Raw genomic sequence first — 72,089 nt, forward strand, 5'->3', positions numbered from 1 at the left:
ATTACCTCATTTAAAAAAAACACACACAAAAAAACTTCGTATGGTCAAGCCTTGATGCAAGCTTTATGCCCAATCACGCCTTCTCAAAACTCCCCTGCGTGCTCATGTGTTTTCTGCCGTGCAAAGCTGCGCAGAGTCTCTCCTTGCATTGTGTGGAAACACTGATAGGCAAATCATTCATCAATCATATAACATTGGAATGTTTGTTTTATGCAAAATAATGATTCTTGGGTTAAGCTGTTTTTATTGCAACTGACTCACAAATTGCCCGACATAAACATTAAAACAGATTATTCAGTATTTCAATTTAGAAGCCATTACATTTTGTACTTTGCCATTTGCCTGGCTATTGCTAAAAACTATGAATACTCAGTGTTTATTTACACTGATGTAGGGCAATATATCAATCAGTTGCAATAAAAACATTGACACAAGAATTATCATAAATCTAAATAAATAACGCAGTATCCGCTGCTTTAAAGGATCAGAATTAACACTTAGCTGTTGGCAATCTTGTGGATATGAAGTCTGTCCAGCAATCGGGAGGTAGTTGGTTGAACCAACCTGAGCATGTATGCCTATGATTTTTTTTTTTAAAATCATGGCTACTTCTATAACACTGAATAATGAGTGTTAACAGCAATCATTTATTCATGTTTCTCTTGGGCAATTCATCAATCACTTGCAATGCTAGTTTTGTTAGGTACTATATTACTTTTAAAACATACAAAAGTAATAAATCTAACTTAGATGTGAACATAGCAACTGTGATACAACCACTGACCCACTCAGCCATTCTGGAATATCTAGCCGACAAAAAGATTGACTATGAAGAGGAGGACCTTACACTCTTTAGTAAACAAATCTTCAACTAGAGAAGCACTCTGAGAGCGCAGACCTCCACGAAGCAGCTCAATTACACCACTGATCTTGTTCTTCCGTAGAGATCAATGATTTCCACCCATACGTATGCATGCTGAAGGTCGCCCGATTTCCCAATATAGAAGCCTTTAGTTACGTCATCAACTTCCAGCTGTGCGGCGCACCTCGCCTTAGCAGAAACCAGAGCACGTCAAGCACTTTAGCGCATGTATGAAAACCTCCAAAATGCGCAGCTTGAACTCCCAAGTACAAATGTACTTTGACTCTATCTGCCGAAATATTGAAAATTCTTTATAAAATCCACAAAAATAGACAGATCACTATCAAAACTTAATCAACTATTACTTGTGTCATTCTCAACCTTTCCTATCAGTTTCATCCAAATCCGCTTGCAACTTTTCCGGGTTATTTTGCACACAGACAAACAAACCAACAAACGCCAAAGAAAACATAACCTCCTCCCTTGGGGGAGGTAATAAATGTCACATCACTCTTACACAGGTTGTCATGTAGCTCTCATTAATGGTTCTTAATGCCAATGGCAGAAGGCAATGTCATTGCTGTTAATGGGTTGAAGACTGATAGCTCAGCAATGGTGTGATCTGGAGAATAATAATCAATAAATACATCTAGGAAAACCTGCAATTCGACCTCATACTCATGAACATGATAACACATTTCAAACTGTGGGATCTGGTAACTTCCCAAGCAAATGCTGTGGGCATGTTATGCCAGTCAGAATATTGAAATACGAAAAGAAATGAAAAAAAAAAATGTCCTGCGCAAGGTAACAACACACATCCTTGAGGCAGTCGGGGGAAAAGGGGAGATCAGTTCAGCCTGGAAATTTAGAAATGCTTCACAACACTATCGCTCTATTCTACAACCACACACACACAACCTTCACAAACAGACATTATGAAATGTGAATATTATCTATAGATGTTTTTTTTTTTTATGTGTGCAGGGCATGAAGACACGATCATGGGACAGCCTGTATCTTGTTGCTTTGGGGCAAGCTGGCTTCCGCTTTCGCATCTCTCATAATTAAGCTGTCATATCAAAGTCTGTTTGGTTGGAAAGCACCTGGTGTAGCGGAGCCACTGCTTAAACTGTCTACTTCTAGCAAAAAAAAGAAAAAGAAAAAGAAAAATCCCCGAAAGCTATGGCTTCATTACCCGTCATTAAAGTCTTCATTTTCTTCACGATTAGCCTCTCACGATGAAAGCGCCACCGCCTGTCGGTGTCTCCTTGATAGCGTAACTTACAATTTGGCTCAACAGATACACTGCTGGAGGGTCTCCTTTCTGTAAATCCTGTTTGGGGAATGTGTTCGAGTCTCACCTAGATATGTCACTGCCTTTGGTAGGTTTGTTTTTTGTCATTTGTTCTGCACCTCACAATTGGGAGATTTTCTCTCGATGGTGTGTCCAAACGTGGGTTTTAATTCTTGCTCACTGCAAAACAAGAGCTCACTGCAAAACAAGAGCGCGATCAGTAGAGAAATCCCTGTTTCTTGTCAACAGCACCACAGGGTATTGCATACTTAAATGTATGCCATATGGTACGCTGATGACCAGTGAATGTGAGTTTTCAGTAAGTTTGCCTTAAAGGACAAGTTCACCTTCATATACATTAGGATTGAGAGAATGCAGCAATATTAGTAGAACACATCAGTGAAAGTTTGAGGAAAATCGGACAATCCGTTCAAAAGTAATGAATATTCTAAGTATCTGCGCAGTCACTGCTGGATGAGAGGACTACTACAGTGTATGATGTCACATGCGTACATCTATATAAGGAAAATAAAAAGAGAATTTCAAAAAACTTTACTTTTTGAATAAAGTGCACATTTCTTCCACTTGCTACTGACGTATGTTAAGGGTAATATTATTCCCCCTACCTTCTGGAAGAGAGAAGTCGAGTGTTCTTTTGTTATGCGAGAAAAATGGAAATAATGTTGAATTTTCTTTATTCTTTCTTTGTATCGTTGTACTCATGTGACATCACAAGCTTACTTAGTCTTTTCATCCAGCCGTGACTGAGCAGAAACTTCAAAAATTCATAACTTTTGAACAGATTGCCAGATTTTCCTCAAACTCTCACTGATGTGTTCTACTAATATTGCTGCATTCACTCAACCCACATGTCTATGAAGGTGAACTTGTCCTTTAAATTTCTACATCATGAAGAAACATAGAACAATTTGTGAATCACATCTCACAGAGAAATGCTGAAACACAGAATGGTCAAGCTTAAGGCACTGAGAAATACAGCCGTGGTAACTGTACAAATGTAACAACCATATATTTCTACTGACCATTCAGAGATTTTTTTTCTTTCCTCTTATATTGGGGGTGGGGGTGGGGGCGCTAGATGAGGGAGGTAGGGGACCAGTAGTACTTTTGCAACAAATGCTGATAACCCAGATGATTTATTTTCTTGTTTTGCAAACTCTGCCTTTGCTGACGACAGGAAATTATGAAACACAAACCTCATGAGTAATATGGGTCTATCTAAAGTATCCTATAATGCCACACTCTCATCAGCCTCTGTGACACAGAAATTTATGGCAGCAGCAAGTAACTTGCCTCATCAACGTTTAACAACAATTACTCTCTGCTGACTCACTTTTTTTCCTGTTCTGCAATTTGCAAGTGTTAAAACAGACACGAGGAGGGTGAGGAAACCAGGTTAGAGAATACCACATTTCCATTTTGTCCAACACTGGAAGTGTCACTGTTGTTAAAAAAAGAATTTTTAAGTTTTATTTCAAATTGATCTCTGCTCATTTGTTTGTTACTTCATACTTCACATGGAATTTTTAAGATGGCTTTTGTATTTGATTTCAAGGCAAAATAAAAAAAAATGCATTTTCGGAACTTCAAAAACAAAGACAATACTACACACGCAAACACACACAAACATGAAATGTACATGTATAGGTAGGCTTAATAAGGTTATGATGTAAATACTGCAGTTGTTGTCCCATTAATCAACCCATCAGTCCCAGAAACTATTCAATGTCTGTGGTTTGGGGCTGTATCTATAATTTGCACAATTCAATTTTAGTGTTCCATATGGTTAAGGAGATATTGTCTTTTATAATAGCTCTCTGTTGTATAAGACATTTTGATTTGTTTGGTTGCAGAATTTTCAATATCCTCCTACAATTCACTATTAAACGTTATCACTGATTCTTTACCCTGGAAATATAGATTAGAAGATCTATGTAAATTTGCGTTTCTCTCTCACATTGACATTTTTTTCCATTCTATTCTAATTTACCTGGTACTTAAAAGGATGGTATATTTTGGTTCAAATGGGGATTCAGGTTTTGACTTTTTTGCAAGATATATTTTTTGCTGAATATCTCAGCCATTTCAAAACTGATTTTCATCCTATGAACTTTTAATTCCGCTTTAGAATAGTATGCTCTTTCATATTACATGTAAGTGGCTCCTAGTTATCCTGCAAAAAATTTAAAAACCTGAATCCCCATCTCAACCAAAACTATACCATCCCTTTAATGTGGTACTGTAGTCAGTTCCATATCATCCTTCTCCAATATAGGATACCCAATAGAATTCAGAGTTGCCAATTTGATGACGACAAAGTGCCAATAAGCGATTTCAAGTTTGGTGCTAGTACTAGTGCTAGTGCTATCTCCCATCTTACTGCCTTAATTCGAGCTCCAACACTGGCGGTCAGATTAATGCAACGATACCGATAAAAATTATCGATCCCAACATTAGCACTGGCACTGATCTTGAAATCAAGCAATATCTGCACCAAATATAACTTACCCCAGGACTTTAAAGATGATACACCAAAATGGATGACCTCTTCATTTTTTTTTTCTTTCTAAAGTACACCTTGTTGTGTGTGGGTGTTCTTTTAAATTCCCTAAATCTGTGCCATGGTCTTTTGAGTGCATGTGAAGGCGGATTACAAATTACCCTCTATGATGTGTTTTCATAAGAAATTATCCTACAGATTTGCTGAGAGAGATACCAAGAATCTTAGCTTTGGGGAAAAAGATACAGGTTTAATAGAGAAAGCATTTTCATAACACACTGAATAATTCGTAAGAATATCCATCTATCCCATCTCTACTTTTCAAAGACGTAAATGAAAATGACTACCAAATACCCCAGAAATGAACAGCCTACAATGTACCTATGACTACTTGATGAGAAGGGAAATTGCTATGAATCCTCCAGAAACTTCTTTTTTTCCAAAATAAATGAAATTTATCAAGTTGAAAATTAAGCCCTGACAGAAACAAAATTTACAAAAATATACACATGAATTTCCCATTCATTTGGACAGCTGAAAATGACTAGTTGACAATGACCAGATTGATCATCATATGATGAAAATTGCCAAAAGCATAACGTCTCAAAAGTTTGTTCAAAGGTTGAAGCTACAGCATTTTCTGTGACAAAGTTCATGAGTGAACTTTACATTCAACAATATGCAAATCTTAAAGTTCTACAGGGTTATCACCATAGTAAATATTCTGGCCCACACTGTGCACTACCTATTAAAACAAGCAAACAAACAAATACAAAACTTCTCATTAGCACTCTGCCTGAATAATCCTAGCTTGAATTACTTGGCAAATCCTTCCTTAAGGTGTGGGATTATGGTGTCTGTGAACATGCTCTATATTAAAGAAAGAACAGTCATCTTAAATTACTTGTGATTCTTCGAAGGTGCGTCCCAACGTCATGAATCGGGTTGACGTTTACACATCCAGAAATAGAATATCATTTATTTCTTTGTGGTCCCTCCAATGCATTGTGGCATTCAATCAAACAAAAAAAAAAAAAAAAAAAAAAAACTTGATCGAAACTAAACAAGATCCTTCAGTAGTCAGGGAGCCTTCTCACAGATGTAATCTTCCCTCTAATCCTACATCATGCACACAGTGCAGCTACATTTTATATGACACAAGGTGTCAATACCACCAGTGCAATCCTCACTCTTAGCCCCCCTCCTCACAATCTGTGGCATCAACACTGACCGTTGGACTTCCAGAGAGGGGAACGGTCATTGAAGTGCAAAACATTGTGCTTTCAGTTTCTTCATGGCTATGCATTTAACTGAATAGATCAATCATGATTAACATCAAAATTGGCATACATGTAGCTGTCAACTACATCATCACCATTACTATTAATCAATCAGTACTACTAGATATAGGACACGTGGAGGTATATATTGGTATTAACATGGCTCTTCAAGTACTTCTACACCTTGACAGGTGATAAAATAGAGCACATTAACCACCATCACCCTTATCAAAACTCATCATCATCAATGCCATCACTCTCATCATCATCATAGTGACACTAACTGCTAACATCATCACAAATATAATCACTCTCACCGTAATAAACATAATCTCTCTCACCGATGCTCATTATCATCATCTAATTATCAGGGTACCACCACTCACATTATCAAGATCATCAACACTATCACTCTCACTAAACCTCATCATCATCATCATCATTGTCATCATCATAATGACACCATCACTATCATCATCACAAATACAATCACTCTAATATTCATCATCATCATCATCATCATCAATAACAACATCACTATCATTGTCTCTAACACCACTGCTCTCACCAAATCTCATCCTTATTGACATCACTCTCACCAAATCTAATCATATTGATACTATCTAACACCATCACTCTCACCAAATCTCATTCCATTGAGACCATCACTACCACTGTCTCTAACACCATCACTCTCATCAAATCTCAGCCTATTGAAGCCATCACTACCATTGTCTTTAACACCATCACTTTCACCAAATCTCACCATATTGATACCATCTAACACCATCACTCTCACCAAATCTCATCATATTGACACCACTACTACCATTGTCTCTAACACCATCACTTTCACCAAATCTCATCATATTGACACCACTACTACCATTGTCTCTATTGTAAACACCATCACTCTCATCAAATCTCAGCCTATTGAAACCATCACTACCATTGTCTTTAACACCATCACTTTCACCAAATCTCACCATATTGACACCACTACTACCATTGTCTCTAACACCATCACTCTCACCAAATCTCAGCCTATTGAGACCATCACTACCATTGTCTTTAACACCATCACTCTCACAAAATCTCATCCTATTGCCACCATCACCACCACTGTCTCTAACACCATTATTCTCATCATATCTCATCCTGTTGACACCATCACTAACACTGTCTCTAACACCATCATTCTCATCAAATGTCATCCTGTTGACACCATCACTACCATTGTCTCGAACACCATCACTACCATTGTCTCTAATACCATCATTCTCACCAAAAATCCTTATTGCCATTATCATCATCATCATTATTATCATCCCCATTAATATGGTCATACACCCCAAGGAGAATGACGCATTCCACTCACCAGTTGGCATTTCCTGCCGAGGCATCCTTCGACATCGCGTACAGTTCCTCAGCATGGTTGATCATGCCCAGGATGATGGAAACTCCGAGCTGCATCAATACCAAAAGTGACAGCTATCAATCAACATTCTCTTCCCTCATGGACATACATCAGATAAATAAAGACTATTTTCTGTCCATCACAACAATCACCCATCTGTCAAGTTTCACAAGTTGCTTGTGGCATAGACTTCAGTATCAAGGGCTGGCCCTGTGAAAACCCGACTCTTTCATATTTTCTTATTTTTGTTTTTTATTATTATTATCATCATCTTCATTATCGTATATACACTTTGATGCGTTGGGTATAAAACGTGCATTTGTTGGTTGACTCTCAATTTCATTTCGTGGCCTCTTCTGGTACACCAGGTTAGGGCTCGCTGCTTGTTCAGCCTCCCCCGTCCGTCCCCCCCCCCCCCATGCTATTGCTATTTCACTCTTTTCCTATTCTTTATCCCTCTGTTGTTCCTTTATATCATGTTTGCTGCTGCCTCTCTGTTGATCCTTATCCTTCACAGGTTGCCCCTAAGATCCTTGGGATCATTACTGACCCTCCTCTGCCTTTTGTCTGTCCACCCTCCTTTAATCCCCCTCCCTTTGTTGGGCTCCTTACCCATGACACCAATCCCTTTTGTTTACTTTGTTCTGTGTCCCTAGCCCTCCCCTCCCCCTCCCCAACTGTTCTAGTTGTGTTTAGTCCTTACATGTGACTGTTTTCCCCGCCTGTTGGTCATTTTGCCTCTCACGAAGATTCTGCTACGATCGAAAGCTCAGGCCCCTTTTGACTCCATCTAAAACATTTTCCATAACTTTAAGACAAGATAGGCCTCTCCATTGAAGCATGTAACCCTGACTTCATAGCATGATAATCACTGGAATCGGACCTCCATTACTTAGTCAACAAATATTTATCTATGAATCATGCAACAGATTATTTCACTTTTGATGTGTGATTGTTTTGAGTACCTGGACTGGTTGTGAGTACAGCGCAAAAGGAGACTGTCTTTATTTTTTCCCATGTGACTAATTGAAAAGAAACTTGCCAGGACAGTGAGAGAAGATTTGTTTTTTCTTGAATGGCATGCAATGACAACCAAATGAGCCGGCTAGTTTCAGATATATTTGCACACAATAGAAGCATCATACCATGAGATAACTTGACACTATATGTCACTATTAAGAGTGGTTAATGAAAGCATAAAGATCAGAAGAATACAATAGAATATTGTTTGCAAAGGCAGTCCTCAAGTTATTGTAACTGTGAAGGTGAGACAACAAATAGAAATAAGACAAGTCTGTACCCATTTCAAAGGACCCATGCAATGCAAATATTTTTATGCATGTCGACTTGTGTTGATTTTTGATATCCCAATAATCACTTAAGTGGCAAAAAAGATTATATAAATATGTCCCATATATTTCATATTAATTTTTCTGTCATTTTTCTTCACATTACTTGGATATAACCAGAAAAAAATTTTCCAAACAGATTCTGTCAATGTCATCATCTGTTGACCATTGCTACATCACTCATTTGATTGATGAAAGATGGTGGAATGCACCATCCCTTGAACTAAGCATAACTGGCACATTTCCATAAAATGTCTTTCGCTAAGCATATTGGTAGTATGACAACACACATGTAGTTTACAGAGGAGAAAACATAACAGAAGCATGACAGTCCAACGACAAAATTTCTCTCCTACGGAAGGGCAATATTTCACCAAGCTCGAATTAACTTGAATGATGAGAATAAAATCAAAGAGAACAGTAGAAGTTTCACAAAATAATATATAATGATTACATTTCTTGTGGACAAAGAAACAAACAAAAAATTATACTAGTTGCAACACACAGGCTAATTATCTGAGGCAATAAAGTCCTTGAGTCTTGATGAAGTAATCCCTATAGCAGCTACCATTAGTTTGCACACAAAAATACGCACTAAAAATTCACACTGAAAACATATATTTCTGGTTGATAATTCAGCAACTACAACCTTTTCCCCTTCACAAGAAATGAAACCTATAAAAACATGTGGATTGAGTGAATGCAGCAAGATTAGTAGAACACATCAATGATGTGTATGAGGAAATTTGAGAGTTTGTTTGAAATTGATTAATTTTTAGTTTTGGTGCAGTCAATGCTGGATGAGAAGACTACTACAGTTTGTGATGTCACATATGGAAAACGATATAAAGAAAATATGTGACCTTGCATCACAAAAACCATCAAAAAGCTGCCAGATATGGCTTTTCAGTTAAGAGCAGATTCTTAAAGAACAGACTCTAAGCTTTAATAGGACATATTACTCAACGCAAATGGATTTTCCTAATCCATCTAAATAATAGAACGTAAGTACACCCTCTGGAAAAGCAGTTACTGAGAAAGAAGGCTTTGAACTTTAGAGTCTATTCAAATACTTAATCTCACCCAGTGGTACTCTGTGCAATGAATGGGACAAAAGAGGGGTAAGCAGCACTGTAGCAACCACAATAATGAGATTATCAGATTAAGCTGGAATTTCCTACAATCATTAAGCATTTTCTACTTCTGAATAGTACGACCTTCAAATGCAGTAGCGTCCTCCTTTCAAAAGTTGTAATAGTTGAAAGTGAAGAGTACGTACAGGGTTTTTAAGGAATGATCAAGGGAGATGCTAAGAGATGCCTAATCACATTAGTTACAGAAAAAAAAAAGTGTGCCAGAAAGACTTAAAAAAACCCACTACAATTCCATTTCTTTTTATGATCCCCAACTTACATATAATGTAGAAGAATTGCTCTTTCAGAAAATATAAAATGCTAAAAATTGTCTAGGTTGATCCATTTCATCCATTTTGAGTCCTCACATATAACTGGGTCATGCAAATTTGTGCTAGTTTTTTGATGCACGGTCACATATACAAATAATTCTGATTTTTTTTTTTCAAAATGAAAAGCATGCATTTCCTCGACTTGTTACTGACATATGTTGAGGGTAATATTATCCCCTTTGTTTATTGGAAGAGGTAAGTCAGGTGCTCTTTTATTATGCTAGAGAAATAAAAATATGCTGAATTATATCTCCTTCATGTTTTCTATACATGACATCACATAGTGATGTAGTCTTCTCATCCAGCAGTGGCAGCACCTAAACTTCATAAAAAACTAAACTATCTAAAAATTCATAAATCTTGAACAAACTGTCCGATTTTCATCAAACTTTCACTGCTGTGTGTTACTAATATTGCCGCATTCCCTCCATTCACATAACATATATTTGGGCTTCATTCTCCTTTCATAGCCACTCCAAGATAATCACAACTAAACAAAAATAAAATAGCAAGTTTTTCTTGATGATTTCATTGCAAAAAAAAAAAAAAAAAAGACAGAGAAAGTTAAAGATTAGTGTGTACATCACAAGGGAGACTTTTGTGTCCATGACTTCAATATCTCATCTAATTTGTAAAATGTTATTGTTACTAATATTGCTGTTTCACAAAAACAAGTGAAATTTTAACTTTCTCATTCTAGGTCTGATCTTATATCCTCTCCCATTTGGTGAACCTGATTTTACTCCTATGTCATCACAGCCGACTTGCACATGGTTTGAGATTCTACCTTTAACCTCACCTTGTTTTGCACAGCATTAAGAATGAATGACGAGCTCTTGTTCTGCGGCGTGGTGGGCGTGGTCGGTAGCTGTGACTCCAGATTCTCCACAAGAGAGGCCAGGTCACCTAGGTCACATGACTGGATGACCTGACTGATGGGGTCAAAGAGCTGTGGTAGTGTCTACACAGAAGAAAACAAATCAATAGCACTTTAAATGTTTCTCTGGGATATCCATTTAATCTTAGTTTAACTGCTTGCAGCTATGAAGTTGTTTCTTATTGTTGTTGTTGTTGTATTTTTAATTCACCTGGGTATGGTAGAGCGCACACAATTTATGCAGTAATACTTGCACATTTGACGTTATACTGAAGCTCCACATTGTAATGAAAGTTTCATTTTTGTCTTTGTTTTTGGCTTCTGATAACTTTTTTTTCCCCAAAAACCTTAATTTAAGATTAAACTTGATATGAACAACAAATTTATTGATGTGAATGCTGTACTCTAGATACTTAATGATTTTGCATGTACAACCCTAAATATTCCTGCCCTTCTTTTAAGTGCAGGAAAATGTCTTACATACATAATTTTATTTATCATGTTCAATGTAAAATGAAGTTCATTGATTGAACAAATCGCAAGACAAAATGTCACATCACAATAGGGTCTAAAGCGGGAGTGGCAGACATTCTCTGCCTTCATCCCCTCCTGTTACCTAGCAACCCACCTCCTCCACCCGTCCCTTCTGATTCTCCTGGGCATCCTTCTTGAGGTCCTTGGCCTCCTGCTTGAAGACGTAGGAGAGGCTGCCCAGGAAGGATTGCAGCAGGGGCAGCGCCTCCTCCTTGCCCAAGAGGGGCAGGACGCGCCCCACTAGCTTGCGCCCCTTCCGGATCCCCAACATCTGGTGGAAGTGCGAGTTAACCGTCCTGTGGGCGGGGACGGGGTTGGAAGAGACGCATCGCAAATAGACACAATTATGATGCAGCATTGTAGAAAATGCAAAGGAGAAATGGTAACAGGGGACGACAGAGAAAAGAAGTGTGTGAGATTGAGAAGGAGTGGTGGTAGAGAGGAGAAGAGAGGGAGAAAAATAAAAGAATCAAAACAAAACAAACTGAACAACTTACAAGACTTAAAACTTTGTCTGTCATACAAAAAAACCCCAAAAAAACAAAAACACAATCAAACAAACTCTGAGGGTAAAATACGAAAACCTAGAGGGTCTCTCTAAAACCTACACAATTTCAATGCTCAGTGAAGCCCTTGGTGGATGGAGACTTACAGGAAAATCAGTGTACCCTTAATCCAGAATCTATTAAGGCCACGAATGCCAATGTGCATACACATAAACTTCTCTTCGTTTGGGAGGAACCTGGTTCAGGATGAATCTTTTTCATACCTATCCTTCAGTCCTTCTCCTCTCAGCATAGCACACATCTGTGAGACGAGACCCTTCCTCTTCTCCAGGAGGGGACCAGTGTCAGACTCTGGGAGGCCTCCCACCTGCTGGTCCAGCTCCTCGATCACCAGGACGATGCCATAAAGGCGCTCGATGGCAAGAAGTGTTCGACGTCGACGACCATGGTCTTTGGCACCAGGTTTACCTCCCTGCGTGTGGCAGATTTTTGTTTGCAGAAGGGTGACATTGCAATGCATTACACTCACATGTTACAGCGCATACTTTAAGATTCTTTTCACTGTTTGCACAGTTTAACCAAGGAGGTTTTATACATGGAGTTCCAACTGGCTGTAATTTATTCAAACAGTTGTCAGATTTCTATTGATGTACAAAAGAATTCCACAGGTGCACTTGTGCCTTTGATGATCGATGTTCCAAACCGCCGTCTTGCTGAGCAATCTGAAGATTCATTTTGAACGTTATCATAATGTTGGCCATATTTTGCTTACCTATTTAATATTAAATGAAATGAAATTTCACTTAATAATAAAGCATGTAAAACAAAAGTCAATTCCGTTCAGAAATTTGCACAAAAGTGTAAACCAGAGCTGTATTATGTGAAAATGCTTAAAACTGTACCATCCTGGAAAGCTGGTTTTATCACTTTTCGACTTAATTTCCCCAAATGAAACTAACATGTAATAATCTTTAAGTATAATTCTTTATTGATAGATATATCAGATTAGTGCCCGCCAAGTCAAGTAATTTTCATTTTCATTTCAGCATTTTTCCCTCAATTTCTGTTCGCGCATCCTCGTGTCTGTACCACCTAGCTTTTATATGAAGGGATAGCGAAAAGTAATTACCATCACAAAGACATATCTTCCTTTGAAAGTGGCTGGTGATTATGCAATGAGACACGAGTCAATTGTCTTCGTATCAGCGCGGCAGATCCTGTTTGGCACATGCTTCAAATATTTTTGAGCGGCGGCTTCGAACATAGATCAAAGGGAATATATTTTCAATTGTTAGCTGAGCTAACCTATAAGCATAAGAATGTTGACAGGTGCCGGGTTCGAAGCTTTCGCAGGCGGAGAGAGCTGTGGAGCTCACTGACCTAGTTCGACACGCAGCAGAACGGACGTCTTATTCCTTCTCGCTTCTATTATTATCGTGCACTAGCGGCAATGTGACCCTGCTCTCCGAAATCAAAATGTCGGATCAGGAATTCAGCAGAGAGCAAGACCACACCCTGGGTTCTGAAGTCCCCACAGTTTCTCAACCCGCAACACTGACCCCGTCATTTGTGAGCAACGCCATCAAAGAGGCTTTCGGTTCCTTTAAGGAGTAATTTGACTCTTCTATCGCCCAAGTGAAAGAGGAAAGCGAGAAAAAGCTCTCTGCCGCTCCACGGAACTTCAACAACTAAAAAGGGCGTCGGAATTGTCATTTCGTTTCAAGGGCAACAGAGTTCAATTCGAATTCAACTCTAGTTTGCAGGAAAGCTAGAGAAGGGCGTGGCCTTACTGGAGGAAGGCAAGCACGTTGCTGCCCTTTCCAAGTTGAAAGAGGGCATACTGCCGACATCAGGAAAAGAAAGAAGTTAATCAGGCTTGCTGACAAATCCGATGCAGGTTAGTGTTTTAAAAGAATTATAAACATTCTTTGTGAGAGGTTCTAATCGTTGGTGAGATAATGAGGAAAGCGAGGGCGCGGAGCGCCTGGGCTAGAATGTATGTATTTTTAGAAGTGAAATTGAGTGATTGTTGCACACTGTGAAAAATTGAAAAATTGTATGATTATGTATGGAAATACAGAAGAAAAAAAAAATGGGGGGGGGGGGGCAAATGCCCCCCCCCCCCCTGCTGGGTACGCCGTAAGGCCATGGCGATAAGGGCTGAACACTCGTTATGGAAATTCCATGATATATTATATAGACCTATATATACAACCTGCAAATTGTATCGTGACAGAAATATACATTACATTGAGCAGGCTGCTGCTATTATGTAAATAAGTTTCAGTCTGTCAGCTTCGGTGAATTCTTGAATATGTGATTCTCTACAAATTATTTAATTGTTATGCAAGTAGCACTATCTCAATTTATAGGGTGGTCAGCAGTTGACGAATATCTGAGCGATGACCTTGCAAGCGATTCTGAGGATGAAAAACGTATCAGGCAGGCACAGACAAGGGCGGCGAGAAAACGCAAATCGTCTCGGAACATCCCAGCCGCCAAGGGCAAACCTCCGAAGAGTGATGGATATAGGACTGCAAGCCCTTCTTCTGGTCACTTTTTTCGCGGCTTTAGCGGAAAAAGTAGATACGCTTATGGGGGTACCGGAAACTCCCCCACCCTTGGTTGGCGAGGGGCCAGCAGTGGGCCAAAGTCGACAGATTTCTGCTTCGCGTGCGGAAAGCAAGGGCACTGGAGAAGGGGGTGTCCAGGGGCCGGTAACCAAGGTCCCCCGATCAGGGATAACATCGCGCAGCAACGCTAATGGTCCTGCTTCTATGGAACAAAATGAGCAAGGTAAATTAGTTTGATCGTTTAATCCGTTGACTACGATGCACGAGTTATCTCGTGATAGCCGTTCTCCACTCAGATACTAAGCATGAGTTATCTCGTGGAAAAAGGAGCCCTTGAATGCACACTTTAAAACCTAGAAATTCACATATAGTGGAATGTTAATCTGACTGAAAATAACATTCAATAATTAATGAATCAAGGGAACTGACATAGACTTCCTTGGGGTAACACCTTAGATATTAGAAGTGAAAATGGGGTGGAAAATCAAACAGCCGAGTCCGCCCTGTTAATGCGGCTGTATCGAGCGAGACTCGCGTATTCAACTAGACCGTAAGCAACGGGATAACTGTGTTCTCAACATGATTGCGATGAAGAACAATGAGATGATAGTGTATGAGAGAGGTCAAAGGAATAATTAAGAATGTTGTCATCAATGATGAATGGATAATGTAGTCTACTTCTTGTTGGAAGCGGGCATAACCAATTCGTGAGCTAGTACTTCTGATCTGAGTTCTCTTGGGATTTTACCACGTACAGGCGTTCGGTATGACACGCTGCATGGCGATGGCGCCAAGTTAATCCAGTCTTCCCTGAAAGATGAGTTGGAAACAGCTTCCGGTACCTCTCGAGATATTTCGGAGACAGACTTTAACTGCCCTAGCGGAGCTAGCAGTATCGCTTTTGCTGAAAGTGAACGGTTCGAAGAAGAATTTTACTTAAACAATTACTTTGAATATGAGCAAGGTAGCTCAGAACCGATAGTCAAAGGAAGACTAAAGGCGTCAATACAATTTGGGAAAAACATGGTGCATCTCAATTTGTGTTAGATACCATTGAACACGGTTATATGTTACCGTTATTGCAGACTCCTCCCCGACTAGAATCAAGAAACAATAAATCTGCCTTGTCTCACCCTGAATTTGTCAATGAAGCTGTTCTTGATCTATTCAAGAAAAAACTAATTGTTGAGTCTTTTGTTGCACCTCATGTTGTTAACCCCCTTTCAGTGTCAATTCAAAGCTCTGGTAAAAAGAGACTGATTTTTTATTTACGTTTAGTTAATAAATATTTGTGGAAGGACAAAGTTAAAATTGAGGATTGGAATATAGCACTTACTTACTTTAAAAAGGGAGATTTTATGCTTTCATTTGACCTTAAGTCAGGTTTTCATCATTTTGATATTTTTCAGGACCATACTCGCTTTTTAGGATTTAGTTGGGATTTTGGTAATGGTCCTAGATATTATACTTTTCGAGTATTGCCGTTTGGCTTGTCCACAGCTCCGTACGTCTTTACAAAATGCCTCAAACCGATTGTTAACCATTGGCGAAGTAAAGGGATATTCATTGTTTTGTATTTAGATGATGGTTGGGGTTGTGCTGCTTCGTTTGATACATGCGAAGCCGTGGCCAAGGCAGTGAAAGATGACATATTAAAAGCAGGTTTGGTACCTAATGTCGAGAAATCGCAGTGGATCCCAGTCCAATGTTTGGATTGGCTTGGCTTAACATGGGATAGCAGTATTGGTTGTCTAAAGATTACCAAGAGGAGGATGAAGGACCTGGAGTCATGTTTGGACACTTTTTAGACACGTTTGCCAAAAGTTTCAGCAAGAAAAATAGCGGCTATCGCTGGAAAGATCAATTCTCTTTACCCAGTAGTGGGTGCTTTAACTCAGTTAAAAACTAGATTTATGCATTATGAAATCATTCGTAGAGATCATTGGGATAAAGAGTACAATATAGACAGTGACAACAACCTGATTGCCGAGTTATTTTTCTGGAAGGAAAATCTTGTCATCCTTAATGAACGCATGTTGTTTGAGTATTCTATTCCACAGACCATTGTATACTCTGATGCCAGTAAGTCAGGCTGTGGAGCCTGGATTGGTGAGTGTGCTGGCATGAAAATGGCAAGAAACTGGACTAAAGTAGAAATGTCGAAAAGCTCCACTTGGAGAGAACTTATGGCGCTAAGTTTGGCGTTGAAATCATTTGCACCCTATAACTTGCGAAGTAAGGTTGCGAAAATAATTACAGACAATGGAGGTGTAGTCTCTATCGTGGAGAAGGGTAGCATGATTGCAGAATTGCACGAGCTTAGCTTGGACATTTTTAATTTTTGCAGAAAAAGTAGGATCACTTTACAGGTTCACTGGGTTCCCAGAGAGGAGAACCGTTGTGCAGATGCACTTAGTCGGATTATTGATTTCGATGACTGGGGAGTTTCTGTTGAATTCTTTAAAATTTTGGATGAGTTGTGGGGGCCCCATACTGTTGACAGGTTCGCAGATGATTCTAATTTCAAATTACCAACGTTTAATTCTAAATATTGGTGTCCTAATACGGATGCAGTAGACGCGTTTTCGTGCGATTGGGCGGGCGAGAATAATTGGCTGGTGCCCCCTATCGATAGTATTGGGCAAGTTTTGAATCACGTTAGAGTGTGTTCCGCTATGGGAACTCTAGTTGGGCCATATTGGCCTTCTGCCCCATTTTGGCCCCTTTTGTTTTCGGAGAATAGAGAATCTCGTTTATTAATATCGCGTGTAGTAAAGATTGATAATCCTGAAGGAGTTTTCGTTCAAGGCAGAAATAGGAATTCTATATTTGGGACAAAGAAATTCCAAAGTCCAGTGTTATGTCTACGATTGAATGGGGTGGCGAGCGGCAAATGAAAATTCTGCATAATTTCATAACGTATCAGTCGTAGGACTATATTATGGCATCAGCCGCCTGGCTATGGAATCAGCCGCATGGCTATGGAATCAGCCGCATGGCTGTGGAATCTGCCGCAGGGCTGAATGAAAGCTATGTAGCTTTCTTTCCGCGGTTTGATGAATTTTTATGCTGCGCCTGGCAGCGGCGAATGAAATTCATCTAAAATTTTAGCCTTTGGGGTCTATACACCATGTTGTTTAGGTGTCGAATGTATAGCATGTCTTGTAATGACCACACAGGATAGGTGTAAGTTGTGCTATTCCTCTTTTTATGTTCCCCCAGATTTTCGCCACAGGACGAATATGGTAAAACATTGACCAAGATTTTGGCAGCTTCAAGAGCTGATAACACGGTTTATATATACAAGAGAGCTTGGTTAGCCTGGGAAGAATGGTGTACGCAATTTGAGGTAAATTCAGCTCTGGCTGAACCAGAAGACATTAGTCGATACCTCTTTCATTTATACCAAAGTGGTGCTCCTTACTCCAGGATGGAGTCGGCCTTTTACGCTATAAAATGGCATTATGACTGTAATCCCAAGGTACACATTAACCCGTGTGATCGGAAGTTTCTACACATTGTACTTCAAGGATTGAAGAAGCTGCTGTATAAACCAATTGTAAAAAAGGAACCTACTACACCAGAAATTTTGAAGGCAGTTGTAGAGAAATATAGTTCTTCCACTAGTTTAGTGGATATTCGTTTATGTGCCATGATACTGATTGCATATGCTGGATTTCTACGATATGACGAACTGATAAATATTCGTAGGTGCGATCTTGATATGTAGGTTTCCCATGTGAACATTTTCATTATGAAAAGTAAAACTGATATTTATAGACACGGAGCATGGGTCCTCATAGGTGCTACTAATACACCAACCTGTCCGGTTTCGGCTTTGCGGAAGTATTTGTTAGCTGCGGAGTTAGATGATCCAGCTGATGAGAAATTTCTTTTCAGACCCGTCAATTATTGTAACTCCAAAGAATCCTACAAATTAAGGGATGGACAATATTGTCATACACGAGATGTTTGGATCTGTTACGGGATGCCCTGTCAGCAGTGGGTTTAGAACCGAAAAAGTTCGGCATGCACAGCCTTCGAAGCGGCGGTGCTACAGCGGCCGCAAAATTTGGAGTCCCAGATAGACTGTTTAAGAAGCATGGTAGATGGCGTTCAGAAACTGCCAAGGATGGATACATTAAGGATAGTATGAATGATCGTCTCTCGGTATCTTTGAATTTGGGCCTCTAAAACATTGGCGTATGGTTATAACGTTGATTGTATATGACAACGTTAGTAAGCAAATAAACTGCCTTGTTTATTCTGCACTATTATGAAGCGTGTGAGATATTACTGACACATTGTTTATGGAATGAAACTTGGATTAAAATCTCCTAAATGAAATTGTAGGCGTTTTGTTTCCTTGTTACCCGTTCTTTAATTGACTGAGAGGGGAGGGCATAGGAATAGCCCTGTCTTGCCGTCGAAGCTTGGTGCTCCCCTTGGATTCAGGTATTATGTATATATTATGTTCTCTTGCAGGTTATGCGTTAGGGAAGGGAGGCGGGATTGAAAATAATTTATTCACGTTTGAGTAGCGAATTAGGGAATAAATATATTTTCAATTGTTAGCTGAGCTAACCTATAAGCATAAGAATGTTGACAGGTGCCGGGTTCGAAGCTTTCGCAGGCGGAGAGAGCTGTGGAGCTCACTGACCTAGTTCGACACGCAGCAGAACGGACGTCTTATTCAGAGACGGAATTGCGACGTCCATCACTGGTATTGTCGGGACGGCCTGCAAGCTCAAGATAGAGGACCATATGACCAGGACGAAACAGCTGTCGGGATAAGAGCATCGGGAGGCGGTATTGGTTCCGGCATGTCAAGAAGCAGTTCGTGAGGGTGGTTTCCAGGCGCGTACGTAAGTCATCAGTTCTCTCCGTCCGTTCTGTCTTGCCGTCGAAGCTTGGTGCTCCCCTTGGATTCAGGTATTATGTATATATTATGTTCTCTTGCAGGTTATGCGTTAGGGAAGGGAGGCGGGATTGAAAATAATTTATTCACGTTTGAGTAGCGAATTAGGGAATAAATAACTCTGTTGTTACTCCATCTCTTCAACCTCCTTGGTTTAACCCCCTTGAGTGTGATAGATTTTTGTTTGAAGAATGATGACATTGTAATTTTTCACACTCACATGATACATATCAAGATTCTTTTCACAGTCAGCACCAGGTTTACCTCCATGAATGTGACAGATTTTTGTGTGAAGAATGACAACATTGTAATGTTTCACCTGGGATGGTGTTAAAGATGGAGTGGCAACTTCTTCATAATTCATGCAAACACATGTTCAGGTTCTCCGGCATTACAATGGGATGTCTAACATTCATCTTCACTTTGAAGTCATGCTCAGCACTGCTTTATCTCCAAGACGAAATTTGGAGACCAAAAAAAGTTTATTAGTGGAAAATTGAGCAAAGAAATGGAATCCCATTTTCTTGGCTCAATTTTCCACTAATAGATTATATTCATTTCCGGTCAGTTTCCCTTTATTTGCATTTATCACAAGAAAAATGTTGAACATTTCATCAAGTTGGACTTCAATGCAAAATATTGAATGAAATATTAAGATATGATTAGAGCAGTTTAGACAAGAATTTTGTGTTATAAACATACATTCCTGTTCTCGTAACGCACAAATCTAAATGAAAAGAAAATACAATCTTCCTAAGAACTTGCTATTTTTTTCCATGATGCAGACACCTGCGCACATTAGTTTTTGTTTCTGTTTAAAATCTGGCATATTTAATTTTTCAAATACCCCATTATAAAAGCATGTTCCAGTGTGTTTTTTTCTGCTTTTTGCTGATAAAAATGTGATTTTTACACTGCATTTTGATTCATTGCCCCAATTCAAAGCACACACATACATTGATGCCAGCACATAGAAAAAGCGAGCAACCTACAACGGGGGAGGTCTTTTCTGCTGTGAGAGTGCTAGCCCTGATTATTGATGCTCTCTGTTGTCAAAGCAAATGGGTGCCACTTGTAGTTAAGCATACAACTTCTCACCTCCATGGCTTCACACTCTAATATGAGCTACATATCAAGATTCTTTCACTGTTGCACTTTCTTGTGACTGTTTGGATATATACATGTAAATTCATAGACATTAGCGACTGAAAAGACTTTGCATTTCTCATCATAGTGGGCATAAATTCTCTGAATCCCTTAAAATCCCACAGCCCCAGGTAGAGCAGATCACTGGTAATTACTGGTGTTACATCAATACTGAAAATGCTTAGATGTGAGAGAGAGAGAAAAAGAGGTAAAATCATGAAAGATTTTGGTAGAAGAAGCATGCTTGTCCAAAACAAGCCGGTGCCACCATATATCCATTACTCATACTTTTGCTGAACAAATATGTAGAAAACTCATTTAAAATCAGACATGTTCTTTTGTTTCCCTATAAAAGTTTGTTCACCTCTTCATCTTCTGCAGCATTATCAATGTGGATGTCGATGATCTGACGAGGGTTGTTTACGCTGGACGTGGTCAGTTTGCCAAGAGCGCCCTCAAACTGAGCTGTATGGAAACAAAGACAAGACATCGCATTTCACTGATACTAATCATAATAGTCAACCAGTACGTACAACAAGCACTACGCCAGCCAGAAGTACTCCCGGATACTAGTCACTACTGCACCCAAAGGAACTCATTCTGCATCAGTATGGATAATTTCCCGGGTTCTTCACCAAAGAACAATGTCTATTATACCCTCTTTGCATGATACACACCAAAAAGTGTTCTCACAAATAAGTGAAGGATTTGTTTGTCTTCTTTTTAAGAAGAATTGAATGCTAGGTTTCTAATTTAAAAAAAAAAAAATTAAACTTAAATGGGTAATTCCATGAAGTTGGGGCAGTGTCCATGTAGCATCGTGATATTTAAAAAATACATTTCAGCATAACTCAATATTAATTATGCCATACATTTATTGTTTGTAGGTTTTACATTTGCATTGAGGCCACACATTTTTCTGGAAAGTTTGTGCCATTCAGACTCAATTTTGTGAAGTTTTTAAACAATATGTAACAGTGTCCTGTAGCATCGTGACGTGTCCATGTAGCATCGTGATATTTTAAAATTTGGTCCTAAGAGACAAATTATGGCAATTAGCTTGACCAAAATTTGATGCAATATGCATATTTACAAGATATGAATGAGATAGCTAAATATCTCAAATTTCCTGTACACAGTTTTAATTTTAAAAGAAAATTACAAAATGTATCACGATGCTATGCGGTGTCCTTTTTTGTGACATTTGGTGGGCACCGCGTAGCATAGTGACACATTGTGTAATTTTCTTGTAAAAGTAAAACTGTGGAAAGGAGAGTTAAGATATTTAGCTATCTGACTAATCTAGTAATTATGCATATTATATCAAAATTTGGTCAAGCTAATTGCAATAATTTGTCTTTTAGGACCAGATTTTAACTATCACGATGCTACATGGACACGTCACGATGCTACAGGACACCGTTACATATCATTTTGATAACTTCATCAAAATTGAGTCTGAATGGCACATAATTTCCAGGAAAATGTATGGTCTCAATACAAATGTAAAGCCTATAAACAATATATGTATAGCATAATTAGTATTGAGTTATGCTAAAATGTCACACTTTGTGCCCCAACTTCACGGAATTACCCACATGCATCTTGTCATTCTTGATATATTACGTTTCATAATTGCTTTCCTTTGGAAATATGTTATTTCCAAGTAACACTTGTTGCATGCACCTATAACAATTTGATTAAATCCTCATGCACCAGCACACTACTACATCAAAAAACAAAAGTTTGTAATCAAACATAAACAGTAAACATAGCTAGAATTTCTACCAAAACAGTCACACAACAATATACCTCAAAATTTATCTCTTGCTCTGGCATATAGGTACTTCTGATTCTTTTACCTGAACAAGCAACAAACAAAAGATCTATTTTTTAACCCTTTGCTCTTTGTTCACTGATTGACACTCACAAGAAAGTGCTTCCTTCACCAACTGGCACTAATGTCTGAAGGCTAATTGTCTCTGAATACACATTACCCAATCCCCTAATCACTATTGCCACACTATGGCCTCCCTATGGGACCGAGGCACATTGAAACACCTGAGTGGGCTTACTTATCTACAACTGGGTCAAGTTTGGACGGGCTACTGAATGTTGAAAAGAAAGGGGGAAAAAAACACCTTCACAAGCTACACTAATTTGCTTGTCTCCTAACAAAGTCCAATCATTTTGTTTTGTTGTATTTCTCATGAAGGTTGTTGTAATAATAATGCTTTTATGTAGTCTTATTGATTGTAATGCTGCATGTTTCTGTTATATGTTGATTTTTATGGAAGTGTTAAATAAACCTAAAACCTAATTTCCAGGGCACATAAAGAGTTAAATGATGGACTCAATGCTATAAGGTTGGTCAGGCCTCAGGCCTAAAAAAGGACACTTTTTAAGAGGTTCACACACACACACACACACACACACACACACACACACACACACACACACAAATGCTTGATAAAGAAGTTTTCATAAAACACTCGAGTCAGCCTACCAGGTTGATAAGCTTTGTTCTCAAGAGGCTTCAGCACCAGTTTCTTTTCCTTCTTTCCTCCTTCTTGCTGACTCTTTCCACTCTCCTCTCTATCCTTCTCCTTGGCAGCTTTCCTCTGCATGTAATTCTGATCAGGGACAGAAAAGAATATGTGATGCGCTCCGTCGGAATGAGTCAAAAGTCGCAAAAATTGAAATCGTAGTTATGCCTATATAAGAATTTACAGACTCTAAGCTTTACACTGATATGCAATAGAACTCATTTCGACATCCCTATAGATCATAAAAACGAATATTAACTACGTTTATGATGTCCGTCCATTTTCTAAATAACGGAGAAAATCGCTCTCAAAGTTCAGGCTATGTTCAAGCTCACACCCTGTTTCTTTCACGGGACGAAACAATACAACAGTCCTGCTTAGCGACGGCGTTTATGCTCCATCGCACGCACTACCGTATAAGGCGATAGCTTGGGTATGTAAGATAATTAACCAATCGCAGGACAGGTCTGTCATTAACGATTGTGACCAATACGGCAGCCCGAATGTAAACTTCGGCGCGTTTGTGTCCGCGCGTGCCGCTGCCGCCGCATGAATGAGTCGGTATGCGTTGTGTGTCGGCTGCGTTGTGGTTTGCCGCACATTTTTAACTCACAAACAATAGGAAACAGTAGAAAGAAAAAAAAAGGCACGCAATGCGTCTTACGAGAAGCGTCTTTTAGCGAGGGCGTTCATCGCTTCCATTCTCCTCCCATGTTGTCAATGGAAACTAAAGAGGATGCGTTTAGCAAGTACCAATACCTAAATAGAACCTGAGAACCTATTGTAGGCGGGCACGCAATGCGTCTTACGAGAAGCGTCTTTTAGCGAGGGCGTTCATCGCTTCCATTCTCCTCCCATGTTGTTGTCAATGGAAACTAAAGAGGATGCGTTTAGCAAGTATCAATACCTAAATAGAACCTGAGAACCTATTGTAGGCGGGGGTTCAAAAGACAGCATCAGTAGAAAAAGTCAATGAATTACAAAGTCGTCTTTTGAGATCGTGTTCTTTGCGTGTACTAAAAACCCTCAAATTACGCACATGGTCGTAATGTTGCAGAGCATCAAAGACTGCTTTCGCATCTGTTCTGCTGCATCTGTATACAGCCGTAACATTCTGAATTCCCGCCATATTAGGCACATTTCCTTTATAGGCGTTGCGTGCACAGTAATTATCGCTTATCACGCTTGCCAATGCTGCACATATTATACATATCTGAAGCAAAGGTTGATGTAGGCTTGACAGCTTCACATTGGGTTTACAGTGACTGTATCATATTATTCTCATTCACTTTTGTAATACCATAGCATATATATATATATAAAAAAACATTAACTTGTAGCTTAAGTAGATTTTTTTTTAACATCACATTTGCAGTTGCAATCTTTCTGCATTTGAGAATTGGAGTATAGATGATAATACCGACAAATATTCGGAATTAATACTTAGGCCTTCTTCACTTCGTTTTGTATTCACAAACCTTATTAGAAAAAATGATTGCTTGATTACTTTCGGGTAAAGGAACAACCGGAAAGGAACCGCACTTAATTTTCTTGTTAACGAACCTAAGCTAATAGCGAACCATATTTCATTGTATGATTAACGAACCTTCAGAATAATCAATTGTATTACCCCCCCCCCCCAGAAAAACAAAGCAATTCAATGTCATGCGTTGTCAATAGTGATAAAAGTCCCGTTTTTATTTTGTAGTGTGTCTCAGTACTCCTGTGCTTATTTTTAAGGATGTGCCTCTCTTAATAATTGCGATTGATGTTCAACTATTTCTTTCACGCAAGCTTGAACAAGAAGAAGCTAAAATTCAGGCAAGGAGACGAGTTTTCTTCCACGAGATACAATCATTAAGACATAGGCCTACACCTTGTACATCTATTCCTGAAAGTTGTGTGATTGCTTCTGTGCAAAAGAATTGTGTCCATTACATGAATCAGGCACTATACAAAACGGTTGAAATCTACTGAAAGTCGAACTTCGATTCTTTTTTATTTCATTTCCAATTCAAGCGGGGATAGACCAGAAATTAGTTTGTCATTACTGGCAGGAGACATTACATTTTTCCAGTACATGCTCCGCATTTAAACAGTCGCCACATTTTCGTGGTCAGAATCAGATAATGGACACATGATATATTATAAAAATGAAAATACAAAACAACGAATACGCCATATGTACAAAGATTATGAAATTCAATGAATTAAACTTACCTGTGATATTCTGCATAAAAAACAAGCATGCCGATCAAATAATTTAATAAAATTAATAGCACACATGACAGCGATATCATGCATGGCAGATCAAATCAAGTTCAATTGATGAGAAAGCTAAATAAAGTTAAAAAGTTGACTTCCTTTCGTTTCTCTTTCAATTCATGAAAACAAAATTACATTGTATATCTATTGAAGAGGATTGTCTCTGTTGCGAACGATCGCCATACATAGCATTGTTAGTCTTCTGGGCAAATCCGAATCCCTAAATACTTTAATTTTTTCTTGATAATGTGATAACCCTGCTTATAACTTTATAAAGGACTCGCAAATTCAAAGTTTCAAACCGTATACTAAAACATTATATTGTACACGGTGTATTTCAAAAAACATTTTGAATGCGTTGTGTGTTCATAGCATCAATCTCATTTTCCGTACGTAAAGCGCACAGAAACGTAACCAAACATTACCAAATACAGTGAAATGCATTGTACGGCGTGGTACTATCATTAGAAGTATATCCCATTCCTTTTTACTTTTATTTGCTTGAAGCAGTCGTCAAACCATGTTTCATTTTCGTAGCGACATCATTTAGGAATTAGAATGTGTGAAAATAATCGTTACTCATTTATTTTGCACTACTATTATAGCATTTACATTTTCCAACTTTTATTGACATGCATGATATGTTACTGTATGGTTACGATTACGAATGTTGGTTATGAATTCAAAAGACTGGTTTATCAATCGAACTATAAAGGTAATAGCTGTTTTGAAAGTAGTTCGATACAAGTTCAAAACGCAATCGAAGTCATCGTCATAGGGGGGACTGATTGCTCTAGAAAACTTGTTTAGGCTAGTAAAGATTGCCGTATGCAATCTTTGTAGAAAGTTTTGACTTTCATAGGCCATCTTCTGAGTATTTTGAGAAATTATGTAAAAGAATTATTTGTTTTGATTATGTCAAGAATCAGCTTGAACTATGAGAATAAAAAGGCGTGGTTACCCAAACAATGTCGTAGTTCGATTAGACATGATGGGTAAAGTGAATTCATGACTTGACTAATCCTTACTGAATTGATGATCTCTTCTGTAAACCATCAGTTATGTCTTGTAGATGATACCTCTGTAATCGTAGTGAAAATTCTTTTGAGCGATGAGACGAAAACCAACAAACAAAATGCCGTGTATCATCCCTCGAGATTCCAACATTTGGCGTCACCCGACCAACAATAAGTGACAAATCAAATGGAATATTATGTTGTGGGATAGCAGACTGTGTTACGATTTTTAAATGTTTCGAGCAATAGTTTAAAAAAAAAGAGAAAATGAGGCAAAGTTCAAGAAATTAGAAAAAAGCACGTAAATGCAGGCGATTATGTTTGATAATCAAAGTAAGAGATTACAATCGGCCGTGCGGATGTATATGATTGCCTTATTTACATGTCTGATTTCTGTAAACTATGTTATATTTAAATTTAAGTTCCCTTCCCTCCTTGATAAAAGTTGTGTTGAGTTTTCGCTATAGGCATTTATTAGGAAACGCTTGAAAAACGACAACAAATGCCTACTATACATCAAGAGATGACCTATACATACATGAAACAAAAATTCTGTACGTTCTGATATAATGTAACTGCTTGTTTGTTTGTTTCTTTGTTTGTTTTGAATTACCATGGTCTTTGTCAGGGGAAAGATGAAGAATAGTAGTAGAGTGTATCACTCTCAAATCCGGATGATTACGATAAGTGTGTATTCCCGCCCTTTCTATACAGGTAAGCTTGGTATCCTATTATAAAAGCCTGCATGTGTCACGCAGAAGAACTGATTCCGCGATCACTTTTAACCTTTCATAAAATTCACGTTTTAAGATAGTAACAATAGCTTGTAGGAGATAGAGTAAGTTAGCGTCCCTGAGTGTGGTTCTGAACACAAAAGGGGACTGAAAAATTCTTTTACAAATTAGCAGACATAATGCCGATCCTCCAACACTGTTGCTCCATTCCGTCACTGATTCTGCTATCAATGGCGAAGAAAGAATACTGGTTGCGTGATTATCCACCCCTTGATAGCAGGAAGTTTACCTTTCATTGTTTAAGGCTTCGTTGATGCGGGGTTTACTCGGATACAAAGCGTGAACTGTGTCGTCCGAGTTCTTTCATTCGTAATTCCTCAGAATACGAAATTCAATGGGCAATTAGCGCTGCTACTTCGCAAAGCTGTTAGCCAAATTCTTTGCAGACTAACTCTCACATGTCAGCTACACGCAATACACGACAAACAGCTATCATTACAAACATTCTGATAAAAGACAAAACAAAATGAAGAAGCACACTTTTTGTCCCTTTCTCAAATAGGTTCTACTTCTAAAAAATACACAGATGACAAGAGTCAGAATATCCTCCAAAGGGAATACGAGCTATTTCAGCATTAATAATGTTTGTCTTCCGATTTCTCTCCATGCCGTCACGGCCCAAACCATCATAAGAAATAGGGCAATGAGTTTTATTAACCAGGGAAATAATAGTACGCATTACATACATTTGGCGAATTATCACACGCATTGTCGACTTTATAAAAACAAGAATGATTGACAACTTAGGCCTTACTATATCTCCAGAGATGAACTTTAAACAGCAAGTCACATACCAGGGAACGAAAGTTATGATTATTTGAATGAATTCATTAATGAGGCCAATTAATAACCGTTGTAAAAGTACACACACGCATAAAGAGGTTTCAAGTTCGATATGTGATCATTGTATCAGCTCATAGATAAAGTATCATACATTTTGCGTGATCGTTCGTTGGAATTAATTTTTTTCAGCGCGATTTGTGCGTCACATCAATCACCACTTCATGAAATGGAGTGCATGTATCAAACGAAACTCGCTGGTCATGCAATCAAAAGCCTTGGTCAGCTCACTATTATTGCGTAATTCTAAAGCCCTCGCCGCTTGGCCGCCGACGCCGCCGCGCGCACCATGCTTTGTTTTGTCTTGAATGGGGTCAAGAGCAATGCCTCATTAGCATACACCCTAGCAACGAAGGCGGAGTCTCGATCGGACAAGAACAATAGGTGCGAAACGCAACGCAAAGGCGAGCGTTCGAAAAAAATGTAACCGAAAAAAATTGTCTCAGAAAAACTGTGATTTGGGACACTTTTACTCATTTTTACACGCTGAAATTTTCTGTACAAACAGATAAAACATCAAGGAATCAAAATCCGTCATAAAAAAATTTCGACCCGAGCAGTGCTTCCCCTTCATTTTCGGCTCATTACGGGAAAACTCCCCGTGCGACTTATGACTCATTTTGTCGGAGCGCCACACATATGTGATATATGTTAAACATGGCAAGCACTGAGAATCATTAAAGGCTCTGGCTTCATTATTGCCGATATCAGCGAACCAAACAAACACGAGGGGTAACAAAATGATCATAATGAGAAGTAACCTGGTAGAGTAGTAGTATTAGTGACTGTCAGATTGTTGTTACCACAATCAACGCCATCATCTTCAACAACACCAACATCATCATCACCATCTCCCAACATTACCACCAGTACCCTCATCCAAATCACCATCCAAATCACTATCATCAAAATAGTTAACACTGTATTCATCACCATTATCACCTTTACTGCTGCTATCGCCAATACTACTGTCAATGCCATAATCATCTCCCGTTAACATCACTCCCCTCATCATTGTTAACATTATTACAATTATGATAATTATTATCATCAACACCATTGAGATCATCATCTTTATCAATAACTCCATTACAATCATTATCTTCAAAACTAAACACCATTAGGATCATTACTGTCGTGATTATTAGTAACATCATTCCAATCATTATCTTTATCAGTAAAGTCTTTTCAAGCATCATCTTATCACTTAACATTACAATTCCTTTCTTTATCATGAACACCACTATAATCATTATGTTTATTATCAACACCATAATAATCATTAAATCAACAGTATCATCACAACAATCACAAACACCATCACTATCACAAATGTCATCATCATTGTAATCATCAACACCATGACATTCACCAGCAACATTGTCGTATCAAAAGCACAAATACCATCATTATCATCATCATTACCACCACCACCACCACCACCCTCCTCATCATCACCACCATCGCCTAACCTGGTAGTAGAAGTCGTCTACGGCAGGGTTGTTGGACGTCAGCTGGAGCATTTGGATCTTAATCACCCACTCCTTCTCCTTAGTCGACATCAGGCAGGAATATTCATCATAGTCGCCACGGTTACCAGCCCGGTGCTGGTTGCCACCACGCTGGAAACGGATTTGGCGTTGCGCTCGAGGCCCATCTCCCCTGTCATATTTCCTGAAAGTAAGCGCACAAGATAAAAAGTTCCAGATCTCATTTTTTTTTGTGAATATGCAGTGCATTCTCTACAAGGTATCACTGTCTTAAAGGCAATAATTTTTCAAACCTTGATACCCCTGCCTTACACTCTTTTTTTTCTTCTTAAATTCGACCACCCTTTGCAAGAATTGACAGGAAACAGAGGGCCAACATCTTTGCATCACTTGGATTCGTCTTACAACATTTTACCTCTACAGTTATAGATCTCTGCGCCAGTGCCACAGAACATACATTTTGCATTTTTTATTTTTGTCAAATGGAGGATGAATAGGCCATGACTTCACCGAAAAACCGTAGAAGCAAGTCTACCCAGATTTTGAAGATTGTAAGAACAATCATGATTTAATGATTAAATAAATAAAATTCTGATTGTTTACAACCAATATTACACACACACACACACACACACACACACACAAATTGTATGACTAACACTGTCCATCAATAGCTCGAGTACATATCATTGATCTGTCCGCATCATGAATTATCACACAAATTCCACTCCATTAATTCTTGCCAGCCATTAGACAATATTCTTATCAGTAGGTAATTAATAAGTATATAAGAAAAAAAAACCAAATAAACAAAAACTGATGCACTAGTGGTTGGGAGGTTGCTATGACTGCAATATGCAATTACAGCACACATCTTGCTGTGACTGGCAAGGAGAAAAGGTCTACTAAAACTGACTGAAAAGACAAACACAACTCGACACAAAAACTTTTATCAATTTGAAGACAAGATCTACAAACTCACTGCATGTTGGCTTGAGGCCCCCTCTGCTGGGAACCGTACGGGTAGCGTCTGTTCATGCCCATCTGATCTGGGCGAGAGTGCACTGGAGGGATTCTATTCACAGCAAAACAAACAAACACACAAATCAGATCACTGAAATTATATCAACTTGAGTTTTCCTCCGGAGAAATCACCCATGTTGGCTACACAACTGTTTGTATCACTACTTCCTAATAAATTTTACAGATATTTCAAGACATGTAATAAAGTCATAGAAGTCATAGAACTCCATATCTGAACTGATTCTCATCGGAATGTGTTTCTTGCGACATAAATCTATACATTTTCAGCCTCCTGGATGGAGAAAACACTGTCCCTTCATATTTCTCATGAAATAATTTTCTGGCCTAATGGGCTACCTTTTACCTGTGTAAATAATGCATGATTGTAATAAATACACTATTAAAGGGATGGTACAGTTTTGGTTTAGATGGTGCTGCAGGTTTCCACCTTTTTTCTGTGTAATGTGCAATCAAGGTCAACAAAGTCGCACACTCACTGAAGTAACAACAGTTTCCAAAATATTCATGAACTAAAGAGTATCCATTTTCATTTGTGAAAGCCTGTTTATTCCTCCTTATCTTTTGGTCTTTGACTTTTATACAATATACTGATGACAACTAACTCCATGTTCACCAATGATAAGATATAGAATAGTGGGAAACAAGTTTGATTTATCATAAAGTTGTTGCTATAGCTATGGTTACTAGACACAGTTCCTGACTTAGACCAGATGCAAGATACCTCAGAGCCAGAGGGTGTACAAACCTTGGATTCATTGGTGTCAAGCCATGCATTGCCCGAGGAAAGGGGCCTCGCCCTCTGCCCACAGCATGCATGGGAGGGGTATTTGAGCTAGGACTTGTCCCCGGGCCCGGTCCCATGGGCATGCCCCTTGGCGAGGACGAGTACGGCATGCGTGGCGACCCAGAGTACGGCGGTGGTCTGGGGCTCCCCCCGAAGCCCGGCGATCCCGCCATATTGCCCGGCTGGCCCGGGGGAGGGGCCCGTCGCGGGATGTCCCGGGGAGGGGGAATGGTGGTGAAGACGGCCTGCCTGATGGTATTGGGCGATATTCTGCCCCCAGAGGCATGGAGACGGATAATGAGCTGACTGATCTGAGTAGGGGATACCCTCCCTCCGATGGACTGGTGGATTTGGCGAGTAAGCTGCTGGAGGAGTTGGGGGTGGATGGGAACAATAGGCGACTGCTGCATGGAAAGGAAAAATGGAATATGAAATATCAGTTCCCTCATTTCACTGATATTTCAGTCTCACCAAAATTATATGTACTTTTATCACTCTATAACTGTATCAATCACATGCTTAAACCAACATTGAGTGATCATCAGACTAGTATACTAATCTCATTTGGATGAAAACACTGCTTTTGCTTTTTTGAATTGATTTGTTAACCTGTTAAGGATGGGCTGAATTTGCTACAACATGCATTTCCCATAGACACCTGCCCGAGTATATTCGGGACTCGTCCTAAACGGGTTAATGAATGACAACCAAAAGTGCAAATCTCCTAGATTAATTCATGATATCAAAATATTATAGGACAAGTCCACCTTCATTTACATAAGGATTGAGAGAATGCAGCAATATTAGTAGAACACATCAGTGAAAGTTTGAGGAAAATCAGACAATCCGTTCGAAAGTTATGAATTTTTAAAGTATCGCGCAGACACTGCTGGATGAGAAGACTACTACAGTGTGTGATGTCACATGCATACGATATACGGAAAATAAAAAGAAAATTTCACAAAACTATACTTTTTTAATAAAGTGCACATTTCTTCAACTTGTTACTGACGCATGTTATATTATTCCCCCTGCCGTCTGAAAGAGAGAAGTCGAGTGTTCTTTTGTTATGCGAGAAAAATGGAAATATGTTGAATTTTCCTTATTCTTTCTTTATATCGTTGTACACATGTGACATCACAAGCTATAGTAGTCTTTTCATCCAGCTGTGACTGAGCAGAAACTTCAAAAATTCTTTTGAAATAATAAAAATAACTTTTGAACGGAGTGTCCGATTTTCCTGAAACTCTCACTGATGTGTTCTACAAATATTGCTACATTCATTCAACCAACATGTCTATGAAGGTGAACTTGTCCTTTATAGCAACTAACAAATTTCCATAAATTTGCACCACAATTTTTCCCAATCAGCAACACGGACATGCCAGACACTAAATATTCTACACTTCCCATAACTTCCAAAAACAATTGTAACTCCTATTCTCTTCTCGTGATTTGAGAGCAGCACAGCACATATGAATGAGACTACACGGCGTATCGAAACAATCAGGTGGCATGACATGAATAACATAATGGCATCTCTGCCTCCTGTGGACCTAATACTGGAACTTACATTTTGCTGCTGCTGTGGTACAAGTGATGGCGGCGTGGCATGCGGTGGTGCATGGCTAAACTGGGGCAGCTGCTTGTGCTGATCCGGCGGTAGCTTTGGTGGCTGCGGGCCTGGAATTCTGGCTTGGTGCATGTGCGAGGCACCTCGGGGCGGGGTGCCGATGGGCAGGGGTATTGCAGCTGGCGGGGAGCCGATCTCCGGCGACACGGACCTGGCGGGCAAGGCCTTGCTAGATGTCCCTTTACTGCCGGTCAGCTCCTGCTCCAGTTCGGCCAGGGATATCACTTTGGGCGGGTGTGCCTCACCCACAGCACGAACTATGGCGGGGTCCTGTTGTATATAAATGGGTACCAAATAAAGATTTGAATGTTACAATCATACTCCTCAAAGAGTGGAGTGTGTCTCTTAGAGGTGCATACTGATTCCTCTGACTGGGGTAATGATGTGTTATAAAGCACCTAAAGCACCCCAAGAGGATGGAAATCTGCTATATACAAAACAAAGACCGTTATTTTCATCATCATTACAATCGTCATCCTTAGAAGCTGTCTGTGTTTTGCTGCAACAAGCCACTGACTTTCAGCTACTGAATTAAAGGGATCAGTGCATGTTTTCACTTGCACAGACCCTGTTCCTTTTATTGTACATAAGAGAGACTGCACAATCTTGCCGCTATGACACCTCCACTGGCACATGACATGATCTGCATCCCGGTATAGCTTCCAAGGAGCTGCAATTGGGTTTACTGCAACAAGTACCAAGTACTACCAAATTCTACAACTGCTTGAAAAAGACTGGACTAAACAAAATACCTGAAGCAGCACCTGTAACTACACCACATGTCTCTTACAGTCAATAATAGACCCTATATCAAAGTGGAGAACATTCAACAAAAGTGTAATCAAAATATTCATCACACACCTCCCAGGCATCACTTGGTCTGCTCTTGGCTCCCTGCCCGATGTTGAGCATGGCCTTCAGTCGATCTTCGGTGGAGGTCACCGTGAGGGGTTGCCGACTCGGTAGCTCCACCGTCTGTCCAACTTCCGGCGATCCCCAGATGTTGCGGGTCGGAGACATGAAGTTGGTGGGGTCAAAGAGAGACGGGGGAGATTTGGGCCCAAACAGCTGGCTGATGTTGGATTCTGCTGCGCCCTGCAGTGAGAACAGAAACAAAGTAGATTTCCCCACAATGAAAACAAAATACAACTTCCCAGTTTCCAAATGAAAAATCCATTTCATTGATGAGCAAGTATGCCAGAGAAACACATTCAATGGTACATGGATATTCCTAAAACCTAGCTACCATCACAAAGAGTTGGTAATGGTAGCTATGTTAATGCCACACTCACCAAGTATGATTTATGGAATGAATGAGCATAAAATACAAAGAAGAATTTTCATTTCTGAGGCACTGTACACATAAGGGTTACAACAAACACATGCACACACACGCACACACACACACCTGGCAAAGACCAGAGTTTCTGTTACTTGTTTTTTGCTTGTTTGTTTGGTTTCTTTTATGGGGGGGGGGGGGGGGGAGGGGGGAAACAATGGCAATACTCTCAGTTACAACTTGTAGGAACATCAGGACAGTTGACAAATTCTGTAAAACCATATATATTTGCAGCATGAAATTTTTGTAAACTGGAGCTGGCAGTGTTTTTTGCAGCATCCACTGGCATTCGATACAGACAAGTGCACACAAGAACTCTTGCTTGCTTTTAATTTTACGAATCTTGGCTCCTCACGAAAAGTTCATGCACGCAAAAAAAATCTGGTTTTACAGCAATCAGCCACTTACACTTGACACAAAATATAATACAATAATCAACTGTACTTACTTTAATGGAGATAGGTTTGGACTGTGATGTTTTCTTGAGTGCAGGGTCATAGTAATTATCATCGTCATCGAGTACCAGCTGGGTGATACTTTTCTCAAGATCTTCCTCCTGTAAAATGAAGCAAAAAGACAACATCAAATCTATACAAATCTACTGGTTCTTTTAATCTAAGAACAACTCAATTTAGGCACTTGCATTCATATCAATGGCTGAAAGATGACAATACAGTACTCTCCGCGTAATCGGGTATCGCTTAAACGGGTACTCCGTTTAATTGGGTAGTAATGTCAGAGTCAGTTCCAGTGCACATTAAAATTACCTGATAATCGGGTTGCCTCTCCGCATAAATGGGTAAATAATTTTCTTCTAATTTAATTTCTACCCACATTTTATCACAGATGTAACACTTTAAGAAATCATGCATGTCAAATTTTTAACTGCTAATCGCATTCCCTGCTCAATTTGCAAAGAAGGACGATCATTTGGGGAGTGATTAAACATGAAAACACATGTACACGTACCGACTTGCCACACGAAAGGGATGTATAGGCCTAATGTGCCGTGCAAATACGCGTGTTAAGCATACAGTGTACAATGCATGTAAATACACATTGTGTGTGTCAATTGTGAATGAGACATGTTCTTCTGTTAATCGAGTACTCCGCTTAATCGGGTAAGAAACGCTCTGCCCGAGCCTACCCGATTATGCGGATAGTACTGTACTATATTTTGGAGAATGTATGTTATACATTGTACACCAGTGTATGTGACAGTGCATCATGAAGCCAACAAAAAAATTGCGCTTCAAAGTCTCTTTTCTCAGTAAACACTCTTCCAGGGTGTGTACATTCTTTTTATTATCAAGACAGATTAGAAAGGTCCAGTTGTATTGAGTTATACATCATTTTAAAGCTTAGAGTCTGCTCTTTCAGAATCTGTCCTTGCCTAAATATCCTTGCCTGGCGACTTTTTGTTGGTTTTGTGATGCAGCGTCACATATTAACAACAAAAAACTAGATTTCTAAATAGACAAAACTACCTTCAATGCAAAGTTGAAGAGTACTATTAGAACAAGTGAGTGAAAGTATAACATCGCTGATGGCATGTATTCCGTATGATTTTCATGACACCTTAACAGCATAATTACTCTTGACAAAGCTTTTTCAATTTAATCCTGACCTACCTTGCAGGTTTACTAATAACATGATGATTATAATAAAAGCAGTTCTCTCATAGAGCAAACGACACTGTTGTAGCATCTCTAAGTTACAGTAGACACACATGTATGAGGAAGAAGAAATCACAAAAAATACATAAAAGCCACGCCTTTGTAAAGTCACTGTGTTTCAGCAGTCCAGAGAGAGAGCTTTCCATTAGTAACTTTGAAATGATTGATAGAATTCATGATGGGTAAGCATTCTACAATGCTCTGTCACAAAGGCATAATATTACTTTTTGCATTACATATGAAATGTCTAATTTGGTCAGATAGTGCTTGTTGGTCTGTTTTTTCCTTGTCTTTATGCACACTTACTTGGAGAAAGAAGCAGCCATATTATTCTGCATGGTTCACATAACTCCTCATAGCAATGTTTTACCTTATGGTAGTTGTGACTATCAATAACAACATTGTAAATGCAGGATCACAATTTTATTCCTCAAGTGGCGATTAGTCATACAGAAATGCTTTATGGTGAACTACAACAGTGTATGCCCCATTTGTTGTACTGCAGATAGAAAAAAAAGAAAGAAGCAGTGATGGGGGAATGAGCAGCTTGTTCCCAAGGTGATGAACAAGGACAAGACAATTCAACAGGTCTCTATCACTATTTCATACAGTATACAAAGGCTGCTAAATTGAAATGATGACCTTTACGCAAAAAACCTAACACCATATAATTGTGTATTTTTAATGTGTCATCTCATTGATTAATTGACAAAGGGGTAATTCACATCTATGGAAGAGTATGGAAAGATTCTCACAAAATATGCTTTGTGTGCTAGCAGTTCATCAACCTCTACGATAGACTGTCTCACCTCAAAGAATGGAATCAGCTCATGGACCCCGTCATGCCGTCCTCCTTTTCCAGGCATCTCGTCCTGACGGAAGTCCTCTGCCATCCTCTCATGGGCATCCTCCCAGTCTCCAGCTAAAAACAAAATGCATCATCCCACCAACAGTTTATACATTGTAGTCCATGGACATCAAGAAAGATAAAAAGTCGAAAATATAAAATATGCATTCATCAAACAATTCATGTTCATCTCCCACAGAAGAAATAGCTCATGCATTTAAAACAAGAACTCAAAAAATCGTAGTCAAGAGTCAGTAAGTGTGAACATTCTTTGAGAGAAGCTCAGGGGCCTGTTTCATAAAGAGTTTTGATTGATCTTACACTCGATTTATTGAGCGTAACTTGATGAATCGAGCATAAGTTCAATATTGAGCATAAGTCCTGTTTCATAAAGACACTCAAGCTTGATTTAAAGAAAAATCAAGCGTAACTTTCAATAGATTGAGCTTTACTTGAGATCAATCGCAGAGTTGTTTTATGAAACGCAATTTGCGATTGATTGCAACCTACGATCAATCTGTTATGAAACAGGCCCCAGGAGCGATAATGGTAAGAGAGGGAGATTCCCACATGTCCCCACTGTCTGGGAGGGCGAAGGGAAATTTAGTCCACCCTGGTCAGTTTGGGGTTTATCACCACTATGAATCAACTATTGAAATTATAAACACCGTCACAAGGTGGACTTAACTTCATATTTTGCAGTGAGCTCCCGTGAAAAAAATCCAGTGTACATTTGTATGTTTACCAGATTGAGCATATCATCTCATTTATCACACTCTCCTTCTACATATACCTGGCAGAATTAAAATCTATGAGAGAAGATTGTTGGCAACTGAGTAGCAACACAATTCATCTGAATGCTCTATTCATCAGATGTAAGTCGTCATTGTTTCTTCTTTTGCTCTAAAAGGAAAAAAAAATTATATTATTTGAAGTACTTCCATGTGACTGTCTGCTCATTTCATTAAAACTGGTTATGAAAGTGTGAATTATGTGTTTTTGTATGTGAAATGTGTTTTTGTATGTACACACAATGTAATTGTGTGTACATACAAAAACAAGACACATTTCCAATGGAATACTTTCTTTCATCTAATCTACCTGGTAATTTGAAATGAAAACAAATTTTGCTTGAACAATTGAGTCCAGAATGGACAGAACTAGCTGATATGATTCCATATATTTATATTGGTAGTAATATGCCACACTTTCTTTTTGCAAACAGTACTATATTTGTACAAGAAGCAGAAGTTAACGATCAGTACAGTATAGCAATATTGGTGGAATAGTCACGAGTCATCCAGATTCAACGGACACGGAGAGAGAGAAATTATCAGTAATGGCAAGAGCCAATCACATAAGTGAAAAAAGTGATGCTATCACAGATATGGCCTGCTTGACAGATGTTTGTAAACTGCATTCTAGGAAATTCTTTAAAAGTTTTATGTCAAATGTATGACCTTTGGTTTCAGTGAGGTACGTACACGTGTAAGTACTAGATACAATTGCCAGCATGTACAAAGATGATTATAGTACTCAGAGCATGATTTGTATGTTTGATCCCAATCATTGAATAAGAAAAAGTACAGCATGCATATGGAGCAGCGCGCTACAAAAATGTTGTCACCGTCTGTAGTCAACAAATACCCATCTGCACATATATCTGGGGATTGAGAGCACTATATGTATTCAAATGAAAATCATCATTACGCTGAGGTAGAGTCAGGAAATTTTAAATATGACAGCAACACGGTGTAGGTGTTTAGATTTAAAGGGACATTCCAGACGATTTTCATAATTTCACATCACACAGTACATAAATCGACAACTCCATGTATAGATTTGTGGAATTTATTGTGGTTCTTGAGCAGAGAAACAATACTTTGAAAAACCTTGAAACAAATTACACTGAACAAGGATGATGACATAGGAGGTTCACATATTTCAGAAATGTAGCAGTGTAATTCCATTACAATACCGCTTGCTTGCGAGTTCACCTGTGTATAATCTATGCATGCCTTCTTCTTTTGTTCTGCTTCCTTGAGCCCCAAGTCATGCATTCTTATGGTGACTCTGCCATGTCATCATCCTTGTTCATTGCAATTTGTTCTAAATTTTGAAAATATTCTTATTCTTCATCCCAATTATCACAAATTCTGAAACTTTTTCCTCGGTATAACTAATTTATAGTTGTTTAAATGTAAAAATCTGAAAATTATCCGGAGGTCTCCTTTAACCCTAAAAAAATTACAAGCTTTGTGACAAGCTCTGTCTGGGTCTGTCAGCTCACCATCTGCTCCAGCACCAAAGGTGTCATCATTGACAGTGTCATAGTAATCTCCTTCATCCTCCTCTGGGCCCTCATCCAGAGGCTGAAATATTTCAAAGGAAAGGGGTATTAAAAAACAACAACAAACACACAAAAAGAGAAAGAGATGCATACATGTACATTGTAGAATTATTCTGACCAAAAAACAAAAACAAAAACAATCACTCAAAGTATGAAAATATATACGGGTATTATATATAAATGCACAACATGAAGTTTCATATTTGATAACTGAATGACTCAATGTTATACTCATGACTGTCATACCACTTTTTACCAGGTTACTACCACATGTTCATGAACACAGTCAAAAGTGAATAACACTAGTGGAAACTCTTGAGATATAACCTTTTCTTATAATTCATTTGCAGGACCAGTGACCATCCTTGATAACAGACATCTCAGGAAAATCAACTTAGATCAAGACCTATCTACCCCGTCCCCGTGTATCTACACGTGCCACAGGCTCTGATAAGAAATACAGTCCCAACAAAATAATGCACACTGTAACAATCAAATGAACTTTCAACCTGCAGGCAAGTTTAAGTGCATTGCATCATCAATGCCTAGTGTTCAAGTAGAAATATGAAATTCTTTCATGCAAAGATAATCTGGAGATACAATTGCAATGAGTGTTGTGCAGCAATGAATCTCAACAACTCCATCAATTTTCTATAGAAATAAGATCAGCGCAGACAGCGTGCAAGCCATGCAAAATTGTGGGATTTTCAGAGTGAGCTTGCGCATGCACGTGAGGAGATTTCTGTACATGGCGCAGAGACTCCAACTCTCCCGCTTTCGACGGGACATCTCCCGCTGAAAGCCCACTTTTGCAAAATCTCCCGTTCTCCCGCTTGAGATTTAATTTCTCCCGCCCTGGCTCTGTGTCTCCGGTTTGAAATGATTTCTTACTTTTTGTCTTCGTATGTTGAAAAGTAAGCCTTAGATAGCACGAGAGAGCATCAAGAACCCTAATTATTAGAGCTTCCTGGGCCCAAGCGGGCCGACCCCGGCCGCAAGGAACTTTGCGCTCGTGATATGCGCTTCGCGCACATCAATTCGGAGTCTCCCGTTTGTTTGGGGTTTCAGGCGGGAGAATCTCCAGATCAGAAGGTGCTTATGGTTGGAGTCTCTGCATGGCATTTTATTGCATGGCTTGTGCGCTGTCTGCACTGGATGCAGTGAGACGCTTGCACGAAAAGCACCCAAAGGCTAGTGGACAGTAGAATTCATGAAGAAAGTGAACCCGTAATATCTACAAAGTGATCTATAGTTTGCTGACAAATTCAAGTACCCACCTACTCTCAGTGTGGGACAGTAATGTGGAATAGAGTCTATACGCACAAGATCAGGTTAGTTCTGGTTTATTTTTCTCTTTACGAATCTTTGTAAAATAACGTCAGACTTCAGCTTCATGGGGCTGATTCATGCGTGGGGAGGTGAGAGCTGCAGAAAAAAGCACAGAAAATTTTGAGTCGGATCAGGCTGATAGGTGCGGCAACCCTACATTGAGCGAACCAGCTGGCGCCCGTGTCTCGATGTGTCGCTGCATATTGATTTTTTTCAAAAAGCGGAGACAGAATTTTTTCTTCTTTTCATCAAGGAGAGTGGACATGTGTGTGTAACAAGAAATCACCATGCGAAGTTGTGACAATTTATGTGTCATGTGTGACCCTGCATCACCAAACCAACAAAAAGATGCCAGACATGGATTTTTAGTTACGGACAGATTCTTCTTTTTCTTCCATTAAGTGCAGCTTCACGCTTGAAGATTACGCACTGTAGTGTGTGAGAGTGTGCAGCCGTATGCATGCTCCACCAGTCAAATTCCACAAGTAGTGTATTTACAAAATATATACATGGAGTGCAAGTAAAAATCCATAATTTCATACATGAGCTGCAGTTACGTCTCCCTCAAGAAGGACTTGAATGCCTCGAGGGAGGGTGAGTCAGCTGGGTCTGCTGGTAGGTGGTTCCAGTCTCTGGCAGTTCTGGGGAAGAAGGATGAGCTATACACCAGATTGGTGCATAATGGTGTCCTGAAGCGGGAATCATGCCCTCTTGTGGAAGATCAGTTTATGTTGACTTTTGTAGGTATTGCTGCCAGTCAATGTCCACCAGATCATAACAGATGCGATACAGCATTACAACACGGCTTTGTAGACGCCTGCTAGCAAGTGATGGCCATTGTAACATGTCTAGCATGGCGGTGACACTGCTGTGACATTTGAAGTTGCCAATCACGTAACGTGCACTTCGTCGCTGAACCATCTCGATTTTGTCCACATTTTTCCTGGTGTGTGGGTCCCATGCTGTAGCAGCATACTCCACAACTGGACGAATGTAGGTGAAATAGGTGGCCTGCTTTATCTTCTGATTGCAGTGTCTGAAGTTACGACAGAAGAAGGCACAAACAGAGTTTGCCTTCTTGATGGTGGCATCAATATGCGTGTTGAAATTCAGCTTTCTGTCAAGATGGACCCCCAGATACTTTGCTGAATGAACTTCTTGAAGGTGTTGGCTGTGGATATTGTAGTGACCTATGATTGGGTTTCTTCTGTTAGTGACACCCAGCACCTGGCACTTGGAAGGATGAAATTCCATCTTCCACCTGATCTCCCACTTTTGAAGCCTGCTTAGATCTTCTTGCAGTTTGTCTGAGTCTTGTTGTGATGAGGTGCGTTTGTACAGGAGGCAGTCATCAGCATACAAACAAGGGGTTGAATGCTTAATGCTGTCTGGGAGGTCATATATGTAGATGAGGAACAAGAGAGGTCCTAAAACGCTACCCTGTGGCACGCCAGAGGTAACTCTTGCTTCATTACTGAGTTGGCCCTCTAGCATGACTTGCTGAGTGCGGTCAGTTAGGAAGTCTGCCATCCACTGGAGAGTAAGGCCACGGACACCACAGTGTTGTGCTTTGAGAAGAAGGCGCTGGTGAGATACCTTGTCAAAGGCCTTAGCAAAGTCAAGTAGTAGGACATCGATCTGTTCTTTGTCTTCTAATCCCTTAGCAAGGTCGTTGATGGTGAGTATGAGTTGTGTCTCACATGATCGCTGCTTCCTGAATCCATGCTGGCTGTCAGAGAGAATGCGATAATTGATGAGATGGTGAATAGTGGCACAATGTACAATGTGCTCACACAGCTTGCACAGGATTGCTGTCAGGGAGATTGGTCTGTAGTTTGCTGGGCATGATTTGCAACCTTTCTTGTAGATAGGAACCACAAGAGCTTTTTTCCAAGATGATGGAATGCGACCTTGATGGAGGGAGGCTTGGAAGAGCAGAGTAACTGCAGGTGAGATCTGCTCTGCAGTTTCTTTCAGCAGTTTGGCAGGAATTCCATCAGGCCCTGTTGCTTTGTGTTGTTTCAGATTTTTGAGCAGTTTTGTTACTCCAGCTGCGGTCACTTCTATGTCTGCCATGTCTGGGTATGGATTTTGTCCCAAGTCCGGAAGGGATGAATCATCATCAATTCCAAACACTGAGGAAAACTGTTTGTTAAGGTGTTTGCCTTCTGCTTTGAATCACAGTGTAAAATGTTTCCCTCCTTGAGTGGGTTACACCTGTTTGGTCACATCGAATGGTCTTGATTAAGGCACCCAGGCATTTGTTACTACTGGGATCACTGTCAATCAAGTCAGCCAAGTACTTGTTGTAAGCTTGTCGGCAGGTTTTCTGTGTATCCCTTTTAATGGCATGATAACGGCTCCAGGCCTTCATCTTTGCTTCACCAGTGCTGGTGGACTTGCTTGAGATGTGCTTTGCTTTCCTGTAGGCCCTTTGTTTCTTACGGCACATGCGTTTGGTTGTGGTGTTAAACCAACATTGATTACATCTTGATGAGGACATTTTTGACGGTACATGATCCTTGACAAGTTTGTCCAGTGAGCGCTGAGTGTCCTCAAACAAGGTTTCAATTGGAGTGGAGGTGTCATTGTCAGTGACAAACTTGTCTGCCCACTTCTTGGCACATGTACGAATGCACTCCAAGTCTGCTTTTTTCCAAAGTAAGATTTCTCTTCGGACTGGTTTTCGTTTTGTCGCCTTGATTTCCAGTTCTGTGAATATCACATCATGGTCACTTAGCCCTGGCATGGGCTGACACTGCCGAACTAACGTTGGGCGATTTGTAGAAATAGTGTCCAGAATGTTGTCTCTTCTGGTAGGGAAGTTGACGATCTGTTCAAGCCCTGTTCTAGCAAGTGTTTGAAGGTATGATTCACTGATGGAGTGTCTGTATTGGTGAGAGGTGATCTGTTCTGTTTCCCACTTTACATCTGATAGGTTCATGTCTCCGCCAATAATCCAGACTGCTGAGCTAGGATTAGCACTGCAGATATCCATGATGGCTTGGTTCAGGTTGTCTTCCTGAAAGAGCAGACTCTTAAGCTTTGAAGTGATATATAATTCAAATCAAATGGACTCTCCTAACCTATCTAATGGGAAAAAAAAACACACACTCTGGAAAGTGTGAACTGAGAAAAGAGACCCTGAAGTACACAGTCTATTCAAGCACTTAATCTTCACCAAACCACGCTAGCTGTGCAATGAATGGGACACAAAACAGGATGTAAACCACAGGAGCAATAACAATGAAGGGATTATCGGATTAAGCTTAAATTATCCATGCTCTATGTATATTGACACAACATTACTGTCCATGATTAGATCTAATGCCAATTTTCAAAGCAGTAGCTGTATCCTTTCAAAAGTTATAAGACTAGACTTGAAAGTGAAGAGTGCACAAAGGATTTTCAAGAAATGAAAAAGGGCCTGTAAAGACATACCTGATCTCACTACTCTACAAAAAAAGGGTTGTAGAAAAACTGCTCAAACACACTTTCCCATTCATTTTATGGTCCCAAACTTAAGAATGATGTAGAAGAGGAATAGAGCTCTAGACCTAGCTCTTTCAGAAAATATGACAAACCCAAGATTGACTTGGCTCTCCCATTTCATCATTTTTGAGTCCTCACATGAAATCAGTTACTGAAAAAGTGGTTTCTTTCGCGGTGGTTTTATTTTCGCGCTTTTCGCGCTCTGAGGTTGAACCGCGAATTTAACATCACGCGAAAATATTTTGAACTCGCCGCTTGTTACAATGCTATTGCGCACATGCACACACAAAGATTTCGCGCATTGAGTGTATTGATGGTCAACACACACACAGCGACACCGCGCAATGTACATAGCGTTACAACTTTACAAGCGTGTTATGAAGTACTCTCGAGACAGGATTTCAGGTAAGCCTGCATTTAATTTTAATATCTATTTAATAAATAAAAGAATAATTGGATTATACATCTAGTTTGGGTTTTCATGTGCAAAATAAAACAGTTTTTGCCGACTGTGAATTCACAGATTTTGCCAACCGCGAATTTAAACACACGCGAAAAAGTTGGCACTGAAGGAAACCAGAGACTCCAACTCTCCTGCTTTCGACGGGAGATCTCCCGCCGAAAGCCCACTTTTGCAAAATCTGCCGTTCTCCCGTTTGAGATTTAATTTCTCCCGCCCTGGCTCTGTGTCTCCCGTTTGAAATGATTTCTTACTTTTTGTCTTCGTATGTTGAAAAATAAGCCTCTAGATAGCACGAGAGAGCATCAAGAACCCTATTAGAGCTTCTAGGGCCCAAGCGGGCCCTGGACCCCGGCCGCAAGGAACTTTGCGCTCGTGATATGCGCTTCGCGCACATCAAGTTGGAGTCTCCCGTTTGCTAGGGCTAGGGGTTTCAGGCGGGAGAATCTCCAGATCAGAAGGTGCTTAGGGTTGGAGTCTCTGGGAAACCGCGAAAGTATCTGTACGCGAAAGAAACCACTTTTACACTAGAGGTGCAACTTTTTGTTGGTTTTGTGATGCACGGTCACATATAATGCAAGATGGATGAGAAGTGAGCCAAGGGCCGGCCGCGATCATGTGCAGCTTGCGCTCACCCCGGGGGCTAGACCTCATGCCACGAGCATGGCCAGGGTGCTCATGAGGCGGGGGGATCCTTATGAGCGGGTTTCCCGGACTAACAATGTAACAATAAACATGGGTGACTGTGCTCGTTCGAAATTAAACTTCTACGCTGCACTGCTGTGATGTGAGACCCCCGACTCCGAGTAAATTTTACGCTGAGTAAAGTTCTGGTTACCTTAATTTTTACAAAATGACACAATCATAAATAAATGCTTGTCATTTTATGATTTTAATGTTGTAAATGTAAATTAATAAATGCAAATGACTGATGTTTGATTTATACAATGTAGACCTCCCTATGACGATTAAGCACACTTGCAAAACACTAATATTCGAACAATTCCGCATCATCTAGACAGCAAATCGAAATCATGGGCATTGCAAATCACAGCAGGAATCAGGAATGCAGTCGGATATTTGCATCGACTTGCAAACACACCATGCCATCAACCATTGGCATATCCATGCCATGCACCTGAATCGTAACAACTTGAATTCGAATACACGGGACTGTCCATTCGTTTCACCATAACAATGCAGTGACATTTACGCAAAAAAAAAATGTGAATACGTTTCAGAGTTCGGTTCATTGACAGAATGCACATCATATGCCACGTGAAATGTCATTTTTGCCTCATATGATACTCACAGGTAAATCTGCATCGAATCCAAATAAGGTGTCTGTCATCTTGATTTCGCGGGCACGGGAATCCCTGAATTCTGGAAACCCATATCCGACTTATGAGAAAAATCATGTAAGAAATAGACTAGCACATTGTACATAAGGGGCAAACTGGAAAGATGATTAGATTTTTCTCTGCCATAAATGACTTTTAGAAGATTATTCCTATATGCTTTGTTTTCCTACATTTTTTGTTCTCTATTAAGTGATATTTCTTGATTACATTTGCCATTAAAGGTTTATTGAATTGATGATTAAAGTGGTCTTACATTTCAAATCCTCATATGTAATGGAGTCGTCCATTACTGCCTATGTTACGCATGTGCAGAGACGATGTTACTACGAATTTGGTGGCCATGTTGCGAGTGTTATACGAAATTTCCCGATGACATTGAACGACGTTTTTATTTCAAATTTTCAGTGTGTAATTGTGTGTGTTTTTGCCTCCAGTACGAGGAAATAGAAAACTTAAATAATTTCCGACAAGTCAGAAACAGCATAAATGGGAGATAGCGGAGAAGAAATGGAAAATACTGAAGTTACCGAAGTGACTGTCGGCATCACCGACATCTCCGAAGCACTACCGAGTCCTGGTGCCGATGATTCAGCCTTCACGAACGATACAGTTACTGTTTCGTCTGGTCAAATAAGCACTTCAGCGGTAACAGAACATGTTTTCACTGCTAGCGTCACACCTACGGGAATCTTCACCGCCAATGGACACCCTGTGCAGGTGCAAGATGGGGGCCAACTTAAATCACGAATTATTGCTGTTGTGCAACAGGAAGCCGCGCTTGTGGATGGTTTGAAAACACCGGCGACCCCCTGCACTCCCTCGTCCCCATCGGGCGAGAAGCGGCACTATACGTGGGATGACACGGTGCACTCGGACGTCCTTCCCGTGCGCTGCCGTAACACTTCTGCTGAATTGTTTAAATCCAAACTTGGTTCCGGTAGGTTTATGTGTGTCCATGAACCAAGAAATTAAGCATAATATTCTCAGTGGCAGATTCAGGGGCAGCCAACGGGCACGACCCCCTTTATTTTTTGTAAAAACAAAAATAAAAGGAAAACTTGGGTGTGCGCACCACCCTGGGCCCCCCATTTATTTGTAACGAATGCCAAATTAATAAAGGTGCCCCCCCCCCCCCTTACGGAATTCATGGATACGCCCTATATTAAATTCTACTTTCTCATTGAAAATCTGCCATTGACTCTTTATCAGCTAGTAAAACCTAAGTTGTTGTCTAGTAGGTCGGTCATAAATGCATTAAAAAAAAAAGCCCTGTTGTCGCTGTAACACTAACAGTAACACTAACAGTAGAACACATTGATTGTTAAATAGTAATGAATGTTAATGTTTTACACTACAGGAGTCGATGCACGTCGGCTGGTCAATGGTTGGGCAGGCTAGATAGGTCATTGCCATTGTCACAGAGATGCTGGTGGGGCAGAGTGATGAAAATAAATTTTGATTATAAAACTTCGTTCAATGCGTCTAGGAGTTTAATAATATTGCTAAGAAGAAAGAAGATGAAATAAGCTAGGACCAACAACTTTTAATTTACTTACAAGTTAATGTTATGTCAGGGTCTGCAACTTTACAAGTGTAATTTTAAAAGGGGTTGATTGGAGTAAGTGTACAGGTTAGCAGCCGCATAAGGGTTTTTCCACTGAAACACAAACTTGCAAATTGCTTTAACCCAGGTTATATCATAGAGGTTGACCACTTGCCAATTCACGTTATTGTCTCCATCGCAATACCAATGTCCATTGCGATAGTAAAAAAAGACCACAGCCGCGACCTGGTACAGCATCCGCTGGTTCACGACAGTGACAGCTCGGTTTGCGGCCTGATGTACAATTCCTAAAATCCTATGCGATACTCGCGTGCTCCGCGATCTTCTGCTGAACGCCTTCATTTGGCTCGCGAACGTTGCGTAAGCGCCAAGTCCCATTGCGAAAGCATGTGAAAAGGGCTGGCGTGCGTGCACTGACCATAAACAGGGCTTGCAGTCGTGGCGGTGTTACTGTTGTCTTTCTCATGTTTTTTTTATTTTTTCGATCGTAGCATCCACTTCTGGAAAAAAATGACAGCCCACACCGGCTTGCGAAAGTTCTATTTCCTATATGAGGACATGTATTCAAAATTCATGAACGTCGGGAAAATGACAAAAAAAATCCTGTTTCTTAGACCCCTTGTTCCTTACCTGTAATGTTAAGATGTACCGAAAATGAAATTTTGGATGCGAGATGTCGTCATTTAGGTGAGAATATTTCACTTTGGTTGGAGATTTTGCCCATGTCATCGGTTGATTTTTGTAGATTAGCAGTGTGTCAGTGAATGTGTGGTATACATGTAAAGAGTGTGTCGTTGTGTTCAGCGTTATATTACTAAATATGCTGTAATGGCCGCGAACAGGTGGCTGGCCGCGAACTGGGACATTTACTCTACAGTCCAGCAGCCAGTTATGGAGATTTATACATAATGTTAGCTCTGCTGAAAAGAGTATAAAACCTCATCCTACCTCCTACCAATGCCCCCAGACACAAATGACTCTTGTGTCTCAAAGCCCACTTTGGCCTGTCTGCATGGCACTGTACAACTGTGATGAATTCATATTCTATACCATTTGTGTTTCTTTTTGTTTTGTGCTCACTCAAACAGGAGGAAAAGGGAAATGCGTCAAGTTCGATGACCAGTGGTATACTCCGTCTGAGTTTGAGTCCCTTTGTGGAAGGGGGAACAGTAAAGACTGGAAGAGGAGCATCCGTTATGCTGGGAGGACTCTGAACTGTTTAATAGAAGAAGGCATCTTGCAACCCCACGCTGCTTCTTGCACGTGTGCCTCTTGTTGTGATGATGAAGGAGTGGTGAGTTATTCCAGGCAATGGCACTGTTGACTGAGATACTGTGGGGTTTACTTGAAATCAGAAGTAATGATGTTCTGCTTTGACAACTGGATGACTGTATTTGAGCTGCAGATCAGAGAGCACAAAATGTACATATTTGGTGCATTATTGTATGTATGTTATCTTTGTCTTGTACATTCGTATGATTGTCTCATGCTAACGTGCAATATAATGTGGATACGATAATGATATACTTTTTCCATAGAAAGTGTATTTTTTAAATCTTTTTATCTTAATGTTTCTTTCTCTCTTTCTTGCAGTCTGGTCCAGTACGGCTGTTTGTGCCGTATAAGCGGAGGAGAAGAGATGAGCGTGAAAGTCTGCCATCCACCCCTACGTTTAAGAAAACAATGCCGAAGCTGAAAGATGGTAATTATTTGGTGCTTTTAGGAATCCGGAAATTAAAGGGAAACTCTCCGAATGGATAATATGTGGTTTCAGTTAGTGTGAAATCATTAGATGAAGGCATCAGTGAAATCTGGGAAAAACTGGACAATCCGAGCAACATTGCATAAAAAACGTTAGGATAACAACTCTTGCTAGAATAGCAATTTCTTGTTGCAGCAGCCAATCAGGAATCTGGATTCTTATCGTTACCATGACACCTGTCATTCCAGCAAGAGTTGTTATCATAGCAATTTTGTATGTAATGGTGCCCTGGTATGAATGAAAGTTTTGAATCTCTTATTTTGAATTTATAAAGTTTTGATTAAATCCATGTACGTATCATCGCTGAATGAGAAGTCTTCAACAGTTTGTCATGCCACAGTAGGGAGCACTGTAAAGGAAATATACAGAAAATTCAACCTGTTTTGAACTTTTTTTTTTCCAGCATAATGGAAGAGCACTGACTTTTTACTTGTAGGAGGCAGTGGGAATGATATTACCTAGCATTTAATGTCTGCACCAAATAGGGGAAAAATTTGCTTAAGGGCAATTCCGCGGTTAGTAACGTTACATTTGAACAAATTTAGATATTTGTTATTACTACAAAATTACCATTTATTCATTTCAAGTCAAAATTATGTCAAAAACATATTCATCCTTCCCATGTTTATGATATAGAAAAGAATGAATACAATCCAAGAAATATTAGAATTGCTATGGCAACTTAAAGGGCTGGTTAGTAACGTTACGAAAAAAGGACATGACAAAAAAATCAATGTCTTGTAACAAAAAGTGTGCAAAAATTCAAGTTACTTCAAACAAAGTGTTGCATTAATTTCAATTATTGCATCATGACAAATGTTCATGCAAATTTTTTTAGCAGTTCGACCGATGATTTTTTAGCTAGACCCCCAAAAGCATGGTTAGTAACGTTACGGTTAGTAACGTTACATTTGTCCGGAGTAATTCCGCAGGTCATTTCACCCTTTTGTAATTGACAAAATGTCACATGACTTCTGGAGTATTTAAATGTATTCATCTTTTACCCTTTAGCAAAGCTTGTAGGAAAAAATTTCAAAGGAACCCACTGTAATTTGCATTTTAAGTGAATTTCAGCATCCCCAGTCCCACATGTACATTTTAGATGATGGTTTTAGATCTCGCAAAATCAATAAATACGAAAAATAAAATCTACTGATTTTGAAAGACCTTAATGATTGATGAACATCCATGGCATTAGTTGATACCTAAATCAAGGAGTAAGATAAAGAGGCACATTTCTTTTATCCATGTCATGTCCACCTAACTGCGGAATTGCCCTTAAACATGAAAATTAGAGCACTGTAGAATTCTCTTTCAATTTCCTTTTGTATCATTTTACTTCTGTGTCATCACACACTTGTAATCTTCTTATCCAGTAATGATGGTACACTGATTTCACTAGAAGACAGTTTACAAATTGATAACTTCTGAGTGGCTTTTCCCATGTTTTGTTAAACTTAGTAATGTGTAATAGCTGGTGTACTTTTCATATTTTTGTACTCACTGCATCATATATTTGGGATTATTTCTCCTTGAAGAAAAGTTTATGTCAAATATTTATTTGATATAAGAAAACAACCACATAGTATTTTCACCTATCAATGTATTTTTATTCTTTTATTCTTTTATTTTTTGGTTTTTGTTTTTATGGTGGTTTAACAAACCAGGATACCAGATATGGTGTCAGAATCTTTCTGTTTACACTGCTGTTGTACTATGTGCTGTGGAAAGCAGTATACAAAATTGTGGTGATATGCACTGTAAAAACATCTACCACAATTCTACTCCCACGTTTGTCTCTGTCGGGGTCCAGTGGCCAGCCTGGCAGAAGAAGGACGGTCCATGAGTCTAGAGAGTCAGAATGGGCTGACCATTGGTGAACAGATGGCGCTAGCACCCATACCTCAAGCCCTCACCCCGACCCTGACCCAGGCCATGCCCATAACTCCCAGCACCCCCAAGGCTGACCTTGAGCAGCAGCACTGGTGGCACTTGGAAGAGGTACGGTGACTGAAAGCACACGGCATACTCCAAACACAGAAATATTTGCAGTACATTACTGTATGCGCCATAGATATATTTTGCATAGTCTTTTTCTTCATGAATTTCAGAAGTCTGGTGCAAATCCCTTTTATTTAACATTATGCAAAGATATTAAAGGGGCTGTACAGTACTGGTTGAGGTGGGGATTCATGGTTTTTACATTCCTAAGTGAGATAATGAGAAACCTCTTATGAAATATGAAAGAGCATGTAATTTTAAGAAGGATTCAACGTTTATTTGATGAAAATTGGTTTTCAAATGACTGAGATATCCCAAAAAGTGATAATAATAAAAGACTACATGCCCCAACTTTATTAGGATCTCTTTGTTTCACCTTGTTTTTGGATATCTCGGCCACTTCAAAACCGATTTTCATCAAATAAACTTTTGATACCCGTTAGAATTGCATGCTCTTTGACACCTCATAGAGTGGTTTCTGAATAGCTCGCAAAATGTTAAAAGCTAAATCCTCACCTCGACCAGAACTGTACACACCCTTTAACTCTGATCCTGATAATATGAATGTGACGTGCATGCTTACATTACTCCATTCACTACTGTACTCCACAATCACAAATTTAACCTCTCTTGCTCTCATGAAATTGTTCAGGAAGTCTCCATTCACGAAAAATTGGACTCGCTAAATGTATGGCATACACAGTAATTTTCACAGATTTTGTTGTACTTTTAGCTAGCATGAATTCTAAAACCCGCTAAAATATTTGCAATGCAAATGCTGAATGGGTCAAATTGTGCCCATTGTCAGCTGAAATACTACTAGCTAGAAGTATGTGTGCATTTTTGTGTTGATGTCTTCGAATTCATTTGAGCATATGTGTGTGCTCGTAGCTGTCTGTACAGGCTGTACAATCTAATGGATTGTTTGTGTGTACCCAGTATGTTAATTATCATGGATGGAAATGTCAAATCAAAGTTTGTCTTGTTTATGAATCGGTTGAAAACATACAAGTAAGCAGCTGCGCAGTGCGAATTGAAGAACCTCACCCATAATAGTTTTTTTTTTTTTTTTTTTTACCTGCTCAGTGTGTAAATTTGGTATCACATATTAACAATGACATTTACAGTCAAAAGGCACTATACAGTACTGGTTGAGGTGAGGATTCAGCTTGTAACATTTTGTGAGATATTTAGAAACCACTCTGTGAAATGTTATAAAAAGCATACAATTCTATGGAGAATCAAAAGTTTATTTGATGAAGATTGATTCTGAAATGATTGAGATATGTAAAAACAAGGAAAACAAAGAGATCCTATAAGAAGTTGTGACCTGTCAATTTTATTAGCATTGCTTTTTTTGGATATCGCAGCCATTTCAAGGCCAATTTTCATCAAATGAACGTTGAATCCTTCTTGAAATTACGTGCTCTTTCATATTACATAAGAGGTCATTATCTCACCAAAATATATTATAAACCTGAATCCTCACCTCAACCAGTACTGTACAGCCCCTATAACAGATCTTGACTTTATTATTGAGAGATTGGTTATAATCAAACAGAATTACCAAAAGTAAGGTTTGTGAGGAAGTAACATATCATCTCATTTGCATAATGTGGGTAGGACTAAAACATTGTTAGTTAATGAGGTTCGTGAAACCATAAATACTCAGAATGAAGTGTGCTCATAATAGTATTTTTACAGCACAATATTGAAAGTAATCATGAGACAGTTCAGAGATGGCCATTAAATTCACTGCTACTGTTTCTCAACATGTCTTGCTTTTAATCATCATTTAGGTGCTTGTTGTCTGCAAGAATTCTTTTTTTATCACTGTATTGTAGTTGTCCCATGTTTTTGTCACACACACACACACACTGACATACACACATATATAGAGATACATATCTGTGTGTGGATAGAGGATCACTCGCCCATGTTTTGTGACTGCCACATCATCTCTTCATATTTGTATTTTTTTCTCTCTCTCCTATGATTCTGTGACACAGATGGTAAATCAGTTAATACAGCAAGCCCAGCAACTGAAGCAAATGATCGACCAGGCCAAGCGGCAGGCTCAGAACAGTAAGGACGCAGCCCTCTCGCAGGCCAAAATCCAGTTTGATTCAGAGAAAAAGCAGGTGAGTTCTCCAGTCTTGACTCTTATGTCACCGGCATTCACACTAGGTCCCACATGAGGAGAGATCTTATCTGTTTTAACCATCCACACTACTGTATGTATACGCTATATATTTCGCGGAGGTCAGGAGTCAGGAGCTATTCGCGAAATTAACAACACGCGAAAATATTACCTTCCAAAATGAATCCCTTGCCTTGATGATACGAACATTTCAGTACTAGTATACCATGTGACGGCTTACCGAACAGACCATACTGGCTAAGCTTGTTTATGCACGTCCACATCTACTTACGAATACTGTAGAGAGCCAATCCATTATCGCAAGGGGACCACTCGTCAGAAATCTAGCGTGATGGACTTAACCACTTCAAAAATGTTGAATTCTAACTTACTAGTTCGCAGAGTTTGGTAAGTTTTTTTCATGCAGTGTATAACTAGTATCATTCTTATTTTCTAGTAAGTTGAAAATTCACACTTTCTTTGCCACTTCATATTTTCTCTGGTCCCCCAATAGCGAATTTAACCACTCGCGAAAATGTGTGACAGCGGCAATTCGCGAAAATTTATGCACGCGAAAATTATAGCGTATACAGTATTACATGTATCTCAGCTGTCCCTGAGCTGCGGGGGCAATCGGCATTTGGGGTGACCTCTGCCATAAGATAGGGCTGCACACTAACCCATTTTGTCTACTGGTCAGACCTCTTTGTTGGACCAGTGGGTACCCAGTTTTTCCATTTTTACTGGTCTATTCCTGAAAAAGTTACTGGTACGACAGTGATTTTCACTGGTCCTGGATCGTTGGACCAGTACAGCCTTGCATTAGACACCAGGGTTTGCGCATGCACACATTTGATGAATACAGTTGGGCCCTATCAATGCAAGCTCAAAGTCACTCTTCCCTCCAAATTTTGTCCCCAGACCCGGCAAGTTTCGAGTGAACAATGGGAGAAGTCCAGTAGAGTACTCACAACTATGGTTTTTGAAGGACCTAGTGTAAACACAGGGTGTAGAAGCTGACCCAAAGCACATCAGAAATTGTTTGCTTGACCCTGATGAGCTAAATAATGTACAGGTCGCATTTAAGTGTCTTTTTTTGTGTGTGTGTTTCACCTTGCAATGTTAACAATGCTAACTTTGTGGTTTTAAATGTTTGTGTGCAAAATCATAGGAGAGATAGAGAGAGGGACCCAACATGCTTCATTTCATTAAGGGTAAAACATAGTTTCCGTACGCCTGCAGAAACGATTTTTTCTCTAAAGTGGACACACAGACAACATAATATTGTATGCATATAGAGAAATGTGTGAAATGATGCTGTGATTTCACAATGTTGTGTTGGTTACGACAAAAGTGCAAAATGTTACCCAAAAAGGTAGGCTGGAAGTATTGCATTCGCAGCACATACCTGATCGTGGTTTCTATGTGGTGTTTTACGATCGTTTACATAAATGACATTATATTTATCGGGCTATAGCAGTATTCATTGTGCACGTTAGATTGAACCACTGCTACTGCTATGGCACAGGTGGTTAAATAATCATAATATTCTGGTGACATTCTACCTACATACCACTGAATAGTAATTAGTGAAAGATATGTCCTGCTATCAAAACTATTTTACACTTTTGATCTCAAAATACATTATCCTAGCAAATTGTGTCAGCCAGACAAGTTTGCTGGTAAAGCCTTTTAATATATTGCAAGCAATTTCCAAATGATGGAAGACAAATTTTGAGCCAGTGTGAGAACTATGTTGTAGCTTAAAAAGCTTAGTATTGAAATGCAGTTGAACATGTCTAGTTAGGCAAACAAGATAATGCTGGATTCATAAGCAAAGGTGACAATAGCATCACACAAATACACCAAAAACTATCAAAGTATCGATAGTTACTCCAAAGCAAAGCTGAAAGGTCCTGCCGATTACAGCAAAGTACAAAGTTCTGGACAGACTGATCCCCAGTGTATCTTACCTTTTCACAAGATACTGTAATAATCAACTGAATCCACTTTTTGATGGTTCTCTCCACTTAGACTGTCACATATTTCCCGCTCCTCAGCATACACACTAGAACAGACATTTTGTGCTTTTTTGCAACCTAATCAGATTAGTCTAAGAAGAACAGCTCAAATTTATCAATGATGTATTCATTCTTTAAGATTCAAGTCATATATTATCATGCACTAAGGCATAAAAATCTTCTCAACAGTCTCCATTATGAAAATGCCTATTCAGCACATATAGCAGACACCAATGTCTAGTGTCATCCATATTTTGATAGAGTGGTGATTGAACTTGTGTACCTCCCAACAGGCCCTGGCTGACTACAAGATGGACGCCCAGATGCAACTGTCCAGAGCTCTCATGGAAGCCAAGGCAGAACGAGATAATGCGGTGGCCCAAGCGCTGGCCCAGGCTCGTGCTGAGAAGATCGACGCCGTAGCCGAGGCCAAGTCATCTCAACTGATTAAGGTAGGGTGATATTTATTTTATTGTGACACTTTCAAGTGAATTTTCTGGAACACTAGTGAAGGTAAGATGAGGATCAAGACGTGTGGTTTGCATTTCGTATCGTCATCTCTCCTACTCAGAGAAAGTGTCATTTAAGTCTCGAATATCAGAAGACACTCTATGCACATCATCTATCCTTCCATACTTGCATAATACACAGTCAAATGTGCATAAAAAAAGATTAAATCCACTCAAACCAAACATATACACACAGAACATTTGTGTAGCATGTTTAAGGGGAATGGCAGGCAAGATGACTGTGCTGTAGAAACACTTGATTAAAGTGCACAAAATATAAATCATCTCTTAAACCATGTAAAATGCTGGATAACTAGGTACTCTTAGCTCAACTTGTACATGTAGTACCTCTTGTGTAGTCTACCGTAGGGGAGAGTAAGCGGATCATTTTCTCTTTGTTTATTTTCTTGCCACCAAATTTGAACCCACTAAACAGTAGGTACTTGTACTTTGTATTGCAGTCCTGTGCAAACTGTGGGCGGGAAGCCACCAGTGAGTGCACCGGCTGTCACCGCGTCAGCTACTGCAGCGGTTTCTGCCAGCGCAAGGACTGGTCCAACCACCAGCACAGCTGTGGACATTCCCAGGCCCTACCCCAGGTCATACAGGCAGTGACAGAAGCTGAACATGACAGCTAGACCCCCTGTCTCCTTTCTTCCTCCCCCTCCCCCTCCCTTCCATGTCCCTACCCTCTCCCTTCCATGTCCCTACCCTCTCTTTGTTTCTACAGAGACACCCTTTTTTTTTCCTTTTTTTTTTTGAACAATGATTTCACGTACATGGTAAACATAGCTGAGCTTATGTGTGGCACAAATAAGGACATATTGTCATGGGTTAAAAATTGCAAAGATGCTTTTCCAATATATTTTTTAGTACCCTCATTCAAAATTTCATGACAGTTTTGGTATTAGAAATGCTTTTTTTTTTTCATAAGATTCTGTAAAAATGGGTGTTCGGTTATTGACCTGATATGTTGTGATCCTCAAATGAATACCAGCGGCAAAGAAAACATCCTTCTCAAAATCTTGTCTTTAGCTGCATGCCTGAAGAGCCTCTGACCTGATTACAGATAGGGAGGCATACTACTTCTACTGCAAGAAAGATTATTTCCAATTAAGGAACAATGGTGCATCAGTTGTTTCATTGCCAATATGTAAATCCGCTAGCAATCCTGATAACTTCTTGATAGCATTTATTTCAAGTTCTTTTATGAAGATTATCCTGCAATAAAAGTTTAATCTTTTTCTTTTCTTTCTTTAGGAGGTTCATACTCATTACTACATTTAATTGTGCACATTAATTACATTGATTTAGTTGCAGGCTTGTAGTAGTACATCCAGGTACATTGCTGGATTAGGGTAATGTCATTTTTCTGAAACTCATTAGCTAAATACAGTTTGTTTGACACAAGAATCATCTGAAATCCACAACCACGTGTGTCTAGGCCCTTCTGCATAATGTCAGAATTATTTGTGTTCTGAAATGTTTTTGTTTAATTTATTTGTCTGTCTGTTTGTTTGTTTGTGTCTATCTGTCTGTCTGTCACTGCCGTAGGAGTCAGGTCCTGCAAAATACTGCATAAGAGAACAAGATCTATTAAGTGATTTTTAATTTCAGCACCCTCATTACCCATTGCCTACCCTTCCAAAGTATAAGGATTGTGAACAAATGGAGTAAGATCAATGGACTTTCAAGAAGATGATACTTTTTATTTCTCTTGCAGCCCTAGGGCCATAAATATGTTATTTTCATTTATTTAAGCAATTTGACATACACCTTCAATTAATGGCTCACCAAATCTGTAAAGGACATGTTTGTGTGCACATATATTTTGTTGAATTTTATTTATTAGGAAATTTTGTTATTGTTTGTCTTTGCTGTTGGTCTATACAAATGTACAGGGGAAAAAAAAACTCTAATTTTCAGAATCAGTGATACATTTCCTGTGTCTATTATGAATGTGGTAAAAAAAGAAGATAATTTGAAGTTGCTTGGTGATACGAGTTGTCCACAGTGTACAAGCACTGCTTTTTAGTACCCTCAATTTTTCTTTTCTTTTCTCTCTCAGAACATGGATAATGTAACAAGTTTGGTTTAGCTACTGTGTGCATGCTTTCAATTTTCTGATTACCTCTAATTTTCATCATACAGTCTACCATTCTGTACTCGAAATGATTTGTAATTTTCTTGTCTTATGTTGTGTTCTGTTGAAAAAAAAAAAATATGGAAATGGACTGAATTGAATGGAATGGAATATGTAAATGCTTGGCACATAATTCAGAGTGTATATGCTTTGTTTGTTTGAATTAGATTTGATGCAATTGTTGAGTCATCTCTGCTTGTTGTGGCACATGACATGATCTTTAGCAGATAAAGTCATGTTCTATAAATAAGGCCAGATCTATAGCAGGTCATTTCTGCATGAGTTATCAGCCTGGTGGAGTTAGTACAATGAATCTTGGATGAAGATAGCACATATGGATGTTATTGTGTTGTTTTTGGTTTTCTTAATGTGAGGATGTGATCTGTCTATTTGTTCTACCGCGGCATGTTCTTTTTGTTGATCCAAGCTTACGGTTCAAAGATGTAATTGATTCATGATTTGGCCAGCTTTTGTATAGATGTATTGAAGAAATTCCGTTGGCCAGTGTTTGCAATCTGTTGCATTCGTACATGTACCTCATTCTTAAAAATGATACAGTCATCCTTGCTTCCAGCTTAAGTCGACCGTACATAAATTGAATAATTGCAGAGGTCAAAGGTCTTTTCAAGTCCTCTTCTTTTTATATTCTATTAATTTTAATCCCGCATAAGTTGAATTCTCTCTAAGCCAGAGCTATTTCTTCAGTCCAAATAGATTTGACTGTGGATAATAGGCAAGGTTGACTGTACTATTTTCCTCAGCAAGCGCAACGTTGTAGAAGTAGGATCATTTTCATGTCATTACTTATTGAATATTCGGTATGCCATATTATATGATGTGGGATTAATGCAATATTTTTGTTGTGTTTTTTTTTTTTTCTTGGAAATGTTGCTGCTGGTTTTCTAACATTAAACCTTTTTTTTTTTTTGATCTATGTTCATGGGTCAAACTCGATCCATCTATAAAGATAAAATGCAAAATCTTTCTGCTTCTCCGTCCTTGTATTATTTCAAGTAATACTGTAATGATCTTTCTTTATTAATGTGTATGCCTCCTCACTGAAATTGAGCTTTGCTGGTGTAGTACTTACAGTGCCAAACACCCTGGAAATATTTATAAGCTGCCCAAAAGATGACAAGTATACAATGTATAATCCACTTCTCTGCCTCATACATGTATTTCTATGCTTCGGCGTGACAAGTGTAAGAAATGATGTTCTGCTATCCAACTTGGTGCCTGTTCAAGTGCCCCCACCCCTATTCGATCACTTTGATTGGAGAAATGGATGCTTAATACAGGTTTTGACACTTTTTCACCTCTTAACTACTGTATATGTATCATAGGTACACTGTGCATGTGAGGAGTCATTTGTAATGATAATACATATCAGCAGCATAAGTGGAAACAGCTCAGAAATTGTTCAAAAAGTGCTAATGAAGAATGTAATCTTGAGTGTGTGGTTTAATAGGAAAGAAGACTGAAGCTACATTGTATGCCGGACACTGAATGGATCTTGTGTATATACATGTACATGTAAATTGAATGTGAACTGCATTGAGATTATGAGAGCTTGCTACCTTTGTGTATTTGGCTCTAGTTTTACTGGTTGTAATGCATATGTAAATACAGATGACGCCAGAAGTGTGTGATATACCCATTAAACATTTTGTGCATTTGAAAGTGAAGGAGGTGTACAAGTGTCATTCTTAAAAAGTTAATCAGTACATTTTGTTCCTAAATCATATGTATTGTAAAACAATGATGAAAACAGACAAATTTGAATAAAGACACATCTTTATTTGACTCATTTACCCTGTAACACATACCTCATCAATATACAGTTCATGCTATTGTATGGATGTATATTATAAAGAACTATTGTATTTACAGTAGCAATTGGTCATTTCCACAGATTTTTCCAGTACAATATTTCTTTCTTTATACTAATCACGCTGTCAAGCATAACCACTAATCAGTGGAATGAAAAGAAATATCAACATATTACTGTTAATTTATGCAATATATACAACTCTTTGATTTGTCACATTCATAATAACATTAATCACAGAAAATGTGAATACAGTACGTGTGTCATGAACTGTGCAGATTTGATTGAATGGGATGGTGTTTGGACTGGGGTGCATGATTACGGCCGACAGAAATGTTCTTGGTATTCTTAAAGATGGATTAAAATAGGATGTGTAATTACATCATTGTTAATAATCGACCTTCCTGCAAAAAAAACAAACAAACAACAAGAACAACAGCAAATAGCACAGAACTAAATGTGGTCCATCTTTTCTTTTTCCTTTTTTTTTTTTGTTTTGTGTGTAATAAGTTCCATTGCCTGATCATTTAAAAGTGGAAATGCGTAATAGCGCCCTCCTTTGTTTCTTTAGCTGGAATATCACAAGGCAACAACAATGACAATGTATGCGAGTACAACGAACTTAAATCCTCATGTCTGTATTTCTCGCTGCAGCTTGTTGATAATTAGGATATTCAGGTTAATTGTCTCTTTTCTTCTTCTATATTGTACTTGTTTCTTTCTACGACTAAAAGACACATTACAAAGAAAGTTGAGCAGTTTTCGTGGTACAAGTTGTACCTAGTTTGAAGAAGTCTGGAGCGATCACAACTGTTTTCAATATTTAAAACTACGCATCTTCAGATGGATATACAATGTACCCGTGTTTGCGTGCCAGAGAGGAGGAGCACATAACACGTTGTGCATGTATCATACACATGAGGAAAAGTCTATCATTCCGTGGATAGTCGTGGGGCTACCCTGCCCACTCACAATAATAACTATGATTTAATTGATTACCTCATATTCATACAAATACCATTCGACGGCAGAAGGTGATCTGAAAATATCGATGAAATCTTGCAACGAGTGATTTTAAAGCATTACATAGGTGCAGGAAATAAAAAAAAAGGAATGTTTTCGCGAGTGTGGCGTGATATACAATGTAGTACATGTAGTAGCACTTTACATCAATTCATCCATCCAATAAGCACCCTCGTTAAAACACCCTCTTTACACGGAGCTGTATAGCTGAATGCCTTATTCCTTAAACGAAAGTCAGTAGGCCTACATCCTTTTCATCAACATAATAGATTAGAGACGAAGAATTGATTCTTAATGTGGAATTAATCAGTTCTGCATAAAAAGATGTTTTTATTTCTATTATATACCTCAAATAGGAATATTAAATAAAGTAACTGCCGCCATTTGGATCTATGAACCGAGGTAAGTTGAAGTTTTAAACCCTGTTGAGGATGGAAACAGACTTGATAGTAGGGTTGTCAATGTCTCACTCCAAATCGGGCATATCTACTTGAGCACCGCTGGTGGTGAGGCTTGGGTACAATGGGGGACCGTTGTCTTTCACGGAGTCGACCACCATGTCTAGCTTTGACGTGATGGGGCGATCGGCCGCGGAGCCGTTCGCAAATTCGATCTCCGTGTAAGGTTTTCCGTTGCTGCGGAGCTCCTTCGCGTAGTTGCGACAACCCAGCTCGTAGGTGAGAAACGCCACCCCGACGAACATGACGCAGATGGCAACGCTGCCCGCCACGCCGGCAGAGACATCAACCCAGGTGAATGATTGATCTAGGATGATAACGGGAAAAACAAAAGACATACAAGATACAATCCATACTAACTAGAGAATTTCAAAGTTTATTTGATGGAAGTCGGTTTTGAAATGGCCGAGGATATCCAAAAGCAAATTAAAGGAAAGCGAGTGACCCTGATAAAAGATGGCACCCACCTTTTATTAGGATCGCTTGCTTTCCTTTTGTTTTGTTTTGTTTTGTTTTTTACATCTCAGGCATTTCAAAACCAATTTTCATCAAATAAACTTTGAATTCTTCTTGAAGCATATGCTCTTTCATATTTCATAAGAGGTTAATCTCATTATCGCAAAAAAGTCATCATCAAAAAGTGTTGGAAACCTCAAACGCACTCTAAATCGAAACTGTACCATCCCTTAACTGCAGCTGCTTGTCTTACAAACAGGGAGAATTTCGAAGCAGCATACACATACATTGAACTTCGTAAATGATTGGTTAATAAGAGACCTGCTCACTGTGCTTCGTGACCAATGAATTATTCAATATACAGTGTAATACATAATTATGTACTTGTAATGCGCACAACTGTGTTTAAAGAGGGGAGAACTTGAGGTGGGAGATCATAATGAAAGATTAACAAATAGAACGCTGAAGATGATTATACAGAAATGATATTGGCAACCACAAATATAGAGAGTGAAGTGACACTTACAGTTGGCACTACTGTCGACCGTGTGGAGATAACAACCATGATCAATTTTAAAGATAGTTTTAGATGACCCCTACTTGGTCAAACAAGACATGCAGGAATTCTTGCTTTATCAACACTGCCGGCAGAGAAATTCCCAGCGTATCTGCACTGACATCCATCTTCAAAAAAAAAAAATGTGTCTTACTTTTTAATCATTGAGATACCCTCCATATTTCAGGACTACAAAATGCTGTCTACATTATGTGTTACATCAGAAGCTGTTATCAGGTATAGTTGCTACAATAGGGGAGTTTCATGTCATTATCAAAAGTAGATTGTAAGAAGTTGGTGAAGACAAAGGAGAGCTGCTGTCACCTAACTATAATTGTCTACCACCTGCTATTCTTGCTATATATACATTGCTTACCTTTTAGCGCGGCTTGCGCGTTGGCGACCAGTGCGACAAGCACTACGAACAAAACCTGTGACGACTTCATCTGCAATGATACATTGAGCAGGAAAATATTCAACATTAGAAATATTCTTGTATTCTACTCTTTTTTTTCAACAAGCGAGTTGGGAAATTTTGAAGAATAGAAAGAAAGGAAATATGAAGAAAGAGGGAGTTTAAAGAAAAAAAAAACTACAAAGTTTGAGCAATGTCAGATTGTTCATTATTTCATGAGTCAGACGTGTCAGACAGCAATCAGTATAGGTATAAGACATACAGATGAAAGAATTTCAAGGTGTTTTTTTTTTTACGTGGTGAGAGGAACTATTAGGAGTTACAAAATCGAATGTTTCCAATTAAATACGGCCAGTTCACACCCTTGTGATTAGCATATGATATGATGATATGTATACAATTCTGCAACTATACAAAAAAACAACAACAACAATTAAACTGATACAGTATCATTTACGCAGTCAGTTTAATTTTGTATGGGCTAATGCTAAAATACATATTAATGCATTTCTTAAATCAAACACAGCATAACGACGCAGTTACTTCAGTTCTATATCCTTAATCACTTTCGTAAATGAAATGATTTTATTACATTTTAAAACGAATGGAGTCCATTTCCTAAAGTGTTAATCAAGTCACGTTGAACATGTACCATGTCTTTCATCTTTAAGCATGTCTCCGTCATTGCAAACGCTGTTCTTGTACCAGAACATTTCGTCAGTGGTTTTATACCAATACCCTTTTCCTCGCTCGTTGCCGCGCGACTGATGGAATTTGTCAGAACTGTAAACATCTCACTATACGTAAGGAGTAATAAGCAAACGAGATCTATGTACATTGTACAACAGATCATGAAATCCATGACGCACAGTCCACTTGGGCATACAATGGACAATAACGCATTCTGTTACATCACATTCCCGAATCTTTTCATAAGATCATGCGCCCTGAACAGAGGCTGATATGTTTGCACAAAGTGAATTTAAACAGTCAAAATCTTCGCTCTCTTGTGGCTCATGCATAACGATGGTATCTGTTTGTGGAGACAGCGGCTCAAATCTAAACAACTTAAGTCATTATGTTTGATAAATGTTGCCCTCTATATTTACCACTAGCCCCTGTCCTCTTATTTCGATGGACCATTTTACGAATTATCATGAATTCGTACATGTTCAAAACTTGAAAAAGGAAACATATTCTGAATTGTTTACGAAGAATTGTGTTAGTCAACTTAAGTCATTTTGTTTGATAAGGAATACATCTTTTATATCAACACTAAATTTTGCCGTCTATATTCACCACTTGCCCCTGTCTTCTTATTTCGAGGGACCTTTTTACGAATTATCATGAATTCGTATATATTCAAAACTTGAAAAAGGAAACATAATTATTCTGAATTGTTTATGAAGAATTGTGTTAGTCTATGTTCGATCAGCACCATCTGTAATTTGGGAGAAATAAGTGTCCAATTAAATTCAGAGTTACATAATGTCACGTCGAGAAGCGTTACAACATGACATCAAGAGTGGCAAGTCAGGAGATTGATATTCAAGACCGATGTCAATAATAATCACATCTGTATAATATGTCTGACTTACCATGTTTGGTTGGTGTTAGTGGTGCGAAGTAATCCTTTTTGGTGGAACGATGATTAATAGGAGAGATGTTACAGACGTTATCCTGAGATGAAGAGCATTAAAAGACTTCCTAGAGATGGAAATACGAACCAAGACGCAAGTTCAGCTGCAAAGGACTCGAAGAATGAGCTGCACGGAACTGACGTGTATGGCGGAGGCTTGGAGCCGTGACGTTCTTCATCTACTAACACGAAGAGTGCTATTACCACTAAGGCGGTGGTCATAACTGTATACGGTGTCTAAGAAATCCGTGAGACCGGTCCGGGGGACTGCTATCGGACAGCAGACACTTTATAGAACCGTCTGTAGAAGTTCTAATGTTTTCCACACTTTACTGGCTATGCGCGCTGATGTCATTCGTGTTGTTGTTTAGTTCTATCAGCGAGATAAGAGTTGTGTTATTTATTTTGTTATGAGCAGATTTTTATTTTACTGCCCACGGCGACTAAAAGACAAGGTTCATTGTTGCGTATAATGTCTTATAAAGAATTGAAAGGTTAAATACTTTGAAGGATAACATGAACCATCAATATAGGAAAGCTTCAGAAAGATGCAGTTATGGGAGTGATTAAAACATCAAAGTGTACTAAAATGTGATGGTTCTGTCAGTGTTACTCGGGTAGTTGGGATTATTGTTGCAATTATTGTATAATGGATATTAATATGCACGTTTTCAATCATTGTTCGGGGAAGGGAGCTGACTGATTTACTCTCGAGAAATCAGAAAGAGTCCCTTTTTATGAAGCACCCTATAGGTCTCCTCTGCATCCAACCAATGAGTGCCTATAAATGCTGGGAAGGTAGTTTTACAGCATAACAAACATCTCGATTTACTTTGAGGCGAGGATATGCGATAGCGCCTTTTATTTTCTCCAAGTCCAAACAAAGGGTAGTTTGATGTCTCGCTGCATTAGCCCCCCTACTTCCACTGAATATTCCTTCTCTTGTCTTGGCTGTTTGATTGCGGGAAAGTTCACAAATATTGGGCCACCGGGTTCAAAGTCTGCAGGACTTTATAACGTAAACTGCTTGAAGTGCATGGAGTTCCTGTGTATCACACGTTGACATAGCGATAAGGAGACTTTAGTCATGATGTACTAAGAAAACATGATATTCTTGCAAGTTGTTTGGTACCCAAGAGTCATATAAGCCAGCCGCATGACCTGCCCGCCCTACCATTCTTTACGACTCTTTCAGTGTGGTTGCAAAACACCACAATATACTATAGCATTTGGTTTCTTTCTCTTTATAAAGCCAGCGATTCCAGGAACAAGTTGATATTTCAAGCAATTAACCGAGAAATTGACACGTTTCTGCCATGATTATGTATAAATCTATATATGATAATCATTCTTATTTTGAACTTAATTGCGGCTAGATAATAATTTGTGTGAGGGGTCTCCATGCAGCGCTATTGAGCTTCAGTTTCCTGCTTGCAGTAATTTTGTTACAAATATTTTGTCTTGAATGTTAACTTCTTTAATGTTTGTTTTAATGGTTTTAATGTTTCAGTTATCGTACCTTCAGTCAAAAGTGTTTGGGATTGTTCTTTTTTTTCGACAAATTTCAGTTCATTAAAAGATGCAGGGTGGGAGCATTATCTTTGTGTGCATGTTGATGAAGGCCTATTTACAGCTTAAAGGGATCGTAAAGTTTTGGTTGAGACCTAATTTGAGGTTTCTAACGTTTTTTGGTGAGATATTGATAAATCCGATATGAAATATGAAAGAGCATGTAATTCCATGAGGAATTCAACGTTAAATTTGTTGAAAATTGGTTTTGAAATGACTGAGATATCCAAAACAGAGCGATTCTAATAAAGTGTGGGACCCACACTTTTTTTAGAATCGCTTTGTTTTACTTTGTTTTTGGATGTTTCAGTCATTCCAAACCCGATTTTCATCAAATAAACTTTGAATTCCTCTTAGAATGGTATGCTCTGTACTATTTCATAAGTGTTTTCTTGGTATCTCGCAAAAAGTTAAAAGCCCAATTCTCATCTCCGCCAATATTGTACCATCCCTTTATTGAGGGAATGAAATTGACCAAAGAGTAAGCCATGCTATATAAAGAACTAACAGGCAAAAATCATCCACTCAGTAAATTTTGGTATGAAAGAAACATTATGGTCACTAAACACAACCACTTAAAGAAAACGTATTACAAGCAATCATTTCAGGCTATGAGTCTAAATTTCATCGAAATGTTGAACCTATTCAAAGTGTTTTATTCACATAGATTTAAATGATTTTCATAATGCAATGATGTGTATCATAATATACAACATATCCCGTAACAGATTCACTGTTACATTAATTTCCCTTTATGTCAAACCAATTAGAAAGACAAATGATGGCAAGATAACGATTGACCAGACAAAGATTACAATCACCAAAACTAGCGAAAACGGTGGTAGAAATTTACATAATATGGTTCGAAAAACAGCAAGAAAGATGGATTTTAAAAGAACAGTCCATCACAGCGAAAGATAGAGAGATTCTATCCCTACAATTGTCATTGTATATGGAAATATAATATTCAGACAAAGATATATGATAAGCTTATGAACGATTACAGTATCCCATACAGGGCCTGGGGTACATGTTGGACTACATGTACAGCCTGTGTTTATCTATCTGCCCGTATCACGATGATTATTATGACAGAGGTGGTCCTAGAGAGCAAGGAGCTTCAAGCTCCTTGCTATAAGAGAGTGTCATCGCGCCCATCTGTTTTATGTGTCAGGTTGTAAGCATTTTTTTTTTTTTTTATGGCGCCGTCGAGATCACCAAGAACAAAATTACAATGGTCAGCAGTTTTTGCACATTGTAACAGATCCTGCCTTAGCTATCGCGAACCATGAGCTTGATTACAGCTATAGGCTGAAATTAGCACCATGCCCTACCATTACCCAAACTATATGTCCGATTATACAAAGCGTGCTGCCAGCTCATAAAAGCATAATCTTCAGTTTGAAAATCAAAGGTTACTTAATAGACGTCCTTGTTAATTGATGCAAAGAGAAGTCAAGGAAAGGATACAATGACCCATATTGCCTGAGTAACACTTCTATAAATCTTCGTCATTATTTTTTCATTCAGGGCCTACATAACCCCCTCACGCCTAATGACTACGTCACCAGGTAGTGAATCCACTGTCCTTCAACAGACTCGTTATATCGTCCATAGACTTGTTCGACCCATCAGTTCATCTCGTCACCAAACCGGACCCTTTGAGAATTCGACCTCCGTGTATCGTGTGCCGTCGTTGCGACGTTCGCTGTCGTAGTCGCGGTAGGAGAACTCGTGGAAGAAAAACGCCATGCCGACGATCATGAAGCAGGCGGCCACGCCACCCGCAACCCCAGCAGATATATAGATCTTACGATCTGTTGTGGGCAAGCAGAGAGGGATGATGTTGTAGTCAGGCGCGCCGGAAGCAGTTTTGGATTGGGGGGGGGGGGGGGGGGGGCAAACATTGGAGGGGGCTCAAGATTAGACCATGCATATGTTACACAATATACACATACACACACACACACACACACACACACGCACACACATATCTATTATATATATATATATATATATATATATATATATATATGTAAAGTGGCGTACGGTGGGTCGAAACATGGGGGGAACCATAATAGTCCATGGGCCAAGAGCCGAAAAATGGGTTGTTGGTACCATCCGAGGTGGCAAAACCTTTTTGGTGTCATTTTGTTTGTCGGACATAGATACGCTTATCAAGCTATGATAGCATTTCCAAATGAGTAGCTTAGTCGTAATAATTGAATTTTTAACCAATTTGGTCTCGTTTTTATATCCCTATACTTCTGAATAGAAACTAACCGCTATACAAAGACGAGCACTGCCTTCTGTATGTCCATGGAGCTACTAACAGAGCTCCATGGTATGTCCACAGGTGTTCTCTTGTAAACGCGGTGCGCTTAGTCTTTATTCAAGGCAGCGAAGGGAATATCCAAAGGGTTATGATGTCCACAGCTGTCACGCGGTGCGCTTAGTCTTTATCTAGACCAATGTACCGTTATCATATCTAAAGTTCCTAATAAAAGGGATTATCTATACTGCTTTTATACCACCCTCTCAACAAATACATCAGTTTTAAACAAAAATCACTCTGTTCATTTCCAACATTATTAATAATAATGTATTGTAGTGTACCGGTACATTGTTTTTGCATAATCTTTCATTGTTGGATGGAAATAAAGCGACATTGGCGTGGTATTAGCGTTTTCACCGTAGCGTTTTCACCGGAAAATGATAAATAATTGAAAAATACGCTAAAATTCACGAGAAATTGCTTTTTTGTTGTTGTTGTTTTTAGATAAAAGGATATACACAGATAAAAGGATATACACATATACACTGTATATGAGCTTTGGATATTCCCTTCGCCATCTTGAATATTAGACTAAGCGCTGTGGACATCATACCCTTGGATATTCCCTTCGCTGCCTTGAATAAAGACTAAGCGCACCGCGTTTACAACAGAACACCTGTGAACATACAGAAGACAGTGCTCTTCTTTGTATAGCGGTTGGTCTCGATTCAGAAGTACAGGGATATAACAACGAGACCAAATTGGTTTAAAATTCATTTACTATGACTAAGCTACTCATTTGGAAATGCTATCATAGCTTGATAAGCATATCAGTACATGCCCGACAAACAAAATGACACCAAAAAGGTATTGCCACCTCAGATGGTACCAATATCTGGCCTGGCCCATGGACTATAAAGTAATTTTGACGGTCTGTATGCTTGTGCGTGTGTGCGTGAGCAATAATGGGACTACAATACATTACGGAATGTGATACATTCAACAACGCAGTCATTGAGGAACATTGTAAGTTTTCCTTACATGGATTATGGAATGACGGTGTGAAACGATCGACAAATTATATACTGTCAGCAACATAAGGTGAATGGCATAACAATAAAATGCGAGCGAGCGAAGAGAGCGAGCTTGAAAATTTTGATATTCTACAGTTCCAAAACTGGAGCTTTAATCGTAGCTACATATTTCGCTTTGAAATAAATGGGGGCGCATCGGGTGCAACTGCTGGCAATTATTGGCAGCAACATTAGGAGAATGACATAACGATTCAATGCGAGCGAGCGAAGCGAGCAAGCTTGAAAATTTTGACATTCTACAGTCCCAAAACTGGGGTTTGTAGCTTTATCTTTCACTTTGGAAATTAATGGGGCGGCGCATCGGGCGCAACTGCTGGCAATTACTGGCAGCAACATTAGGAGAATGGCATAACGATTCAATGCGAGCGAGCAAAGCGAGCGAGCTTGAGAATTTTGACATTTTACAGTCCCAAAACTCCCGTTTGTAGCTATATCTTTCGCTTTGGAAATTAAGGGGGGGGGGGCATCGGACGCAACTGCTGGCAATTACTGGCAGCAACATTAGGAGAGTGGCATAACGATTCAATGCGAGCGAGCGAAGCGAGCGAGCTTGAAAATTTTGACATTTTACAGTCCCAAAACTCCCGTTTGTAGCTATATCTATCTTTCGCTTTGGAAATTAAGGGGTGGGGGCATCGGGCGCAACTACTGGCAATTACTGTCAGCAACATTAGGATAATGGCATAACGATTCAATGCGAGCGAGCGAAGCGAGCGAGCTTTAAAATTTTGACATTCTAGAGTCCAACAACTGCCGTCGTAGCTATGTTTTTCGCTTTAGAAATTAAGGGGGAGGCGCACCGGGCTCAACTGCTGGATGCGAGCGAGCGAAGCGAGCGAGCTTGAAAATTTTGACATTTTACAATCCAAAAGCTGCCGTTTGTAGCCATATTTTTTCCCTTTTATTCATTTATATACATATTTATTTTATTTTCTTTGTTTATTCATTTATTTTTATTATCATTATCATTATTATTATTTTTATTTTATTTTATTTTTTTTTTTTGGGGGGGGGGGCAAAAATGCATTTTGCCCCCCCCACTTTTTGGATGGGGGGGGGGGGGGCGGCCGCCCCCCCTGCCCCCCCCCCCCCCCCCCCCCCACTTCCGGCGCCTATGGTTGTAGTTGATATAAAGCAAACAATGGGTTATTTACCAAATAAAGGTGCGTGTATGAAATATAAGGAATAAGAAAAATATATGCACGCACACATGCACGACACATATCACAACACGTATTAACATAAATACTTACACTATACTTATTATGTGAACTTTCTTGGATAGACAGATAATTTAATGGATAAGAAAAGGAACAGAGAGAGAGAGAGAGAGAGAGAGAGAAATAAAACGGCCAAAGCCAACAAGGGTGAAAAGGGTCTTGTTTTGTTGAGCTCGTATGGCTACTCAATTATGTCCACCTCTCCGTAATCTCAAAAATATTTGATTTTCTGCATGGTTTTGCTTTTTTTTTTCGTGAAATATTGATTTCAAGATGCACTTCTGATAGCAAAATGGGTTTGTCGATTTGTGTTAAGCGCCCTATCGTTTGCGCAGAAATTTAGTATTACCAGTCGAAGATCCGATTTCATGAGACTTATAGGAAAAAGTTACGAAAATACTAAGTGACATTTTATAGGCATAACGTAGTTAGCAACAATCAGTTCCAATTATTATGATACAAATGTATTTACCCATTAGAAAACTCTCCTTACGCTGACAAAGAATTTGAAAGTAGAAACAGACCCTGTAAGCTTTTGTGTCCACCATAGGATATAATCATGACTTTAAGCTACACAGGAGAATTGGGCGTATTGCGTTCGGAAGCAAAGGGGATTAAACTCCGTCAAACAAGACTAGTTTCCATTGGGACTTATTATGCAAATTCCCCCCCCCCCCCCCGAATACTTTCACGGCTCGTCCAATCACTCCCTCAGTTCATGAACAATTCAATTCAATTCAATTCAATGTTTTATTTCATTTTTCGACAAGAACATATAAGCCCTTTTTACACTTGTGTTTCTTAACCCCGGACTTTCTCTGACCCAGGACTATCGTTAGTCCCGTACCAATTTTTTTCAGCTTTTTACACTAGCCAATTAGTCTCGTACTATCTCTTGTCCGGGGCTAAGGAGAAAGCTGACCTTTTTACACTCGTATTTCTTAGCCCCGGACTTTCCAAACCACATGAATATTCACGATTACGCTGTGCACTGTACACGTACACGCACGCACCGGCAGCACTTGATTACGTTTCTGATTGGTCAGTGGGGGTCGGACTTCGTCTCCGTCTCTTAGCCCCGGATTATTTTTTCGTTCTGTTTACACTCACTTGCTTGGCACCGCAATTGCGGTGCTATCCCTGCTATTTTGCAGGGCCAGATAGTACCGGACTATCGGTGGGGCTAGCCCACTTTGGCAAAAACGAGTGTAAACAGAAAGTGGGCTAAGGATAGTCCAGTACCAACGGTGGGGCTAAGGCCCTCCCCCCCCCCCCCCTTAGCCCCACCGTTGGTACGGGACTAAGCAAAAATTTATAAGTGTAAAAAGCCCTATAGACATCACTGGGTAACAGAAAATAAGGTGCATAAAACTATGTAGGATGAAAAGAATGTACAATGATTGTA

At 39.3% G+C, this 72,089-nt stretch overlaps 4 protein-coding genes, 1 long non-coding RNA gene and 1 pseudogene across 5 annotated transcripts in view; 3 read left to right on the forward strand and 3 right to left on the reverse strand.

The window, feature by feature from the left end:
• Positions 1 to 7,274: 7,274 nt before the first annotated feature.
• LOC139727090 (protein PAT1 homolog 1-like) lies at positions 7,275 to 46,036 on the reverse strand. Its single transcript, XM_071638070.1, has 15 exons — positions 45,963 to 46,036; positions 39,310 to 39,391; positions 36,982 to 37,094; positions 34,945 to 35,052; positions 34,019 to 34,252; positions 33,098 to 33,427; positions 31,486 to 31,928; positions 30,679 to 30,771; positions 29,679 to 29,880; positions 23,252 to 23,378; positions 21,110 to 21,210; positions 12,372 to 12,580; positions 11,697 to 11,898; positions 10,991 to 11,152; positions 7,275 to 7,427 (listed from the first exon to the last, which is right to left on the reverse strand). Exons 1-15 carry the CDS (start codon positions 45,999 to 46,001, stop codon positions 7,335 to 7,337), a joined length of 2,538 nt encoding a protein of 845 aa, XP_071494171.1. The 5' UTR covers positions 46,002 to 46,036; the 3' UTR covers positions 7,275 to 7,334.
• LOC139727112 (uncharacterized) lies at positions 13,585 to 17,815 on the forward strand (annotated as a pseudogene).
• LOC139727123 (integrase/recombinase xerD homolog) lies at positions 17,623 to 18,875 on the forward strand. The gene is given in 3 exon segments (XM_071638104.1): positions 17,623 to 17,732; positions 17,904 to 18,633; positions 18,636 to 18,875. Coding segments are annotated over 3 exon segments (1,080 nt in total).
• A 320-nt stretch (positions 46,037 to 46,356) lies between the features above and the next one.
• On the forward strand, positions 46,357 to 56,646 carry LOC139727091 (deformed epidermal autoregulatory factor 1 homolog). Its single transcript, XM_071638071.1, has 7 exons — positions 46,357 to 46,948; positions 48,664 to 48,869; positions 49,169 to 49,277; positions 51,151 to 51,338; positions 53,348 to 53,479; positions 55,793 to 55,951; positions 56,470 to 56,646. Exons 1-7 carry the CDS (start codon positions 46,498 to 46,500, stop codon positions 56,644 to 56,646), a joined length of 1,422 nt encoding a protein of 473 aa, XP_071494172.1. The 5' UTR covers positions 46,357 to 46,497.
• A 4,822-nt stretch (positions 56,647 to 61,468) lies between these two features.
• LOC139727130 (uncharacterized) lies at positions 61,469 to 63,038 on the reverse strand. Its single transcript, XM_071638110.1, has 2 exons — positions 62,849 to 63,038; positions 61,469 to 61,767 (listed from the first exon to the last, which is right to left on the reverse strand). The coding sequence occupies exons 1-2, from the start codon at positions 62,952 to 62,954 to the stop codon at positions 61,469 to 61,471; spliced, it is 405 nt and encodes a 134-aa protein (XP_071494211.1). The 5' UTR covers positions 62,955 to 63,038.
• Positions 63,039 to 66,475: 3,437 nt separating this feature from the next.
• The window catches only part of LOC139727092 (uncharacterized), a 9,569-nt gene continuing 3,955 nt past the window's right edge, over positions 66,476 to 72,089 (reverse strand). The window contains exon 3 of the long non-coding RNA XR_011710731.1: positions 66,476 to 67,912. This is a non-coding gene — a long non-coding RNA (uncharacterized lncRNA). The remainder of the gene's footprint in view (positions 67,913 to 72,089) is intronic.

This window comes from Diadema antillarum, unplaced genomic scaffold, assembly GCF_040938485.1.
Source record: "Diadema antillarum isolate AM-2024a unplaced genomic scaffold, OU_Dant_1.0 seq00000119_RagTag, whole genome shotgun sequence".
NCBI classification, from domain to species: domain Eukaryota; kingdom Metazoa; phylum Echinodermata; class Echinoidea; order Diadematoida; family Diadematidae; genus Diadema; species Diadema antillarum.

Excerpts from the sequence above, each read along its gene's own strand:
- LOC139727090 (XM_071638070.1), bottom strand. The coding sequence starts at position 46,001 with ATGACAGACACCTTATTTGGATTCGATGCAGATTTACCT. Across the intron at positions 39,392-45,962 it reads GATTCGATGCAGATTTACCT|CCTCTGGATGAGGGCCCAGA; the intron begins GTGAGTATCATA and ends GAAATATTTCAG. Across the intron at positions 33,428-34,018 it reads GACCAAGTGATGCCTGGGAG|GACCCCGCCATAGTTCGTGC; the intron begins GTGTGTGATGAA and ends TATATACAACAG.
- LOC139727091 (XM_071638071.1), top strand. The coding sequence starts at position 46,498 with ATGGGAGATAGCGGAGAAGAAATGGAAAATACTGAAGTTACCGAAGTG. Across the intron at positions 49,278-51,150 it reads AATGCCGAAGCTGAAAGATG|TGGCCAGCCTGGCAGAAGAA; the intron begins GTAATTATTTGG and ends GTCGGGGTCCAG. Across the intron at positions 55,952-56,469 it reads AGTCATCTCAACTGATTAAG|TCCTGTGCAAACTGTGGGCG; the intron begins GTAGGGTGATAT and ends TTTGTATTGCAG.
- LOC139727130 (XM_071638110.1), bottom strand. The coding sequence starts at position 62,954 with ATGTTGAATATTTTCCTGCTCAATGTATCATTGCAGATGAAGTCGTCA. Across the intron at positions 61,768-62,848 it reads CGCGCAAGCCGCGCTAAAAG|ATCAATCATTCACCTGGGTT; the intron begins GTAAGCAATGTA and ends TTATCATCCTAG.